This window comes from Neopsephotus bourkii, unplaced genomic scaffold (genome assembly GCF_033783945.1).
Source record: "Neopsephotus bourkii isolate Nb327-2 ecotype Australia unplaced genomic scaffold, CSIRO-AGI_Nbou_v1 NB_745, whole genome shotgun sequence".
In the NCBI taxonomy this organism is placed as follows: Eukaryota; Metazoa; Chordata; class Aves; order Psittaciformes; family Psittacidae; genus Neopsephotus; species Neopsephotus bourkii.
Genome location: NW_026901243.1, coordinates 260477 through 328253, shown reverse-complemented (window position 1 = coordinate 328253; position 67777 = coordinate 260477). Strand labels below are relative to the sequence as shown.

The following is a 67777-nucleotide window of genomic DNA, read 5'->3' as shown; positions in this document are numbered from 1 at the left end:
AGGTCCTACACCTGGGTTGGAGCAATCCCAGGCACAACTACAGGCTGGGCAGAGAAACGATTCAGAGCAGCCCTGCGGAGAAGGACTTGGGGGTGCTGGTCGATGAGAAAATGAACATGAGCCAGCAGTGTGCACTCACAGCCCAGAAAGCCAACCATATCCTGGGCTGCATCAAAAGGAGGGTGACCAGCAGGTCGAAGGAGGTGATCCTGCCCCTCTACTCTGCTCTCGTGAGACCTCACTTGGAGTATTGTGTCCAGTTCTGGTGTCCTCAACATAAAAAGGACATGGAACTGTTGGAACAAGTCTAGAGGAGGGCCACAAGAAAGATCAGGGGACTGGAGCACCTCCCGTATGAAGACAGCCTGGAGAAGAAAAGGCTGCGTGGAGACTTAATAGTAGCCTTCCAGTATCTGAAGAGGGACTACAATGATGTCAGAGAGAGGCTTTTCATGAGGGACTGTAGTGATAGGATAAAGGGTAATGGATTTAAACTAAAACAGAGGAAGTTCGGGTTAGATATAAGAAAGAAGTTCTTTACTGTGAGAGTAGTGAGGCACTGGAACAGGTTTCTCAAAGAAGTGGTAAATACTTCATCCCTGGCAGTGGTCAAGGCCAGGTTGGACAGAGGCTTGGGTGACATGGTCTAGTGTGAGGCGTTCCTGCCCAAACTAGATGATCTTTAAGGTCATTTCCAGCCCTAACCATTCTATGATTCTATGAAAGTCCTACTCAGGGTGATGGAATGTGTCAAGGGTAGCTATAAAGGACATTTCCCTAGCATATTGATGATTGGTGTTTCCTTCTACCAACTCATAGACACCTGTCTTGGGAAGGTACAGATCTGGACTCTGGAAGTGACCATCTCAAGAGAGTGGGGTTGGGTGATCAGTTTAGATTGCATGTAGAATTAAACTCCTGACAAATTAGGGGAGCTTGGAGTGAAATCACCATTACCCTCAACCAACTAAAGTACATTGTCACTGTCAGATAAAGACAGGGATTTTTAGGTCAATACGTAATTATGTAGTTCGGTAGTCTGAATACAGTAAACCAGAAAATTTGACCCAGTGATTCCTGCTTTGATCCTGACAAGCTCTGACTTCTTATTTGGATGAGTCCAGGTGCTTTCAGGACTAAAAGTAATGGTGCATTCCCTGTATTAAACATATCCAAGCAAGAGACACCTCCAACATGTCCTCAGTCAGTAAACTTTGTCCACCTGACTCCGAGATCCACAACATCTCTGCTGGATCTACTCAGATAGCACAGAGTACAGGGTGACATGCGAGTCTGGGATCCAGAAGTCTATAGTTGTATGGTGTTCAAGCAATCAGTATAAGAGATATTACTGAGACTCTGAAATCCTGGATGGTGATGGCCTTCAGTTTGATTTGCTGCTTAAAATACTTTAGAGTGAGTTTTGCTTGCTAGCTTGCAGCCATTTATGTGATACCTGTTAGCTAATTTAACTGTTGAAAAACAGTCTGGGGTTTGAAATATTCATTTTATGTAGATCTCTGTGTGTGTCTGTTCATACAGACATTTTTGCATACACATATAGTTGTGTGTATGCACACATCTATGCACTTATAGAGGTTGTTGCTCCTGTTGTTTCCATCAATCTGAAGTCAGAGCCTCACAGCCTGGAGTTTCTTCTCTCTTATTCTCCCCATGTCAAAAACTTTCTCTGCTTACAGCTGGAAAGTCAGCCTGTCACATGAACTGCAGGCAAGGAACATTATCTGCATGGGTTTACTTGTTGAACAATGTAAGTAGATGATTAACCATTAAAGCAACAGAGTTTGCTGACCCATTAACCAAATAGGAAGGCTCTCTGGTTGGCTAAACAATGGGTCCCATACAGAAAGCACCCCGATTTGTCCATCTCGTCATTGCTGTTGCTGACAGACCTGTGCAGATATTGCGATGTAATGACTCAGTTTGGGTTCTCACGCAACCAATTACGTGCCAGAGGCCAGTGCTCCCTACATTCTCATCTGCACTGGTTGACCTTGGAATCTAATCTTGCCCAAATCCATGCTTTGTATCAAACTGCGTGAGACTTAATAGCTGCCACTCATTTTTCAACTTCATTTTTGCATGCTATGTGTCTATGCATTGGAGACATGCTATGTCTGAATTCAGGAGCTGCTAAAGCATGCATATTTACCATCTGGAGGCACTGGCCAAACACTCATCAATTCTTGCATGAGGAAGAACTAATCATTCCTTTGTCACTCATCATTGCTAATTAATCCCTGCACTCCCTGCCATCCTTACCTTGACTGTCAGACACATTCTCAGTCAAATCATCATTCTTGTGGTTTTGCTCTACAAATGCTCAGCTGTCCAGCACTTATTACCTGTCCTTATCCTTGGTGAGTACTACTGAAAATTCAGGAAAGTGATTCTCCCATTTTTCTAATTTCAGAATAAAAGGAAACCTGATCATGTGATGACATGAAGGGGGAATATCTTCTATCTGAATGCCATTGAAATCATGATATGACACAAAATCAGATTCTGGAATGGGAATATACTCTATTATCTTTTTTTTTTTTACAGGCTAGTGCATGTATGTAGACTGGGTAGGTATTCTGCATGCTGTACATTTGTTATATAACATAGTCCTTGTGTACCTCAGAATTCTCAGAACCTGGGATGAGGGCTCAGGTCCTAAGCAGGCACGGGAAACCTTTGCTGGAGATCTCTGAGTGGAGAGGGCTGGATACCTCCAAGAGTTTCTGTGTATTGTTGTATACCCAACCAGATGCATCGCGGCTGAGCAGCCGAGTGACTGCAATCTTGACTTCTCAGCTTGAGTTTTCTTTCAAAAAGGTCTTTTTGCTCACAGGAATGGGGACTTATTCATGACAAGCTCCTTTCAGCTCGGGGCTCATAAGCCAAAATATGTCAGTCTACTCATGCGGTAGTACAGCTAGGTATAAAGACCTAGCTCCTACACACTCTGGCTGAAGACCAATCAGAAAGATGACAGCATTCAGAACAATGACATTTCAGTTACAGCAGTAAACCATAAGTTCAACTTTAAAAGAAGGCTGAAAACTGTGAAATAAAACACTTTAATTAGCATGAAACCTCCAAAAGTGGAATAGCACAATCAAAATCACTCTTCATCTAAAAATAAAAGCAAAGAGAGAGTGCTGGAAAATACCTGACACACATTCAATGGGTGGGCTTGATGTTTTGACTACAAAAATATTTTTGCTCAGTTTGTTCCTGGCTGTTTTGAAGCTGACAGGTTGCCAGATCTCTTGGCTAGATCCCTTCTGCTTCAGGATTCAATAAGATGGGTTTGCTACCTTACTTGTACAGCTTGAAGAGACGGTGGTGCTGCTGGACTTGGGAAATGACCCCTCTGGTAAATCTCTTAGAAATACCACCCTGTTTTGAGCTACTGCAACTGTCAACACTTTCAGAGAAACTGCCCAGAGCTGCTTAGAGAACAACCAATGGCTTCTCCTTGCTTTGACATTTCAAACAGGGAGTAGCGGGAGTGAGGAGCAGTTTTCCCCTTTTGTTTAAATACACATGGCTGCTTGTAGGACAGAGGAGTACAAGAGGACAGTTCCCTGGGGAGATGCCTGCCATCCAAGAGCTGGCAGTGAGTGGTTTTGGACAATGCTCTTGGCTCCTCTCTGCCAGCCCACATGGACTCAGAATAGCAGGAAGAGAGGTGAATTTCCTGAGGGGCAGCCAACGGGAGACTGAACCCAAAAAACAGGGTCTAGAAAGTGGCAACAGAAGTTCAGGTAGTTTGGAAATACCAAAGCTGTTTGTTTTGTTTTTTGTTTAAGTTTTTTTTCCAGGCTTTCCAGCGAAAAAATGAAATCAGAGAACAGCAAACGTCCTTTTGGCTCACCTCGTAACAGTACATTTGAGCTCAGTTGCTTGTTTTGTTTCCTTCTGAAGGCATTTCACTCCTCCTTTAATTGCCTTTCCTTTGCACACAGAGATTCTTTCTTTTTTTTTTTTTTTTTTTTTATTAAGAGAACATGTAATTTTCAAACAAAAAGGTCATATTTTGAAATATCCAAGGAAATCACTTGGCATTTTGGACCTGCCTTGAGAATGTTGCAGTGAAATGTTTAATTTTTCCCCCAGAAATTTTCTCATACCTTTCCTCCAGCCCACAAAATTTCAACATGAATTTATGAATATCCTCTGTCCCCAGTCTCCATTTCCAGAAAATTCACTATTAAAAAAGAAGAAGAAAAGAGAAAGGACACTATCCAGAGCTGCTGTTCATCCACTATTGTGATTTCTTGTTTTTGGCTTGTTAGAATCTGATCCAACATGCTGGATCCTTTCCAGTGGAGACAGTGGAGGTAACTGGATCAACCGAAGCATCCCCAGCCCTGTCTACCAACCCACACCCAAACACTGACAAGCAAGAAACACCAGCCCATCTCAGCCCTGTGTTACTGTACCCATATGAATAAGTGATGTCCAGGAAAAGCAGATGCTGTGACTTGTTACTTGCCATCAAAGAGAGACACAAAATGAATTGGTGACAAGAAACTAGGAATAAATAAGAGGATACAGTATTATTATGTTATCAGAACAGTAATTAATTAGGGGAACTTCAAATAACCCACAGTGGATGACAATATCCATAGACAACTGGAATGGCAAGAACCTTATAAAACATCAACCAAAAAATATTTTGCAGGGATCTAAAGGGGTTTCTGTGTACTTCTTTCCAAGGGGGCAGCAGTGACTGGAGCTAGGGACACAGAAACAAGGGCCAGTGGAACTCCAGAAACACAACATCAACCCCCATCTCTATTTCATTGTTCTTTTTCTTCTTCTTTCCTTTTTCTCTTTTGTCTTTTTTTTTTTTTTCACAGATTATCATCTCTCACCTTTTCCCTCTCAGGGACTGTGCATGTCCTTCAGTTAGCTGGCTTAATATATGCTGAAGGTCAAAGACCCTTCACTTGGGCATATCCCTGGTCATTGCCATCAGTCCCCAAGATACAGAGGCAAGGTGGGTGACCTTAAAGATAGAGGACTATGTTACCCCAGGTCACCTGTCACCTTAAGGATGAGGTAAACAAGAGGCCCCACAGGAACAGAGCTAATGAGGTCTCCTATAGGTCTGGAGACAGCATCCTGACATCCACCCTCACAGTAATCCTTGCATCACCTTCAGCCCCCCCAGTGCCTATCCTCACATATGCATAACCTCCATTTCCCAATTTCCCTCCTCCAGTTGCTCCCTTGCCAGCTCTGGTATCGCCACAGTAAGCCCACAAGCAGTATAGCCAGGGGCTGCCTCAGGCTTGGCACCACATTAGCAGTATTAATCAGCTCAGAGGCTGCTGAGCTTGCACAGAAGCCTCCCCCTCCAGTGTGCATGAATTCATGCCTCTCCCCTCTACCTGATTTTCCTAAGGAAGCAAATTGTAACCAAATCCCCCAAATAATGACTGGTAAATCATTGTGTTTTACAGTATGGGTTTATGCAGAATGTGAAAAGAGTCCCTGCTTCCTTGGCACTATTTGTTCAGACTTAAAACATACCTCCTGCAGCTTTGTTTAACAAAAACACATTCATTCCTAGCATGCCTTATTGTCATAAAGACAATAAGGACCTTATTTTGCACTGGGACTAATTGCATTAAAAATCATTCTGGTCCAGATTATGAAGTCCCCGATTCTCCATGAAATTACCAGGAGAAAAATGATTTCCATGTAAAGAGCAACCTGCTTGGGTTTACAGAAAAGGGCTATTTTGATAGTTCTCACGCATTGCTTTGGAAGTAAAAACTGCAAAAGCTGAGCACAACTCAGGAAAAACCTCATTTTTAGGTGATTTTTAAGTAATTCTGCCAGCTCTTGGGAACATTAGTGAAAGGAGATGTCCTTTGCTGCCAGAGAGAAAGCTGGAGAGAAGCATGTACCAGGTTTTCCATGAGTAGGAGGTATTTCACAATTTAAATTTTTTAAGGATGAAGTGAAACTAAAAAGTGAAAAACCCCAAAACATTTTGTTTCAGATACACACATATAATATCAGCAATCCCCAAGACTTGAAGGACCCCCGTTGGTGCTTTCCTGTGGTTCAGGCACATCAAAGCTATTTGGAGGAGTGCCACTGGGTCATTCTCCCATCTCCACCTTATGTGTGCTGGTGCAGTCTGTTGCGCTTCTTTTGGTGGGACTGCCCTGATCTGGATCTGCTGCAAGTCTATGCAGGTGCTGGGTTATCACTGCTATAATACATTGCTCCAAAGACCAAGAGCAAATGTAACAGGGCACCTGCAGCTCCTGTGGGTAAATGTTTGTATGATGTGCCTTGGGATGTAGGAGTCCTTGTAAAGGATGCACAAGGCAAGACCAGCTATGAGCATCTCCACCTGTGTGAAATGCTTATACATGCCTTGAAGAGAGCTCGAGCTCACTTGATACTAATAGGTGATGAACTTGATCCTTCAGCTTAACTTGCAAGAAATAGCCTCTTCAATTAGGGGGAAAGAGGTGAGTGCTCTTAAAGTTTGTCCCTTGCTCTTCTTGCAAAAGATACTTTCAAAGTATTTTAATATGGGTCCTGTAATCAGTTAAGAGGGGATCTCTGATGGAAGTGAAGTTGAGGGAAACCTATGGCTTGTTGAGATTTGGTGTGAGAGGCCCCACTAGGGGTGAGTCCCATTGCTGCTTGGTGGTCTGGGCTGATGCTTTTGTTATCAGATTGCCTCACTGGGGACCTACAGCTGTACAAGCAAAAATTCAACATAGGTAGCCCAGTGACCTATGGCTCTGACTACAGAATGGTCCCCACAGCAGGTGGACCTCAGAGAACAAAGCTGGTCACCCCCTGCCTTCTGCAGGTGGGGACACACACAGCTTTACAGTAGCCCCATGTCCCTGCATCCCTCTCTGCCTGATTTGGAAAGAGGGGCTCTATGATGGAGAACTGCTTGAAGACCATAATGGCAAGACAGGCTCCCCTTTGTTTTTCACTTTCAATGATGCTGAAGTAATGAACTGCAACTGGCTTCAGTGCTTTTGTGTTATTTGGAAAGGTGTGAGACACAGGGCAGGGGTGGGGACTAGAGCCATGCGGCTCCTGACTTGTAGAGATGTGCACTATCCAGAGCCCTAAGGAAGCAGGGCTGCTCTCAACCCAGCTCTCAGCAGCCCAGCTGAAAGCAACTGCTATATTTTGACCACATCTCTACCCCTCAAAATCATTGACCCTGACCCTGCCAGGGTGCTGTCAGGGTGGAGGTATAATACACCACCACGTTGCCTGGAAGCTTAGAGCTATCCCCGGGTGACTCTAACTGCATTCAAGCCTGATGGAAAAGAAGTGAAAATCTGGCTTCCAGCCGGCGTGTGATCACTCAAAGGGAGGAAACACCCTGGAAGTCCATGTGACGGTGAAAAAAGAGTAACTGGAAATTAAGGCGGTGGCACAGGGGGGACTTGTACAGCGTGATCCCTGAGATGGTGGAATAAACGACGTCCTGTGGGCAAGTGGTGTTCCCGGGTCTTGTCTGTTATTTCAGACTGTATCCGGAGGGCAGATAAATGCCAGGCCCACTTCTAATTAAGGAAACTGAGGAAGGGAAATGTGAGTGGCTCATCTCGGAGGCAATCTGTTGGGAGGAAATGCAGCCGAAGGCTTCTCAGCTATCCCAGGCACAGCCTTGGATACCCAGCCCAGATCCAGCCTGGTGAGGTCCCCTGCTCTTGCTGCCTTGCTTGAGTTACTCTGATCTGGGAGCCAGTGCCAAGTATCTGGTGGGGAACCCATGCACGAGTGGGATGAACAAGATGACCTCACGGGTATTTTCCTTCCCTCTCACACTTCTATGACTCAAACACCCCACAGAGCTGGAGCTGCTGCCCTGGAGAGGTTTGGTTCATGCAGCAAGACCTCGGTGAGCTGGTCAAAGTCCTCTCCTCTCTAATGGCAGATGCTTGGAGGGCAGAGAGAGCTTAGCTCTGCGCTGCAGAGAGCACCATAGGTGTTCTCTCACATGCAAAGCCATAGAGAGGGAATGGGAGCCCCAAGCAAAAGAGATGCTGGTTTTCCTTCAAAACAAACCCTTAAATGAGGATTGTGGTGAGGGCTCCCCTCAGGAGGGGGGAGCCTCTGGAGGGATGCAGGCAGTCTGAGCCCTGCTAAAGAACTGAGTCATGGAGAAGGAAAACTTGAAGTCACCCTCCAGACTCCTCTGTGGTCTGAAGAGCTAGGGAAGAGTCTGACAGGGCGGCTGCAGCAGGCTGTGTGTCTAAGGATGACCTGCATGGCTGTCACGGGTTGGTGTCTCTACTGGCACTGGGAGGCAGGGCTCACCCTAACAGGAGGCACAGGATGCCAGGATCTTTGCTTGGATCCTCACAGATCACCCTCCCAACTGCTTTGCACTCAGGAGCACATTACAGAAGCACTATGGTGGGGTTGGGGTAAGGGAGAGGAAACAGAATTTCTGCTGTTGCCACAGCAGAGACAGACCTGGTGACAACCACTGCTTGACCAGCATTAGCATCGCACCTTGCTATCTTCTTTTGATCCTAAAGAAGATGGTATGATGCTGGCAGCAGCACCATTCCCTGGTGAGGTTATGGCCCTTTGAAACTGTCACTTGAAACGCCAGACTCCTCAGCTGCTTGGCAGCTTCACTCTGCGTATGGTGTGCCCCCTCCATCCTGGATATAAAACACCCTTCTGAAAAACTCTCACTTAGAAAAGCCTAGCACATGCCGGTATGTCCACCAGCACTGCGCCTGTGTAGCACTGCCCTCTGCTGTCGGTGGCTATGAGTAGAAACACCTAGCTTTTGTGTCACCCCAGGGACTGCTGGAAAGGCACAAAACTGCCCCAGAAGGATGCTGCACCCAGGACTGCTGCATGATCCCTCGGCATGAGAAGTAGCACCTGCCGGCAGCAAAGCCCTGGAACAGTCAATGCCTGCTTGGGCTTCCCCTTTCCCTTGGCTGAAAGCAGAAGTGGTGACTATTTTTGGTGCTGTCTCACTTCGGAAAGAGTCGTGCATGCCCCAGAGCATCACCCTGGCCAAGGCACCTTGCTCTGGGCAGAGGAAATGAGTAACGGCGAGGGTCACACTGCCGTTCCATGACCCAGCTCCAGCTGTGTGCCCCAGACCTCTGCCTTGAGGCTGCCTGGTGTAATAGGAGTTTCCTTCCACATGCTGGGCACACCGTGGGAACACGCATGAGGAATGAGTCTTAAACTGTCTTTTCCAGCAGAGAAACACTTAAGCAAAAAGCCTCCCAGTGATATATATATATATATATATATATATATATATATATATGTAACTTTGTCCTCTCCTCCATCCACAGTCCTATATTGCCTTTCCTTAAGCTGGACGAGCTCTGGGTGGGAGGATAAGAACACCAAACTGGACCCCAGAGCTGGCCCTCATGTTCAAAACTCTCCACAATGAAAGGCCTCTAGATGGGGCTTTAATGCAATATTGCTGCTGGCCTCTGCCAGCTTGCCATCGCTCCAGAACCTGGGAGCTGCTCACTTTTCAGCACCCATGGGGGCAAACGGTGTTGGTAATATGGTACCATTTCACCTCAGCCATTGGGGTAAGGGCATTGAGATATTCGCAGACTCTGGTGAATCGCGTGGATTTGAGGAAGCTCTTTGTTGGGTTGTATTTGACACTTCCCCCCTCCTGGGTTTGTGCATATGGATGCACACACAGTGCTTTTACACAAGGCTGTTTTGCAAAGGTTCTGTCAGGGATTGGGCAGAGATATTTTACCTATTAAAAACTGAAGCAGCCCCCCTGCCTCCCCCCCCCCCTTCCCCCCTGTTTTTATTCTGCAATAATAATAAATAAGTGGAACCCAAAGAGTTTACATGGTTCTGGGAATGCTGGAAATACCCCAGCTCATGGTCAGTGGTGAGAATAAATGTACCAAGCTCCCAGTGTCACTCCAGGGGCTATTCCAAGACAAAAGGTTCATCCCCATTACCCCACCCACTGCATGGTTCCTTCCATAGAGTATGGGGATCAGAAACATAAACAGCCTTGCCATAATTGTCCAAGGGTATCCCTGTCTCATCATGCACCCCGTTGTCACCTTTGCAGAGCTGAATACCTTAAACCCCTGGGGACAGAGGCTTTTGATTTCAGTGACACATACCTACGTGTCCTCCTGTTTCTGTCCCTGTGGGGAACATGGGCAGCTCAGCAGCGTGACACACACACACACATGCTCAGGAGGGAAAACTTTTTGTTCTTGGGTGGCAGCAGGTGCAGAAATTACCTCGAGGATGACGATGAGTGACGTCAGCTGACCTGGAACAGCGCTGACACCGGCACCAGCCCCAAAGGGCTGACATTTAGGGCATTAACTACTTCCCAGCTGGAGTGTCATTGTCCTGTCTGTGCTTTGGGGTCTCTGTGCTCCCCTCCACTGCGCTGGTGGTCGTTGGGATGTGTCACTCTCGCACAGGGCTCAGAGTGTGTGTGTGCTTGGAGTGCATGATGCCCGTGCCTTACCACATCCAGCCTTTGCATTACTTGCATGCTGCGATCAGCCCTTGCCCACCTTGCCTTTGCACAGCTGTCTAGCCCTTGAAATATTGAGCAGCATGTTTAACACTTGGACAGCCATCCAGCCCTTGCACAACTGCCCCATTCTTGTATGATGGATCAGCATTTGCACCTGCAGCCTTTATGTGACCACCCAGCCACTGCACATTTAATGTTGGCCTGACTGATTGGTGCCTGCATGTCTGGTCCATGCACAGCTGATGAGCCTTTGCTTATCCAACTCTTGCACAACTTTGCAGCTGCCCAGATGTGGCACATCTACCCTTTGTACAACCGCCTGACCCCAGCAAAGATGTCCATCCCTGGCACATCAGCCCTTGCACAATTATCTTGCCCTGGCATGTCCAGCCCTTGCATTCCCAGCACTGGCATGGCCACTTCTTTCACATTCGATCCTTGAACAACTGCCAATCTCAGGCATATCTAGCCCTTTGTATGATTGCCCTACTCTGGCAGATCTGCTCTTGCACACCCAACTCTTGCACGACAGCCCAACTCTCCAGATGCGACACATCTACACCTTACACAAATGTTTAACCTTTGCATGGCTACCCTCTCCTGGCAGATTCAACCCAACTCTTGTCAGCACAGAGCTGACACAGCCAGAGATTCCGTATGTGGCTGTTGCACACCTGGCTTCCCTAGCATATCCAGCCCTTGCACACACAGTGCTTGCACAACTGCAAGACCCTTGCACAGCTTCCTATCCCTGGCACATCCAGCTTTTGCACAAGCATCCCTTTCACCACTGCCCATTTCTTCCCAGCTGCCCATTTGTGGCACAAGCAGCCTTTTCACATCTGGCCCTTACACGACCGCTCAGCTGTGGCACATGCATTCCTTGCACATCTGGCCCATGCAGGACTACCCAGCTGCCCAGCTGTGGTACACCTAGCCCTTGCACAGCTGCCTGTCCTTTCCACAGCTGCCCATCCCTGTCACTCCCAGCCTGTGCACGTCCGGTCCTTGCCCTCCCGGCAGTGTCACACGCCCACACCCGGGGACGCCAGTGCCGGTCCCAGTCCTGACCCCGATCCCGATGCCGGTGCCGGTGCCGGTGCCGGTGCCGGTGCCGGTCTGCTCCCGCCCGGCTCTCCCCGCCCCTCCGCACCGCCCTGCACCGCCTCCCGGGGGCGGGTCCCCGCCTCCCGCCCCGCCTCCCCGCCGCTGCTCCGCCCCGGCCCGCCCGCCGCCGGCCGGGCGCTCGCTGCCGGCTGCGCTATAAGAAGCGGCGCGGGCGGCGGGGCCGTAGCGGGCGCGGTGGGGGAACGAGATGAGCAGCGCCGGCGCCGCTGCAAGATGCTGGATGGACACGTCCTGCTGGGATGGCTCTCCTCCTGCGCGCTCCTAGGGCTGCTCGCCTGCGCCCCGCGGCCCTCCGCCGCCTACTTCGGGTAGGTGCCCCGCGCCCGCAGCCCTGCTCTTGCTTCGCAACTTTGCCTTTAGTGGATTTTGTCCGTTTCTTTGCACCTTGTCCGTCCCGTCCGAGCTGGGGATGCTGCTGTTCGCCTGCTGACAGCCTCCGTCCCTCGGTGGGTGCGGGCATCCCCTCCCGCCGGCGCTGACAACAGCTCCGGGTGAGGCACCGGGCAGCGCCGTCCCGCGCTGTCCTGCCGCGGATGGTCTCCAGGGTTGCAGCTTGCTCGAGACTGCCGAGCTCTGTCCCGGGGCCACGGGTACAAGCCTCTAAGGGCAGGGAACGGACTGTCTCGTTCGGCCCTTTCCCGGCGGCGGCGGCCGGGAGGAGACCCGTGGTGAGGTGGCTCCACCGTAATGTGACAGACCCGAAAAAACTTTTTTCCTCTAATTTAAGCTCATACTTCAGCATCAGGTGCTAGGAAGCGAATCCAGGCATTATCCCGACGTCTTTATTAGTTGTTTGTTTGGTTTTTTTTGGAGGGGTGTGCATGGTGCTGTCACCAGCCCGGGACGGGACAAAACCTATTCTCGAAGGAGATGAGGGTCCCGTCCGGGTTTGGCGCGGAGCCGCTGCATCCCGCCGTGCTCACCTGTGCGCAAGGAAGGGGCGCGGCCGGCAGGGGGCGCTACCAGCCCGGCCCGCACCTCGCAGGTGGATGCCGCTCCCTCACCATCACCCGTGCCGGGACCCCCTTATCCCCATTCCTTGAGTTGTAGGAAGCCAGATAAACGCCGTCACCCACCCTCTTTTAAGCTCCCTGCAACCAGAGCGTCATTGTGAAGCCGTAGCCTTGTAATGGGTCTGCTGGCTTCCTTCTGTGCAGCCCTGCTCTTCTGGTTGGGCATCAGTGTAGCTGCCTCTTCGCTTGTCCCCCCTTTTGTTAAAAAGAAAAAAAACAACAACAAAAACCCCAACCTCAAACCCCCAGAATCTTGTTCCAAAATAGGGTCGGTTTGCTAGGGGAGTGGGATGCGAGCACCTGATGATGAGCTTTCAGTATAAGTTCACTCAAGAGTGAGGATTCTCGCTGCTTTTTGGGCTGCAGTGTTGTGACCGCTGGAAGGAGCCACTGGATCGGCACTGGAGAACGCTTTACCAGACCTGAGGTTTCCCCCCCTCTTTCCAGTAAAACAAATCCTGGTGTTGAGGCTTGTCCACCGCTTGTGGTCTGGCAAAGTTTTCCAAACAGTGCTACTTAAAATCTTCTGTTTCCAACTCAAGAACCATTTAACTTCCTGCTGCTGGGGCTGGTTTTCTGAGGAAACAGTCTCTCCTATGCATAGGTTTTTAGGAAAAACCCTCTTTTCCCCCAGCAGCACACAGGGCTGTGCTGAACACGTTAGCTCGTGTGTCTGCCGGAGACCACCAGCACTGCAGTTGTACTGTGCCTCAGGGACTGACAGGGCTTGTAAGGAGCTTGGCTGTAGCTTTCCTGTTAATCCATGCAGTGCTCGTATCTGCTGTAGGGCAGCAGGTAACTCATTCCAGTTGCTCCTGAGATTTCTCTTCTGGCCTTGTGTGGCTGGTGTAGGTATCAACTTGAGAGCAAACAGGTCAAGCCAAGGGAGTTGTACTGCTAGGTTTGTTCTGACTGCTTTGGGTTATTCTCTTGGTCTCAATACAACTGCTGTTTCTGATTTGAGACTCCCTCTCTGGCAATAAGGAGGGGAGAAGAGATGCTGCCAGAAGTGCACCCAGCCAGATGTGCAGTCCAACTGCTCCAGGGCTGCTGTGGTGCACAGTGAAGTTTGCTTATGCAAAGCATCCTGTTGTCTGGTAAGAGCCACAGTTGAAGGAGCAGCATCTGCTGCTAATCTCCTCTTTGTTCTTCCAAGAGGCCTAAAGCAGAGATTGCACTTGCTGAGCTGCTGAGGTCCTGGGGGAATGGGTGCTGCTGAGGTCCAGGGGGAGTGGGCAGTGCTGAGGTCCAGGGTCCCTGCTAATCCCTGGTGTGTGTGGAAGAGCAGAGCCCTTCTTGCTGTGGGCTTCTGTATATAAGGAAAGAAAAAATACCTGCTAAAAGCTGTATGATCCTGCAAGTGCCCTTTGAAGGTGGGTATTAACCCTTCTATGCTTGGAAAGGTAGTAAAGGTAGGAAAAACTGCTCCATATGAGGAATCATATCTGTTCATTCGAATACAAATCATTCCTAAAAACCAGGAGGCTTCACCCTTTGTTCAGGGGCTGAGCTGAAATACTGAAGTGGGCTCAGTTAATGTGGCACACTTTCTAGGCAGGGGAAGGGATGCTCCTTCAGGTCCAAGGCATCATCAAAGCCATCCCGATGCCTTTTTGTGGCCTGCTAGACCCTCTGCTCTCAGTGTTAATATCACTGTTGCAGGAGTTGGGGGGGTACAGAGTGTGATGGGTGGCTGTGTTAAACAGATGTCACACTGTAGCTGTAGCTTATCTGCTCTGTTCCACAGTCTCGTAGGGGATAGGGACAGCTGTGGATGATCCCTTCCCCCTTCATCCCTAATGTCTTATTTCAGGGAAAGAATTTGGTGTCTCTAAATGTGTGGCCTGGTGGGGAATTAATACATGGGGACAGAAGTTGGGCATGGTTACATGATAACAAGATTGTGTCAGCATGTAGTTATGTCTGTGTCTGTCCCACTGGGGCAGCTAGTGAGTGGGAGGGATGCTGGGGTAGGAAGACCATGGCTGGAGGCTGCTGCTTCTCTGTACGTCTGCATCTGGGGTTTGGGGTGTGTGTAGGGGAATGCACAAGCAACCAAAACCAAAAAATGCCCTCTGGAAGTGGAGCTTTGTGCATGTGATGGGAAGTGTTGGTGCAGATAAGGCCCTTGCTGCTTTCTTGCTCCATCTCTAAGCTGCCTGGTTAGGATGTATGGTGAGGGTAACAGTTCACTGCCTGGGGTAAAGAGAGGGATGGGCTTGTCCCATGCCAAGGGTTATGCTGCCAGCCTCTGTGCTGCTCCCTGTGTGTTGCTTTCTTCCTGCCTGGTGCAGAAGGGAAGCAGGTGCCAGCTTGACCTGAAGCTGGTACACAGTGAAGGACCTGAAGTGATGCTGATGATTAGCAGTGAGCAGAGCTGAGCTCCTATAGACAGCTGCCCAGGGGGGTTGCTAGCCCTAATAACTGGAAGGCAGCTGAAAGAGCCTTGCTTCAGGGATGTAATGATGATACAGCTCCTAAACCTTGTCTAATATAGGACTTCTTGATGCTGAAGAGGAGAAAGCATGCTTGAAAATCTGAGCAGGACCATGTGGCCTGTGGTAGGTTTGGAGTTGCCCATCAAGATGCCTGATGATGACTTTTTTTAGGGTAGGAGTATGTAAGGGAGACTGTTACTGGCTCAGTCTACACCAGAGGGGGAAGCATTGCCTTAAGATAAGCGTTAGCTGAGCCTGGCTTGCAGGAGATGCACTGGCTGTTCCGAAAGCAATCCTGCTTTTATGTTCAGCCATCTCCTCTGCAGCTGGGCTGTCTGAAAATTAATTAGCACCATATTACAACTGGCTGATGGGGTAGCTTGGAGCAGCCCCAGACTGACGGGATCCCTGAGAAAGCATTGCATTTCACTTCTCCTCCCTGCTCTGCTTTTCTTGTGCCTTAAGCTTTTGGTGCGAATACCTCCCCTCCCTCCCTTTCCTCTCGCAAATGTGGATAGGAAAATGGGTGGTGGAAATGCTGTAGCAGCATCTGGGGACCGTGTTGGATCTTGAGCTGCTGGACCTTAGAAGTGGCAGATGACAGGATTAGCTGTGCTGGGGTGGCAAGCGCTTCAGTCCTGCTGTGCCCTGGTGCTAGTGGTAAGGCAAACTGGCCTGGAGGAGCTTGCTGCTTTCCTGAGCTTCCTGGTCTGTGGATCTGAGCTTGCAACCTGTCCAGGTGATAAATCAACCCCCCTCTCTTTCTATGTGTTCTGATTTATAGCCTGATTTAGTTTTAATGTACCCCTCTTTTTCCTTGCTGGAAGAAGTGTTGCTTTCTGCAGATTGGGATTTGCTCTGCTTCCCACCAGCAGCAGGAGCCCCCTCTACAAACACTTGTCAAGACAGTAGTAAGGTTACAAGTGGCTCATGCTTACATAGTGTTTATATTGACAGATTGCAATGTTCTTCATAAATGTAACTGATCTGTACACTGCACGCAGGCAACAGGAACCCTTAAATGCTCGCGTGGGGGAGAGGGAGGGGAAGCATAGTTTGCCCTAATTTACCAACACATTACTATTGAGAGCAGGTTGCTTGCTGCACAGTGGGTTTTTTTTTGTTGTGGGAAGTGCAGTGTATTTTGGTTCACACTGGCAGGTGCAGAATAGGTACCCTGCTATGCTTTAGGTGCTGTTGGTGTAGGAACCCTGCAATTCAGGGTGTGATTTATTGCTAAAATTACTTGGAAAACACCTGAATACTGGACTTGAAGGGGTATTCAGGGGTTGAGGACTCTTGGGGAGGGTCAGTTAACGTGAGTTTCTGTGAGTGTGTGGCATCAGCTTGAATGTCATCTCCAATAAGAGCAAGCCCCCTGGCAGGCTGTGCTGCCTGTTTTCTCCAGCCTGTGGGCTACGCTAGGTGCTAACATGGCTGTTGCATATCATGCATTTCTGTACCTGTCACTTGATGGTAGTGTGGGGCCACGCACCCGCGGCTCCAACCAAAGCCGTGTGAACTTCCCAGGAAGCTGTTGCGTATCCAGGCCGCAGCGTGCTGGCTTTCCAGACGCGCCGGTCGTCTCTGGCGTGTGTGAGATGGAGCAGCTGGTTCTCAGCGCAACCCAAAAAAACAAAACCTGGGCTCGGGTGGCGAGGGAGGAATGCGGCACACAGGCAAACACAGCTGGAGTGTGAGAAGGCAGCTCCTGGGGCTGGGAGGGTGGCTTTGCCATCCTACTCGGTGGCATTCTGCCTTCTCTAGGCAGCGATGCTGGCTTTTAAGATGCTGGATTTCTGCTGTTCTTTGGAATAAGAAGGGTGTTCCTGGTGTAGTTTTTTTTCTTCCCATGATTCTTTTGAGCTGGGTGAATTGTCACGTATAGACTGATCTGTCCGAGTCCTAACTGGCACTTCTCCCATAGTTGGCCTCTCTGGGTCAGTTCAAACCAGTATTTAACCTCCATTCACTTGTGAAGGAGGCCCTGATGCCCAGAAGAAGGATTTCCTCTGTAGGTGCTTAAAGATGGCATTGGATTTGAAGTGCCTAAGGGTGGTGACAAGCCCAGGAGCATGTGAAAATAACTGTACATGCAGATCTTCCAGACCTGAGTCTTCAGCCTTGGGGACCAGGATTTGTCCAAAATTGGGCAGGAAGTACCCAGAAGTACCTGCAGTATACTTAGAGGATGGAGCAAAACTTTATCCAGACAGGGCTTAGTATGTCTTAGACTTATGTCTGTTGATTATGTTGCTTGAGACTGGGGGACAGCTACCTCCTGTCTCTGTTTCCGTTATTTGCAATGATGCTGGGACTTCTTTCTGAACCCACCTGAATGGTGAGCATCGCATGCAGCCTCTGTGTCCAAATATTGCATGGTTTCTGTTGTTTTCTTTTATTGCACAGGTTACGAGTGCTACAGATGACTTCCTGGGGGGAGAAGATGGCTTGTTAGGAGAATGCTAAGTGTATGCTTGGCAGAGCAGGAGGCTAGTGGCTGGCTTTAATGTGACTGGTGATGCAGAGCTAGAGACCAGGAATCTATAGGACTCTGGTCTCTTGGTGAAAGGCTTGGTCAATGATTAACTTGCTTTCTGGAAGCTGCTAACAACAATAAGAGGGAGTCCAGCCCCACAACCCCAACACAAGAAGCCCAGGAGTGTTTAATAATTAAAGGTCTTGTGCTTTATTGTGGATTGAGAATCACCTTAAGGCATATTCAGTGGTGAGTAATTGAATTAGGTTGTGGGATTGAGCAGGGTGAGAGTTACATGCGAGATCTGGAAGACTGCACTGATAAGCCAATGTGATGCTTCTTAGTTTGAATCTTTCTGTCTGTACTGGGTTTTGTCAGCCTCTCACTGCTTTCTTCATTTTTCTGTTTGCTTAATCCATTGTGGCAGCAGATTGGTGCAATTGTCTCCTGAAGATGTTCTTGCCCTAGGGATGCTCCATTCCCTCCACTGAGGGAAATGCTGACAGTGGTTTTTATTCCTAATGTTTTCCTTAGTGATATGTTGCTATTTAAATGCCCCTTAAGACTTTTTTCTGGTGGAAAAGCCAAGCCAGAAGACACTACTGAACTAAGCAATCATGGAAGTGTCCGAGTAGCCAGGGGAGAGGCTGAGCCATAGAGCATCACTATGGTGTCCACTGCATGAGGCAGTTCCTGGCGCAGAGCTGATCAGAGCTGCAGAGGGGTGACTTGTGGAGCTGAAGGCTAGACTTGCTTGCCCTATCTCACTATTACATCCCTGTGCATAGGTTCCCTGTTGGAAAGGGATCTTGAAGCTTTTTTTGAGATGCTACATTAGAATATTTCCACTGGGGAGACAGTCTTGAATACGGTCTCAGGTCACCAGAGGTGTAGCACCTTCTGCTGTTAGAAGCTCCATATCATGGAATGGTTTGGATGGGAAGGAACCTTGAAACTCATCCAGTTCCAACCCTCTGCCATGGGCAGGGACACCTTCTACTAGACCAGGTTGCTCCAAGCCCCATCCAACCTGGCCTTGAACACTGCCAGGGATGGGGCAGCCACAGCTTCTTTGGGCAACCTGTACCCATGCCTCATGACTCTCTCCAGTTACCTTGGATGATTTGACACCCTTAGGTCTTGGATTCTCTGGTGACTTGGGTTTTGTAGAATACAAATGGGTCAACTATTATCCTAATGTGTGTCTGAGGCATTTGAGGAGAGGGCTTAATGCACTGAAACTGTCCTAATGTGCTGTATGTGAAGGCATGCTCTCTATGCCCAGTCATTTGGCTACAGCTGCCTCCTGAAAAGGAACACTCTTGGGTGGGATGGCACTTGCTTAGTTCATACTAAGCAAGTCAACTAAGCCTATGTTAACTGTCTGTTGACTAAGTCAATCTAGTTGTCAACTAAGCCTATGTTAAACGTGAACTTCTTTACACCAAGTTCCCTGACTGAACATGTCATGTTTCCAGAGGATGTGTGCTGAAGCAATCCAAGAAGCCCCATGTACCTGTCTTTCCAGACTTGCAAACAGGCTGAACCTTTGGCTTCCCTCTATAATGAAGAAGCCTTTCTCTCTGCAGCCAGAATAGCTCTCTAGTGGCTTGTAGCATGTTAATGTAATTGGTTTCTCAATCTGAGCAGTCCTCAAGCAGAGGGCCTTTTGCTTGCAGGGAGACTGGTGCTGCAGGTCCTGGACCAGCACATGATCAGGCTGCAGGCTGAACAGGTAGGATGTATTTTCCTGACTTACTGGACCCATGCTGGAGAGTCAGCTCTGGTCAAGTTAAATAGGAGCTAGAAATTATTATGAAGCTGAGTGGAAAGGGTTAACCCTTTTGAAGCTTTTTTTGACATCCAGTAGCAATTTTTCTTCTGTTTTTAGCTGTGCTTTTTTAAGGTTCCCTCAGATTGTGGCTGTAAGTGCTAATGAGTCTTATCTCTTGAGATACTGTCATAAAATACACTTATGAAGTTTATCAGCTCAGTAAGCTTAACATTTTATTGTAATGCATGTTTGCACTGTGCTGAGTGGAACAGGGAGTATTTTGACTACATGGATAAACATAGCAGTTATGGGATTTGCTTTAGCTGATAGAAAAATCTATTCTGACTTTTCCCTTAGCTGTTGCAAAGAACTCTATTTCAAATGGATCAAGCAGCTCCTGCATGTGCTATGTGGTCCTTCAGTCTGCTTGTGACCTTAAATCATTCTTCTGTAAGGTGCGAGGAGTATTTTTTTAATTCAGTTGCTGAAGGATTTCTTTTAGGCAAAGAGGAAATGACAGGTTAACAAAACTTGAACTCTTCCTTTGGAAGGAACACAGAGCAAAACAGCTCTCCTATACATCAATCTAGAACATGCAACCTCAACACTATCTGACATTAATGCTGAGTCTGTGCTGGCTTCGAAGGCAGCATGAAGTGTGATTCATGTTGATGGCCTGTCAGGCTGTATGGGACTTGGCGTGAGCTTTATAAGCAGATTCATTTGGCCTATCTCATTAAAATAGCATTAATTGGATAACTGGATGCTCATGGAGTTTGGGGTGAAAAACTAGCTTGCTCTGGCTTCTGCATTTGCTGTGCACTGGGTGGACAAGTTTTACAATTGTAGCAAAAGTTTCCTTGTAAAAACTGCTGAGTCTTCCAGAGACTGAAGTAATGTAATTGGCCATTTACTCTGCATGGTAGGAGGTAGCTGCTTGTGTTGTGGAGCAACAGGCGTTTCCCCTAGATGTGGATGAAGTACTAGATGCCCATAGGAATATCTGAGCTTAGCTTAAAAATCTGTCAAATGGCCCTGTTTGGCTAGGGCAGTCCTGGGAGGAATGGGCTTAAGTCTAGTCAGAAACTTGGTCTGCTGTTGAATTTCTCGGAAACCAAATTGTAGAGCAGCCTCCTAAAGCAACTCTTGCTTTCAAGACCAAGTCTTCTTTGAAGAAGTCAGATGAGCAAAAGGACTAATCTCCATCTGCTTTTATTCTACCTATTTCTTTTTTTCCTCTAATGGAGTCCAGAAAAATTAAGTTTACTTTGATTTACACAAGAGCATCTTGAGTCTGATCCCTGGGTGATGCTTTTGTGTGTAACATACAGACAGGTGAGACAGGTTGCCAAGATGAATTGCTTTGAAGCCCAGTGTTAAACTGCTGCTTTATCTTAAGCACCTTTTAACTTCTTCCCAATAAGAACTGGTCATGACTCTGCTCCAAAAGCATCAGTGCTGCCAGATGAGCATCTACTGGGGTGGGCTCGCATATGTCTTCAATAATACCTGTTCCAGCTTCCAGTCAGAGCAAGTTGCTACTCGTTAAATTCCACCTCCACGAAGTGCCTTATTTATGTTCCCTCTTGTTATCAATCAGCTGTATGTGACAGCTTCCCCAGCTCTGCATGTGGGAACATGTTGCATGTTGCCATAGCATGAGCAGGAGTGTTTGGGTGCTAGCTGACCCCTCATAGGCTTGGCCAGTGGTGGAGGACTTCAGGATCACCAAGTGCTGGTGTTAGAGTAGTGCCCATCTGCTGAGCTGTAGCACACACAGCCTGGCAGGCTGCTCTGGCTTGCTGTGATCTTTGTAGACTTTCCCACTGGACTGCTTAAACTGCACAGAGGCATTGCTATGCTCTAGTCCTCATGGTTTGTGCACAGCTAATTCTCAGTGCTGTGTGAACCCCTGCTGAGTTGGGTGCGTTGACTGTCTTTTGCTGTTATGGTGAGCTCAGATCTCTAAATATCCTCATTGTAATGCCTTCTCTGCTGGTTGATGATTAAAGATTGGTGATCTCATGCTTGGTATTGCAACAAAACAAAGCCAGGCAGCCCTGGGGGGGCATAACTGCACTCCTGTTAGATTGCAAATGAAGATTGCAGGTGAAGCTGGTTCTGCATGTTGCAGGGGACTTGTAGGGCTTCCCAGCTTCATGTGTTATGATTACTGTCACTAAACACCTTGCTTTCTGAAGTTGCTAAGGGGAAGTGTTTAGTCTTTGTGGTAGTGTTCCTTGGCTATCCTTGGAGCTGAGCTTGCAGGAGCTTCATTTTACCATGGTGACCAGTACAATGCCCCACTTAGAATTGGGGCAAAGTCCTCTGGTCACTGTCTGCTTGTAGGGTGTAGGCTTTTTTGTGGGTTTTTATTTATTTATTTAGTTAGTTTTGTTTTTTGTTTTATTTTTTTTTGGGGGGTGGCAGTCTACCCTGTTTGGCCTTAACACTGATTTTCCCAGTTTCTGTGGAAAATCAGTCAGTCATGAGTGCTGTGGGAGCACAGCCTCTTCTAAGGCAGTGCCTTTCAGTGTTAGGGAGTGTGGGTGAGGGCTCATGAGTCAAAGAATTACAAAATACTCAGGCAAGCAAAGAAAATGTGTTTCTACTTGAGCTTAGCATAGGAAGGATGCTGTGTATTTTATTGGTTCTCAGCTTCTTTACATACTACTCCTCTTTAGCTTCAAGCACAGGTATCCCAAACCACCCAGGTCTGAGAAGGCCCAGGTATCACCTTCAATAATATCAAAGGAGAATTCTAGTGTCAGGTATTGCAGCATCTGTACCCCACTAATGGTGGGGCATGTTGCAGCACTGCATGCTCCTGCCTTTTGCAGCAGCACTGCTTGTACAGCTGAGCTTTTCCAGTGTGTGGAACCAGCTTTAGTCTTGCTCAGGTATATATTGTGAATGAATAAGCAATGACGTGCTAGGACAACAAAGTGTCCAGGAGCCAAGTCCAGCTCCTAATGGGGTGTTCACCTGGGAGCTGGGGTAGTTGATGGGACTGTGTACCTGGGAGACAGCTGAACACTTAGGATGAGGACCCAATTTGGTCCAGTCATTTGGAGCTGGCTCCATTGGCATTGGCTACTGGTACCTCTCCCAGTGCAATCAATGACTTCAGTGGAGCTTGTGCTTCTTGGGGATGCAAGTTTACCTTACTACTCTGCTGTAAGCCCTGCTGTGCTGCATCTCTCCATCTCCTCTGACAAGAAACCCTATCCTGGAGGCCAAACCCCTCTGGGCACAGTTCACCAGAACTGATACTTTATTTAAAAGAACTGGCTTGTTTTGCTTAATCTTGACAAAATTCTTTTCTAGCCCTAATCCTTTTCCAGTGTAAGGTGAGATCTTGAAATACCTGGTAAACTTATAGCACAGCTCTCTTTCTGCATCCCTGGGCCCCTCTGTAATCAAAGGTGGTGGTGGTGGGGTAGGGATGCCAAAGATAAATCTCCTGCTGGGAGCTCTCAGGGAGCTATTTCCCAGTCTGTGGTTAGCAAGTTGACCTGACAGGCCAGAGGTGAAACAGCCACTTGAGCTGAATTACAGGGTCTATCCAAAGGTCCAGCACTTCCTTTGGCTCATTAGCACAGCTGTGTTGCATCCCTGGTGACTATTTCTATCTTCTGGCTTGTCCCATGTTGACTCCGGAAACCCAGAGGCTTAACATGAATTTGAAGACTGAAGAGCTGCTCTTGGGAGAGTGAACTGGACTGCACAAGGCTTTGAGCAGTCCCTGTGGTCAGTGTTACAAGCCATCATATCCATGCTGGTTTCTGTAGCTGATGAAAATGTTTATAAGCAGAGACCTGTCTCTGCATGACGCAGGACAGAAGATGGGCTAATGAGGAGGAGAGTGGGACCAGGCATGATTCTGCATTTTCCTCTTAAGCTTGCAAAGGAATGAACATCCATACAGAAATGAATCTCACTTGATGTAGTGGAGACACCTCAAAGCTAAATGCAGTTTGCTTCTGTGAAGCCTGTGGTACCAGTATTCCCCAGTGCAAGGACAAGGCTCTGTGTGGGATGCCCCAAATACTCTGGTACCTCCCACAAGGCAATAAGAGCATCGTCCCTCAGTGCTGCATCCCTTGAGGCACTTGCTTGGCCTGCTGCAAGACTGATGGGAAACCTAAGAGCTGGAGCAGGCACTGGGAACAGGGAGGTGAGCTTGGCCTTTTCTGATTCATTGTTATTTGGGACCACATCAGGCTTCATGATCCTGTTATGTGGTGACAGCATATTTTTGTGCCCCCTCACAGCCGGCTGGGGTTGGGTGCCCTCCCTTGCTGTGGTGATGGTGGTTGGGGGGACCCTTGTGGTGTGGAGGTGGGTGGTGACCCCATCTGCTCCCAGAAGCGAACTCCTCCGGCACTGAGCATAGTGCGAGGCTGAGCTGCTCTTCGGGATGCTGTGCTTCAGCTGCTGTTGGACAGATCATCAACAGCACAGGGTCAGAGGCATCGCTAGTTGAGTAGCCTAGTCCAAACAAGATGCTCTTGCCTGCTTCCATGGGGTATTTTACTCTGTTACCAGAGCCCTTTAGAGCTCTCTAGAGCTCTCCTTTTAAGTGCTTTCAAATGAAGTGACTCCAGAGCTGGTCTCTCCTCTTGTCTCAATGTGTTCAGAGGCCTGGGTAAGTTTTACCTTATTGCTCCATGGGGGGGGAGGGGGGGGGGTAAAGGGAGCAGAGATTGCCAAGCATTCTCCATGGCTTTGGGCATATTTGTTAACCTCAGGATACTTCAGCTTGTAAAACAGAGCTGTTTTCACAGGAAGTAGGCTATAAGCTGAGTCAGGGACTTGATGCATATCCTTTTGCTCTTCTTAGGACCCCAGAGGGCTGTTGGACTATGGACCATATCAGAATGGTTTTCTATGATGAAGCAGAATTCTCTGAGTTGGAGTTACTGCTCCTGTTGCTGCAAAAAGGGGGGTCAGAGACAAATGTACAGGGGATCTACTGATGGCTTAGTGAATGCTGAAATCCTAATAAGTGGGAAACGTGTATCTTCAGCCTGCAAGATCTGATGGCAAAGCAAACTGTGCAGTTGAAGCTTCATTGTAGGGGTGCACTGCTGCACCTGCTATCCTTTTCCAGAGCCTTGCTGGGAGATGCACGGCTGGATTTTCAGTGCAGCTGCTGCCCCTGCTTAAAGCACCATCCACACATTGCTCTTGCTACTGTCAGCTGCCTGAGTGCCTCTGTTTATGTTTCTAAGACTTGAAGGCTAGAGAAGGAAGAAACCTGACCAGTGCAATGGAAACCTTCAATTCCCTGCAGTCCCAGGAGGAGAAGAGTAGATTCAGGCTGGGGCTAGGAATGAACTTCATTTGTACACTGCCTCGCCTCTCCAGGAGGATCAGCCAGGAAAAATATCAACAGTTCCATTAAAAAGTCTGCTGGTTTGCTAAAGTAGTGGAATAAACATACCTGTAGGCATAATGTCTTGAACCACACAGGAAACATTAACTAGAATGAACACACACAGACTTGCTCCCTCTCCCCTGTATATCTAACAGATAAAAAACACTGTGTCCATGGTAATGTGTAAATCAAACAGCAGCTGGGGGGATTATTCTTAGCTGGGGAAGAAGTGGCTTGGATCAGAGGGGCTTGGTGCTTTCCTGGAAAGGCAAAACCTGTGCTGAGCCCGGTCTGAGGAGGGACCTGCAATAGAAACTGGGGAAGGATAGGGGTTAGTGGGGATGTTAGTCCTTTCTTTGATTTCTGTTGTCCTTTCTTAGCTTCTTTTCCCCTATTTCTCTGGGGCTGAACTGCTTTCATTCTAACCACTTGCATTCAGTTGAAAAGCTGGGGTGGAAACTGTGGGAAGTGGATAAGCACCCTTGGAACTTGAAGAGTGGACCAGGTCTGCTGACACTGAATGGGGAAACCAGCCACCCCAGCCATTAGTGTATGGTGGAGATGGTCCCTTCAGTCTGCCACTGAGCCCACAAATGTCTCCTGACATCTCTGGGATGGTTGAGTGGAAACCTGCAAACTTGTATTTCCCATTTCAGTGAGGGGGTGTGAGCTTCAAGCATGGCTTGAATGAGAAATCTTTGCCAGCACTTTTTGGACCAGTAGCTTGGTCCCTGAGCTGCCCATAAAAACAGCTTTCCCATAGCTATATCCAGCATATGCTAGGTACAGAAAAATACGTGAGGGAAATGCTTTCAGTTGCAACCAGATGGCACCTGTCAAGCACAAGTAGACGTTTCTATTAGTGTTTGTATTTGAGTGTTTTGGACCACTCCCAGCCTCTGGATTGAAAACTAGTCCTGCTGTAGCTCTCCTCCCAGAGGTAGACTGATGTGTTATTGCATACTAGTGACAGTCCCTGTGCTCCCAGGCTGCATCTGCACAGCCATTTAACGCAACTAATCTGAACTGACTTTTAAAGTGGATTAGTTCAATTACTCTTAACTAGCCCCAGTGGAAGCACTCTCCTTGGGGATTAAGCATCCTTAATTCACTTTAGCATACTTGATTTCAATGCAAATCAGGCTAAACTGAATTAAGGGCTCTTTAGAGCCTTGTGCAGAGGTGCTCCTTCAAAACTGATGTAGTCTAACCACCCCATTTTGCATTCCTGTGCTCAGTTCATTCCAGTTAGCATTGCTGAAGTGTCCCCTTACAGATGACTAATATAGGCAGTCTTTCAGATGTAAAGCTGCAAGCATATTGCCTAGGCTAATGTGTGAACCAGCTTCTGTGAAGAGCTCTGGTATCTGCTGGTTCAGTGCTTAAAAGTGCCCAAACAGGGTGTTTTAGCAGTTTTTTTTTCCCTCTAATTTGTTTTTTAACTCTTTTTTTTCCCCCTTTTTTTTTTCTCGTGTTTTTCTGTTCTTCAAACCAAGCTCTTTGCTTTTGTACTAAAAATGCATGAAAGTGAGTCACACCAGTTTTTCTCTACTGCCCTTAACTCACTGGATGAGATGGCAGTACTTCACCAACAGTGCATTTATCCTCTTAGCACAGTAATTTAACTTTCCAGTTGAAGATGAGCTGTGGTTGTAAAAGATTGGCCTCTGTTTTCCTGAAGCTTAAGTGAAAACAGTCATTACATGTGATGCCCTGGGCAAGCAGGCAGGGTAACTCTTGTTTTGGAGAGAGTGGGATGGGACAAAGTTTCCTTCTAAGTGTCAGATGATGTGTGTGCTGGGAAAAAGAGGGGAATCCTGACATCACCATATGCAGGAAAGACCACTGGGGGGCCTGTGCATGCAATATCACAACATAGGGTGTTTTTTCCTTCATACTGACCCTTGGGTGGTCACAGGAGCAGCTGGCAACTATACGAGGGTTTATTTTTGGGGGGTTATGGTGGGTAACAAACCTTTAGTTTCTTTAGCTTGGGTTTTTCATGGCTCTCACAGGGTCCCCTGGTGCTCTGCAGGCTACAGGGAAGGGAACAGATGTGGCACACTAGCAGGCCACGGATGCTGCTGCCCTTCTGTTCCAGGGCTGTGACACTGCTCTGTGCTGCAACACTGCATCTCTGAAATCCCTCAAAAGAATCCTCTGTGCTGCTGTGCAAAGTCTGCATCTCGCTTACAGCTCTGGCTGAACCATAAGCCAATTTAATCTTATTTTCTTAATGCCAAGGAACCCCTTCCCTCTCTGGAGCAGCCTCTGCATGGCTGAAAAATGTCACCACACTGCTCTTCATTCACTGGCCGCCAGACTTGGTCATGAGATGGGCACAAACCATGACAGCATGGATGTTTGATGTGTAGTTATGCATTAAATCTGGTTTCTCTGGCAAAGTTTCCTGGAGCAGTAATGTAAATTAGAGGCCAGGTTTTGGGAGGTCTTTTTCCTCTTTTGCTTGCTCAAAGAATACCCTCAAAAAGGAATACTTGGCATATTCTGTACCAGCATGGGCAAGAGGCCCAGTCTTATAAATGTATTATAATCTTAGGTTTTTGATTACCTGAGCCAAGACCCCTGTCTCGCTATGTTTTGGTGGTAAGCTCTGTTGAGTTTAGCACCACAAGGGGTTGGTGTTTCCTCCTCTAAGACATGAGGCCATTAACTTAATCTTTAGTATCTGTTAAATGTTTCTGGGGGCTCTTGCTCTGGGTAGTACTGAGACAATGCCTGCTGAGAACACGTGTTTTATGTGAGTAGCTGGTTTGTGATTTCACTCTTGAACACCAAGGTCTTCCTAAATGGAGAGGTTTCACCTAGGTGCAATTTTTTACTTGGGGATGATGCTTTTTATCAGTCTCATAGTCTATGCAGAGGTGTGTTAATATATCCTGCCAAACTGTGCTATCTGCGGAGCCTCCTCCTCTCCTAGGAATGCCTGGACAAGCCTGGGGAATCTTTTCAGGGTAATTCTTTGGAGGTATCTCAGAGGCTATGCTTGGAGGCTTCTAAACAGAAGGCAACAAATAAGTTTTCAAGTGCTGGGGGAAGTGGTACCCTAATAGAAAAGAGAGGCCAGGTCCCTGGAGGAATTGCCATCCCTCCATACAGCAAGTTGGAGGTGAGGATCTGCTCTGTTTTAGCTAATTAGTTCTCTGCCTCTAACGTGGGGGTGTCACCTTCCTCAAAGCTTATGGCCAAAAGGCCTCAGACTTCAGTGATGGCAGGCAGCTGGCATTTGAGTTTGTAACCATTGTCTAAAAGAGGGGGGCTAACAAGCTGCCTTTAAAGTGAGGATGGCTCACATCTAAGAGCAACCCAGAATGTGGCTTTGCATCTCTTGCAACTTCCTGGAGTGGTGGCAGGGAGCTCATCATTCAGTCAGGAGTGCTGGGAACTGAAATGCAGGGCTTGTGTAGACCTGCAAGCTGTGAGGTGTGACTTCTTCCACTATGTGTTGCTATGACCATTAGGCAAAATGGTAAACGATCTGCTGGAGTGGCCCTTATAATGGGTTTTCGCTAGGTGGAAGAGATCTGGCTATATCTAAATGGAGTTATCCCTTCTGTGAGCCTTCACTCTGAGATATGCTGTCTGGTGGCATCCATGGGGTCTGTGGGGTTTCCTTGCTTTGTTTTCAGGCTGTGTAAATTGACCTTTTGTTTCTATTCCTGCACCTTGTCCATAGGGCCGGAAAGTATCTGCTGCCAAAGATGCCTAACTTCCATCTGCAAAAATGAGCTAAGCACTGTCAAAATTGGAAGTAATGGATCAAGTTAGATACTGGTGTAAGGGTTTTATGGCTTTCTGTGATTTCAGGTTGGTAAGTACAAACCTCAGAAGCTAAATTCTTGTTGTAATCAAGCGATGAATAGAAGGGCTGGGTGGAGGAGCTGGCAAGAATAGATCTGGGATAGTATTTAGGCTGCTACCATGGTCTGTTTCTGTGGCTATGAGGACTGGTTTACAGGATACCCAAAGGACGGGTTTCTTCACAGACAAAGCTCTTGCACAGTTAGGTGATGCCAGCATCATTTTTGGTACTTAAAAATGTGCCTTTAACAGAAATGGTGTTCTCAAAATAATTCAAACCTTTTAAAATCGATACAAATTTTGTGGAATGTTTACATCTTGCTTAATAGGTTCAGGCTGGAATATTTCTTGATCTCTTGCTGCTCTGTGTTTAGCAGCCTCTGGACACCCTGTGGGCCACTGCACTTAGATGCCAGTATAATTTGGTAGGGATTTGTCCTTTTTAATGGTTTCTTTCCCGCCTCACTTCTTAAAGCTGCTCTAATTCCATATTGCCCTAATTGTGATATGCAAACTTTAAAAGGAAAATTGCAGCCAGTGTATTTTAAGATTCTTATCGGCAAGCAGCCCCTGCTTAACCTGGCAAATTTGGACAGCTTTTCTCACTAAGGCAAATAAAAACCCTTCCAAATCAAGAAAATTATGTAAGCAAATCCAATGAGTGTGCTCTAAATTTAAACCTGCCTTACAAATTCTGGGACTTTCATTGTGAAACCAGTGAAGATTATTTTGGGAAGGTTGTAAAGCCTTGCCTTGGTGAATGTTCAGTGATGTCCTGAAACTCTCTCCCTCTGACCCACTTGTCCCTCTTTTGTGACCAAGTGAGTAGAAACGTAAAACTGTCAGTGACCGTCCTTGCTCAGGACCAGCTCCCCGTTGTCCTAACTGAGCCATAATAGTTATTGTGCCCAGAAACTTCACAAAAGAACTGGGTAAGTTCTCCTCTGTCATCATGCAGCTCTTGCCATGCAGCACCCAACTCCAAGGCAAGATTCTGTAGCACAGTTGTAGCTTGGTGTGGCTTTGTCGTGGTGGTGTGAAGCAATGTCTCATCTGTGACCAGATATGTCTGCTGTGAGCTTCTAAACCCTGGTGTTTGCAAGCTGTGCTATGTGCACTCTGCAAAGGAGAATTATTCTAGAGTGAAGGTGACAAGCTGAGTTAGGCTTTTACTTGTTGTCTTGCCATAGAATGCTGTCCTCACTCCATGTTCATTGTGAGGAATGCTCTATTCTTCCTGCTGTCTTTTCAGCGTCCCTCTTGATGTATTACCTAAACTTTCCTTCACTTTGCCATCATATGAAGCATGTTTTTCTGTGGTAGGTGGCCAAACCTGTTTTAGAGACCCTCATGCGCATGCTGCAAGCTGTGCTTGGAAAAGATCAGCGTTATCCCCCAGGGATTTGAGTGTTTCGAGTTTTCCTGTGGAAGCATTGGTGCCTAATTCCCTTCCAGTTTGGGGTGGGAGAAGGGAAGACCCTTGTCTCTGCTAGTTGCTAGTAGAGTATCTCCAGCCACAGTGGGAATTAATTGACCTCTTAGCATTTGTGCTGAGACAGCTTTGGGCTGTTGATAGGCTGGGGTGATCTTGAGGGGCTCATGGCACTTCTAGCTGAAGCCAGATATAAACATGTGGAAAATTTTAGCAGGGAGCACCTGTCCAGTTATGCCCGATAGAGCTGTCAACTCAGCTGTACAAGGGATTTCCATTTGGGAAAACATCCTTCCTGATTTTGTTTTACTGTTATTTGCAGACTGATGAAAGTTTTGGTTTTTTTTTTTTAAACACATACAAAGCATTTGTTAGTGTTGCTATGATTTTCCTTTCTCTGAGTTGTTCTTTCTTTCTTGGCCCTTGATCCTCTGGAGCTCTTGCAGCCAGAAGACACTGAAATCGCAAATGTGCAAAATACAAGATGGATAAACATCTTAATCTCATAGATAGCTCAACCTAAATGTTTTCTGAAGCCCTCCTTCAAGGAGGATTAGCCAGTAAAGCATTTGTAAGGTCATAGCCTTGCTTTGACTTGTGATGCTGCTCAAGATGCTAAATGCGTGTGAAAGCTTCAGCAAAAGGCCTGAGATGCCATCACTGTTTTCTAAGGCTCCGGGGAACATCTCTGTCCTGTTGGGCTTTGGACATTCATCTTGGAGCTCTGCCTGCCTGTATTAGCCATTGTGATAGTGTTGCCTGGAGCACTTAAATGTGACATGTATCAACTGGCATTTTGGCTGCACTAAGTGTAAGATTTTTCCAGTGTAGGTTTATATCTGTTTTTTTTTGTTTGTTTGATTGGTGTTTTTTTTTTTTTGCTTGTTTGTTTTTTTTTTTTTTTCCTGAAGTGTGTGCATATTACTGTTATGATTTATTTTCAGGCTGTAACTTTGGTTTTGTCACTTGAAATACTTGGGAAACTTGGAAGGCTTTTTGAGTTAGTTGTAAACCCTCTAACTTGGAGGAAAATTCCAGTGTGAAGCATGCTTTTGATTCCCAAAGAAATTGATACGGAGCTCCGGTAGAAAGGTTTCCTCCCATTTTTGTGTTATTTGGGCCTTACTTTCCTCTCTGAAGCTGCCTTTGCTTCTTGGCAGCTCCAAAACAGATCAGAGGTTATTATGAAATGTCAAGACTTGCAGTGCTGATATCCTTCAACAGAAAGCTGGGCGAGAAATAATGAGTCCAGGAAACTAGTTTTGACTACTTAAGCTCTTTGACACAGGGTAGAAGACATTAATACAAATAATGGTTTTAATAAATCATAGTAATATTTGTGTGCTAGGATGTTATTCTTGCTCCCTTCTGTGATGAGACCTGCTAGTTAGCCTTGTAACGAAAAAAGCATGAATGTCTCGTGGGTGTTTCTTTGCTATAAAATGTGATTCCCTGATTTTTAGTTTCAGTATTGCTTATTGTTCCAACTGTGTATGTAAGTTATATGCTGTTGGGGCGCTTTCAACAGCTGCTATTTTGGGGCTGGAGAGGGGTAAACTAGAGGGATTCCTTTCTCTACCACCAAGAAAATGAATGTCACTCTGGGGATTGTGGTGGAGAGAAAGCTGGCAAGGCAAGTGAGATCCTGCCACTCTTGTTCCTGTGGGTTCAGCCTGCAGAATTGCAAAGTGTAACCCATGCTCACAGAGTTTCAAGGAAGTGAGGTGTGAGACTTGTGGGTTAGCATCCCTAGGGGATGCAGGTCAGGAGATGCTGAATGCCTCTGTAACCTCAGGAGCCGGGGAGGTCGGTGCAAGGCTTGGCAGACGGCATGTGCTTTTGCAGGGATGGGAGACCAAGGCTGGGGGTGGGACAGCTTCTTTGACATGGGGCCAACTGAAAAGCCTCAAGTGCAGATGAAGAAGGATGGGAATGTGATACCGTCTACTAGGGAAGATGTAAAACCTAAGAGAAGGACGTAGCCAAGTTTTGTTGCAGTGCTATAAGGTTTCAGCTGCTGCTTCAGCAATGCTGTTGTGCAGTGATTTGCTTAGTGCTGTGAATTCTAGTTCAGTTTGTACAAGAAGCCAAGGAGATCTCATCTTGGTGTGTGTATCTGTTTAAGCTTAAATGTCTTGAACCACCTTGTTATTTCCCTTCAACTTGCATTCATACCCTTCATTTCAGATATACTTTACCGCAGGATTCAAGGGAAATGTTACCTCATGCTAAATTGGAGTGCAAGCAGGATACAGTTGGTGGTTCAGCCAGTTTTTAACTTCCTTTGCCCTAATTTTTATCTTCTGTGTGTTATCTAGTATTGAATGGACAGCTCTGGTGCTGCTTATCCCCTGCGGTAAGAGAACCTGAGGGAAGGCTTCTTCATCAACAAGTTGTTTCTTTTCTTGGAAACATAAGCCTACCCTTGCTCTAGTATCATTATCCATAGGTTTTGGGGATTTAGCTGAGCACCTTTGTGGCACTTGTAAATAAGTTAGATCCTTCTGCTTTAATTTTTTTTTTTCCTGTTGGCTCAAATTCTGACAGACTCCATGTAGTTGTGCCCTGTATTAACCTGGGAATGATGACTCAGTCTCCAGACCTGCTGAAAGAGGTGGGATGTGGGAATTGTAAAGCAATCCCACATGCGTTTTGAAGACAGATTGGAAACTCCATTTCAGGCTGGAGCTGCTCTGGGTGTGATTATCTCTAATGAGCATCTGTTGATGGAGTAATCCAGGGAGAAGGTTCTTGGTGTTCTTTATCACTGATCACATTAGGTTATGAAGGGCTAAGCTGAAAAGGAAGATACAAGTTTTTTGTCCAAGCTTACAGGAAAGGTCTTTTGCTTACAGAGTGTTCAATGTGTTAATTTTTCTTTTCCTTTTTGTAGTATTTCAATGTTGGACAAATTCCACCAGCACTGAAGCATTGTCAGAAATAAACTTACCTGATTGTTTATGCATGCCGCAGGACTTCCCTAATGTGTATATAGCCCCACAGGTATAGGCTGGAGTCCCTGGAATTTGCTTGTCCCTTGTAGTACTGAACACAGTTTCTGATCATCCAGCCCTTAACTCCACACAATTAATGTTGTAAGACAGAATATCAACCTGGGTCATTCGTGTAGAGTCAGTTGCAGAAAGTACACTGGGTTTTTTTGTTCTTCCTTGTTTTTTTCCAAATGTGTAGATTAATGGTACACCTCTGGAGCTTCTGATCTTGCTATAGTTTCCCACAATCATCTGAAACCTTACACCATTCATTCAACTGTAACTTGATAATATTTTTAAAGAAAAAGAATCAAATACTGCACTGTAGGTGTGTTGGAGAACGGACCCTGTGACACTTCTGGGGTCTAAGGAGTGGAACTGTTAAGACAAAGGGAAATAGGAAGTATTTCCCTTTTTCCTCAAGTTCTTTGGATCTTTATGCTGCATTAGATACATGGCCACCATTTTCCTCCTCAGTCCTCGGGAGTGGATATTATATGGCATCTTGATGGGGCATGCTCAGTGTTATGCCATGGCAGTTTTACATCTCTTAATGCTAGTCAGTAGGTGTGGATAGGGAATTATGAAATGTGCACCCATAGAGCTCACAGCTTAGTTCCATTTTTTGGGGGGTAAGCAATAATATAAGGACTATCTTTCAGTTCTGCTTGTTTTGCTAACTGTTGATGGGTGACTTGGGAAATGGCAACTTGCACAAATTGGTTGACGGAGTCTTGGATAGAGTTTGCATGCTGGGATAACTTCAAGCATGTGGATTCTCTTCCCATGATACAGTTTCTCCTCAAAATGCTTTCTAGCATGTTTTCTTGAACTTCTTACTTTGAATGGAAAATGCTTCTCCCTTTAGAAGTCTGCAGGCACTGGAAAAGATTGGTGTAGGGCTTGGTTTATGAATAATATTGTAGCTCTGCATTTGTTGGGGCTTCCATGTCAAGCATGAGCAACTTGCAAATCAGATGGTTTCCTTACCTGATTTGCTGCTTCTGAGGTCTTATTTTATAGGCTGAGGTTGTAACTCAAGGCTTGCTCCGAGCTACTTCTTGGAAATGGGGTGAAACTCCCAGCTTCATGAAGCATGTGTATCATGGAGCTGGAGACCAGTTCTCTGCTAAATGAATATGAATACAGATGTGGCATCCCACAGTGCTGCATCTTTATGTCCAGTCTTAGTGAGGCTCTATCACCCCCAGAGTGACTTCAAATATGTCAAAATGCTGTGAACAGCTTTCACATTCAGTGAGGATTGGACTGGTTTGAGGTACGGTGTGTCATAATGTCTTTCCCCTCTGTAATCTTTTACCCCTTCTAACATCCAGGCACACAAGAGCCGATTCAATTCTTAATCTTGGTGTAACGAAACCACCTCGTGGTTTTTGTATTTGAGTTGATCTAAATTGGGATGGCAGGAGTTCTTGAATCCAACAGCTTTAGGCTATTTTAGGTAGTGAAAATCTGCCATTGGCACTATGGAGGGCATTTATAAGTAGCAAGCTAATTACGTAAAATGCACAGTGTCCTCTTGTTAAGATCTTCTTAAAGTTTCATAATATAATCAGAATTCGCTATGTATAACACTTGGCTTGTTGTCCTTCCCTCTGCCTTTTTAATGCAGCTTGATTAGATGGATAGATGGATGATCAATACAGGAAGGAAATTACTTCCTTAATACTAGTTGATTGAGTGTGCCCCACATGCCCTGTAATGCAAAGCAGAAATTATTTTTCTTTCAGTTGCTGAGCACAAATGCATTGTTTTGAAGATAGGTAATATGCAGTCCTGTCTGTTCAACAGCACTCATAGAACAAAGCTTTGGCTCTTCTTTGGATATAGTATTTTGGTTAATATGGCTCTTTATTCATGTAGACTTTATATAGTATGATAGACAAGATATACATGCTGAAGTCACCAAGGCTTCTGAGGGTATTTACCTGAAATGTTGGCAGAGGTGTGTCTGGCTGAGGTTATGCCAAAATTCTGTAGTTCAGTCACTTTCAAAAGGTGAAGGTCCTGCCAGCAGCACCGGTCCGTTAAAGGCATCTTGACTATCAATATCAATTTATCCATCACCTGTGTTTAACCACTGTTACAGCATCTGCTTCCCTTCCAGAAAACTGCATGGATTCAATCCTTTCAGGAAGTGTTGCACCATTCCTATAATGGTGTGGGACCTGGGCCTTTCTTGATGATGGTGAATGGACACTGGGAGATTGATGGCAGATGTTTGCATTGCTTCTTCAATCTTCCCTTTTCTGGGACAAACTGAGGTGTGGAGGAGCAGTGTTTTGGAGTGCTGGGGGAGATGAAAGGAAAGAGGATGCCATCAGTGGATGGCAGTGAGGGAAAGACAATGCAGTGCCCTTGCATCTGCAGCAGAAGAGCAGTAAGATTTCTGATGTTGGCTGGCTCCAGCATCTGACCATTGAGGTGTCATTGGAGGCTTGCAAAACCTCAGGACTGCAAAACTCCTTCAGACAGACATTTGTGAAACACCTTTTGTCATGGGATGACCTTTATGCAAGAGCTTTTGACTATCCTCCTGTTGAGTTTTGTAAGGAACCAGCCTATGTTCACAGTTCCTTCCCACAATCTCTGTTGGGGCTCAGAATGAGGATAAACTTCTACATTCCCATCACCAGAATGTCTCTTGTATCCTGCTCTCTCCAGTGCCCAGAAAGTTTGTTTTTTCACCTGTTTAGTTTTTAAACCTGCCATGAGGATAATATGACATTAGAGTGGAAAAGCTATCGCTGCTGTGCAGGGGAGGAATTGCAGAGCTGTAAACTGCTCCCAAAATAGATCAGATGATGTGTCAAACCGCCCAACCATCTAAATACTCCACGAACTGACCTCCATGCGATATATAATAGGGGCTGGGTAAAATGTTTTGAGGGGAGGGGGAGGTGACCCCCCCTTCTGCCTGAATCTGCATGCTTGTTTCTGCGAGTTGTCATTTGTCCAGAAGTTGATTAGGAGCCAGTCTCTGCCTCCAGCTGGGACCTTCACGTCCCGAATATAAAATCTGGGGCTGGGAAAGGAAGAAGAAGCTCTGCTTCCCTCAGAGGTTCAATTTCAAATGCCTAGCCCCTGGATTTGTCTGGAAAGGAACCTTTATTTTCTCTTTAGCTGCTGTACTACATGAGTGTGTGTGCATAGGGATATCTCCAGACAGTGAGGGAAGCTGTCTTCCTTGGCTACAAGAAGTTTCTTCCCTGGCTGCCAGTCTCTGTGGTCTGGGCAAGGGCAGCTATATAACTGCAGCATCTGCTGAGAACAGACCAGGCAGTGTTCAGGAGGGACAGCACAATTTATCTGACAGACAGGACGGGGAGGAGGAAAGCAACAGGCGAAGTCCTGCTGTATGATGAGTGCTGTGGAGGTGTTGAGCCTTTATCTCCCAGATTTAACAAACGTGCTGGCTGAGGTGTTAGGAAGACAAATGGGCGATTCATTATGAAGTCAGATGTGTTCCCTGGCAGGGGTGGGTGGGAGAGACTGACACTAACACATGGCTGGCCGTGCTGTTGCTGAAGCTGTGCGAGGCATGCCCACATCCTGATGCGCTGAGGGCTGCTGTGGGTGGGAGGCTTGCTGGGGATGTGGAAGGATTGCTGTTGGGACCACGGAGGTGGGGCTGCTGACAGCAAGCACAGCAGTGATAGCCTTTCCAAGGAAAGAGCAGGGTGCACTGCATGTATAAGTCCAGCAAAGCGTTAGTGTGGTGTGTGCTTGACACCGCTGGGGCAGTTCTTGCTGTCATCCAAAGGGTTGGAGAGTGCATGAGGGTTAAATGTTTGCAGCTGAAGCAAGGTCCTGTAGTGCATCGTACAGGTGTCTGTCTTGGTGCTGAGAACATACTTGCTATTAAGGGTTGAACCAAAGGTTTCTTCAGTCACTCCTGGACATCTGGGGAAGCCAAGGAGAAGTGGGACAAGTGAGGTGTCTCCTGGCATGTCCTGCTTGCTCCTGGCAGTCAGTGGTTTAGAACCCTCCTGAGCCAGAGGCTGTGTTCAAGCCCTCATGTTTCATCACCCACCTGAATGAACCTCCCTTTCCTAAATTTATCTAATCCCTTCTGGAATCTATTCATAGTTTTGGGCTTCATAACATCCGGTGGCAATAAGCCTTCAGTTTAATGATGTGCTGTTTGGAAAAAATGCTTCAATCTCGGTGTGTAGTATCTATTATTTGCTTCATGCAGTGTCTTGCCTGAGTCAAAAGGTCTGATCCATGCACTGCCCTGAGCGAGGTGTTCCTGTGGAGCCCCCAGCCCCTGGCAGATCTGCAGGACTTGGTCAGCCTTCATGTCAGTAGCTTGAGCTGGAGAGAGCCAGAAGGATGGGCGGGAGGTGTTTTGGGAACTAGGAGTGCCCTTACCCATGAGTGATGCTTTCCAATCCTGCCTTCATAAACCTGCTGGAATAAAGCAACAGCAGTACAAAAATCAGTTAATAAAATGTGGGGGGTTTGGTTCTCTTTGGTTAGATTTCAAATGCTAAATATCCTTTGCTATGTGCATCTCCCCTCTCCCCAGACAAGGGAAGTTACTGAGAAAGATCATGGACTTCATGGATTTTCTATGCTTGGAACACATCATGCTGTTGAGCACCTGGCCTGTTTCCTTTGGTATGCTGGCTTTAAAATCTGGTATAAATTCTTTTGCTGTAGTCCTCTGTGTGATCCATTACATCTTCTCTTGATCCTCAGTGCCACCAAAGCTATTCAAAAGCAAGGCATAGGAGGGATGGTTATGTATATTTTTTTACAAGTATGATCTAGGAATGTCATTTTTCTGTCATGGAGATGTTGGGCAGGATTTTCAGCAGGGTAAAAATAAAAAGAAAAAGAAAAACAAAATCAAACAAACAAAATAAACCAAACAAACCCCAAAACCTCCCCACAAAATATCCAGGCTGCAAAAGAACAAAAAAATACCTTGCCACAATCAACCCCCCTACCTTATGGTTGTTTTGTCTTCCTCTTGTCAGAAGGTGTTATTATAGGGTGTGGATATGTTTTGCATGTGTGTGTCTTGCCTATTCATCTTATCATGGAAAATATTCTGGAAATACTGATTTTCTTCCCTCCGTACCAAGTGGAGCGGGGGGGGGGGATATCAGAACAAAACCATGTTAGTTTTCTTTTTTTTTCTTTTTGTGATTTTTTTTGGTACGTTTGTTTTGGTTTTGGATTTTTTTTTGGACTTCTCATCTTCCTCCTCATTGCTCCCCTTTCAACTGCTTCCCTGAACCAAAGCGCACAGCTACACATTGCCAGTGGTCTAGAGGGACTCATGGCAATATAAATGATGTTAAGCTAAAAAAGATAAAAGTGAGCAGGGATCAGGATAAAGAGCACCAATGGGTCATAAGGTGGGGGTCCAGGAGCTGTCCAGCCAAGGAGAGGGGCACTGGTGGGAGGTTAATTCCTGGCACAGGCTGCCAAGGGCAAAGCTAATGCTGTCTTAAATCAGGAGTGAAAGCTCCTGTTGCTGCCTAGTCCGTGCATTCCCCTGGCACCGCAGTTCACCGGCTGGTTTTAAGTTGAGTTGAAAATCCTTAGTAAATCTTGCTGATTGCTGTTTCATTCTTGAGAGGATGAAGGGGAGAGGAAACAACTTTCCCCTCCCCTCTTCCTTTCTCCACCTCTGCTTGCTTAGGGCAAAATTGCACCAGGAGGATTAGTACACAAGCAGCTCTTGGGCCAAGCTACCTGGGACCTTCCAGTCAAGGGCAGCTAATAGTACATGAGCTGTAAAAAGTGAACACCTCAAAAACCCATCAGAGTTTTTTAAAGGTGGCTTGGTGCTGGAGCTGTTCAGCACAAGCCATGGAACTGCAAGTGCCTGTACAGCTGGTCCTGATATTTGCCTTCTCTTTGTACAATTTCTATGCTGGTGAATATTAATGTTGTAACTGAGATAGTTACCTAAAATAAAAAAGTTTTTCTCTGATGAACTGGAAACTTCTTGAATAAGGTTTGTTGTAAAGGGAGGGTGCGGGGGGAGGAGGAGAGGTAATTCAGCCTTGTGGTTCAGGAACACCACCAAGAGTTGAAAGACCCAAGTCTGATTCCTTCTTCTGCTGTGGGGTTCTTCTGTGCTTGTGCCCTCCTCATTGGGCAGAAGGGAAGACAATGCTTCCTTCAGTAGAGTGCTGCTAGCTGCAATTCATAACCTGTGTAGTTCTTATGCCTTGCATGAGTGGGAAATGCTGCAGCAGCTTGAAGTATTTTCTTGTGGTGCTTCTGATTGCCACAGTGCAAAAATAGTTGTTCCTCATGACATCTTGGCTCCATGGACCCTATGCAGGATTTCACCGTACCGAGAACATCTCCAGCCCTCCACATCTGAACTGAGTCACGTATTCCCTGCTCATGCACTGAAGTATTTTTCCTTCAGTTGCTAAATTTTGCCCTTATAGACTCTGTGCCAAACTTCTTTTTGGTAATTTGTACAGGAGAAGTTGAGGGCATGTTTTGGCAGGAAAATTGCATGGAAGCCTATTTATACATGCAGGAACCATCCTGCATCTGGGAGGCAACCATCTGTGTCTTGCCTCATTCACAGAAAAATCCCTTCTGAAGTGATGTGACAACTCTGTTAAAGGTGTTGGGGATCCAGCCCTCTTAAGACAGGACATCTGGTCTGGGGAGATTTCAGTTGAGCTGCTCTGTTCAGCAGCCTGTGATAAGTCCTCTGACTTCTGGGTGATCTTCAACTATAAGTCTGAAATGGGAAATTTGGGCATAAATTGTCTCTGTGGTAACACCTGGGCCTGCAAATAGCTTAATTATTTGAGATCAGAGTAGCTGCTGTGAATGCTAGTAGCATTCAGGGAGGTGGTGTTGGGAGGGGAAGAGCTGGAGATTTGCACCAGCAAATTCTTTATTCCAGAAGCAGCTGTTAGTCCTCTCTGCTGAATGCTGGAAATAACTCTTGATAGGACTCAGAAGCCTGGCAGGTTTGTGTAGCAGATCCTTACAAGCCTGCTTGTCCATCCCCTTGCCCACAATCCTCAGAGAAGAGGCCCAGAGGGAACCACTGTCTAGATCTATATAGGCAGAGGAGTGATAGCAGACAAGTTTGAACGACTGAAACATACAAGAATCTGTACCTTTGTGTCTTACAAGAAGAAAATCTGTTTAAGCATACTTCATGAGGAGTCTGATGGAGCTGGGTGCTTTCTTGCCTCATAAGTGGGATCTATTGGGTTGGAAATTCCCCAGTTCTGTAGCTTTTCTCCTCTCCCTATCCTCAAAATTGCCACCCCTCAGAAACTGATCCAAGAAGCTGAAACTGATGTTCTCTGGGACATGTGTGAGCTACAGCTGCTTTCTGCCTTCATACAGGGAGGTTGCAAGGCCCTATTGCTCCTACCGTGTGTTGGTGGAAGCTCCCATGATGGGAGCTGTTAATAGTTTTTTTTGCAAGTGGAAGCTGTAGCTGAGATTTTGGCACTATTAAGAAGCCCATGTTTGAGGGGTTGCCATCTAAAGAAAAGCTTTGGGTATGTGTACTGTGCTACTGAAAGGAAAATAAGGATCAAAATAGTGATTGGGAAAAAATTGCGATGACAATAGCTGTATTCTATTGCTGGAGTTTCCAGATGTGTTAACTTTTTAATGGTCCTCAGAAGCAAGACACCATTGTTTATAGTGAATGATGTGAACAGCAAAAAGGAGAGGTAAGGCCAGAGCAGAGGAGGAAGATAACCAGCATGTGCAGAAAGTGTAGTGTCTGTGGATAAGGGGAGGAAACCTTTTAAACTGCCAGCATAGATAGAGTTTTAGCAAACGTTTTTGATTTCTAGGTGGAGTGTAGGCTGTTCAGCTCTGCCCTGTAAAGATGGTCTACATCTTGGGCTGGGAGAAACAATTATCCTCCTGTCATGACTCCCACAGTGTTATACTACCAATCCAGAGGAGATCAGTGGAAAAACTACACTGAGGAAGGGTTAGGATAGAAGTGAATAACTCTAACAGAGCAATTTTCATGAAGTGACTTAACACTTGCTGAGATGGCAGGATATTGTGGAAGCCAAGAAATCCTTGCTGAGGTTTGAAGAATGCCTTGCCTTATTTTTTGAAGGGACTTGATGGGATATGCATTCTTTTTTGCACATGTATGCATTAATCAAAGTAGGAAACCTTTGGCTTTCTAGCTCAGAATGGTAAAGAATTTAAAACCTAGCATCTGTGGCTCTGGAGTTTGCGGTTTAAGCAAGGCAGCAATAAACATGAATGCCTGAATGCTGGGGTGAGCAATGTATTTTGGAGCAAGTATACTTAGATCTGACTTTAAGGCGTAGAAAGAAAGTAGAGAACTAATTATTTAGTAGCAAAGAGAAGAAAGCTGCCTCTTCTCCCACATGACGTTGGGGATCCTTGGGTAACATGGTCTGGTGTGAGGTGTCCCTGCCCATGGCAGGGGGGTTAGAACTAGATGATATTAAGGTCCTTTCCAACCCTAATTATTCTATGATCCTGATAACTTGGGGAGGAGCAGAACTGAGGCTGGTTTCCTCCAAAGGGTGTTGAGTTAGTGTGAGCACAACAATGGTATCTCTGAACACTTAAAAAACCAAACATAGTGCAGAATGAGGTAGGTGGTTCTTCAATGGCCAGCTCTTGCTCCAAATACCAAATTTTCATCACTTGCCATGGAATTCAGAATTTTCTTGGACTTTTGGCTTCTTGCACTTCAAATAGCCTTTGTGGAATGGGTGAAAACTTCACAGTGTGGGAGAGCTATTGTGAGGGAGAGATGGCAACTCCAGGTTGTTGGATACAAAAGAAATGTAGGCCTGGTGTGCAGCATAGCACTGATTTGAATTATTAATTTATGTATTGCAGTGACGGTCAGTGTTTAAGTTGTAAACTTTTTGTAACTTTTTAATTATTAAAAGAAAGAAGAGTTGGAAAGAGAAGGAAAAGGGTTTGAAGAGCAGCAATATTGCAGAGAAAACTTTAATGTAAGAAGGGAAAATAGAAATCAATTTGGTCATTGTACAGATGTACCAAAGATTAACCTCCCAACAGAGAAGGAAGTGCCGGGATAGGAATGCAATATTTCAGCAGGCCTGTCATTCCAGGCGGGTAGAGCAGAGGTATTTCCTTGCAGGAAAGCAGCTCACCTTGGCTCGCATCTCTGGCGGCACTTGCAAACGAAACTCTTGAGCATGTCAAAAACGAGAATGCACTCACAGGTCTATGCAGGCGCCTTACTTCTGTCTCATCCCCCTCAAATTCTCATTGGGAAAATCCCCAGTTAAAAAAGGGAAAATACAGGGACACTGATGGAAGTGTGAACTGATGAGGCAATAAAATATCTTGACTTCTGAGATGAGCTGAAAGCAGGATTCAGTTTGAATTGCCTCTCTGGAAGAGCAATATTTCCATGGTGCTACAGATAAAATTTGGCTATTCAGCTATCGGTGTGAGTTGTGGGGTGGCAGAGACTCCAAAATAACACAATTGCAGAGTGCTGGCTGGCAGTTTAATCCCAACAGTTGTGGGTAGGGTGTGTATAAAATAAAATAATATAAAATATAAAATAAAAAACACCCCCCCTTCCTGAAAAATTTCCTTGGAAAGAACAGCTTGGTCTTTGTGAGGTGCTGAGAAAGCATCAGACTGACACCATTGCCTTACAGGACCTCACTCAGCCTAGGTTGCATAAAAGGGCTTTATAGGATTATAAAGGTTCCATGCAGCGGCAGCTCCAAGGCAATGTGTCAGGTGGGGCACAGGCGCTCCCTTGGCTCTGCCTGCACTTGTTTGTTGGTGCCATGCTCTGAAAAGTGCCACCTCACCCCTGGAACATGTCTGCAGAGCTAAGGCTGCTGCATTGGTCCCCTCGCTGCCGAAATAGGCATCCATCCAGTGCTAAGGAGGGAGATGTATGGGTGTGCATGCACATATACTGCTTTTGCTCATGGAGGTCTTAGCCTGGAAGAGCTTCATTGCTTGCTGGCTAGTAAAAGCCTCTTTCCTCTAAATTTACTTCTTGTCTCTATCTGGAGATGCTCTCCTAGTATAGTTGCCTCACTCTGATTCAGATCAGCTTGAAAGCCAGTGAAATTAGTCTGAGCAGTAGACCAGGCAGTGGTGATGTGTCTGTTCAGCACGTGCACTGCATATGCAGCATTTTTTACTAATTTGGACTTTTAAGTCCCTTTCTCTGATGCATGAGGACAGGGCAGAGTTGAGCTGGGAAATGGGGGGTGGGAAAAGGTGTATTCTGCTTTTACAGGGCATTGTCTTGGTGTCTTTTGGGTGTGTTTTTCAGGAAGGGATGAAAGGTGTGCTGGCACTGCTTCTCAGCTCACTCTGGCTGTTGTCAATGTGTCACAGATATTAGGTGAGCTCCTACCAAAGCCTTTTGTAGAAAGCGGTGAAAATGTACATCGCTGACAATTAGTTTAATGCTTCAATTTTCTGTTGTTTCTCAAGGCTTCCCAACCATTCAGAGTGGCTGTTGCAGGCCAATCCTCTGGTATTGTGCAGCACTGCAAATTCTGTTTTTCTTTCTTCTCCCTATTCCTCGCTCTTCGTTTTTTATTTAGATGTCTTCTGTTGGAGATACATGCAATTGGGCTGCGCCATCGTCAACTTTTGCAGGGCTGATCTTGTGGGAAGCCATACTTTGAAGTATTTCAATGCCAAACACCTAACAGGGAAGATGGGGAAGGGGTTCAAAATCAGCAGTTGCTCTGCAGAGATCTTTCTACAGAATCCATTCCTGTATCTCTCCTCACTGCAGTAGGCATCTGCTACATGATACTTGGAGCTTATGTTTTCCAGAATCCTTAGCTGAACAGTACCTGCTTAGTTGGACAGGTTAACTGGGAAGGGGGAGCTGTAGAAATTGCTCTTATGCCTCCCTCTGTCTTTGCCATCTGAGGGTATCTCTTGTGCCAACTGTGAAAGCTTGCAGAAATGAATCTCCAGAGCAGAAGAATTGATGAAAGCCAGGAATGAATGTCCTGGAGATTTCATTACAGCTGTTTACCACTGCGAAGCTCAGACCAAGCCACCTTTTTCACAAACAAGCCTGCTTGGAGCTTTGGTTAACAAGGTGCCAGGGCTGGATGATGTCCTATCTCCTTGGGAAGCAGTTGTGACCAAATCCACACACTGTCCGAGTTGAAACAGAGCAAAAAATATAATGGCTAAAACTTGACAGTGCTTCAGATGGAGCTTGCTCTTTGGCCTTTTGGATATTTTTATAATTTTTCTGGTGAGCAGAATTTGGGGAAGAACTATTTTTTGGAAGTTCTTCACTGGGTAACACTAGCTTTCCATGTTCCCCACAAATCACCAACTTTTCATTTTTACCATTGCAGTTTTTCTGGAAATCCTAATTTCCAGAAATTACCTGAAGGTAACTGAAAGAGAATATTTCCCTGCTTGTTTTTTTAGTCTCTCCCGTGGAGGCAGGCTGAGAGACCCGGGCTTCTTCAGCCTGAAGAAGAGAAGGCTCTGAGAAGACCTTAGAGCAGCTGCCAGTGCCTAAAAGGGCTGACAAGAAAGATGGAGAGGGGCTTTTGACAAGGGGCAGGTAGGGACAGGCAAAGAGAGAGAAATTGTCATTAAAAAAGAAAGCACGAACTGCCACTGAGTGGGGGTTTAAATGCTTTCAGGATTCTTCTACATTCAGTGAAGGGGGGTGAGTGTGTGCTCCCCTCTTGTGCCTATCACCCCATTTTCCCCAGTGGTTCTGCAGCAATGGAGATTTTTGAACCTGCGGCCCATCCACATGCTCGCCTGTGCAGGATTGCAGCATGTTTTCAATTCAGGCTTTAAGCAATTCTTCCTTTTTGGCTTGGGAAACGTCTTCAGGTCCTTCGAAACCCTGCATAGTGATTCCCATTGACTGTGTGGACTGGCACCTGGCCGGAAAAGGACAGAGCCAGGAGAGTGGGGTGTGGGCAGCCTCGCCAACAAACGGCTCATGAGCCCAGCAGATGTTTCTGAAGCCTCTCTGCTCCCTGGGGCTGATGCCAGCCTGGTCCTCTTCCAGCAGCTCATCACTTGATACTGGGAACAGTATGCTGGCTTCTTTTGTTGCACATTGTATGAGTCAAGGACCTTGTGTTTGGAGAAGGCAGAGGAGGGGAGAAGGCAATGGGACATGCATTTCTTCAGGCCATGTTTTAGGTTTCTGGGCTAATCCTGCCTTGCAAAAGCTTTTGGCAGATTCTCCTGGCAAGTGTATCCTGCTCTCAAGCCTCAGGCTGTGGCTTACTAAGTTTTATGTCAGAATCAATTCTGCTGAAGGCAAGGTGGCTATACATGCTTTCCTGATGTGTCTCTTGGTTTGGTGGGACAAATCATCCTCTATACCTTTACAAGCCAGTTCTAGCTCTGCTTGATGTGCTAAAATGATTTTTTGTTTATGCACAGGAGAGTGACTGTAGTGCTCTTATTTTTGCTAGTTTCCCAAGTTCATGCAGTTAGGTACCTTCAATCATTTCTTTCGCATTTCAGTTTTCAACACAGTCCTGGGGTGAAGATTGCCAAGAACTTATGTCCAAGCAAGCTGTGAGAACTGGTAGAGACCATAAATTCAAATATTGTTTCTTACCCTTCTCTTGCTCCCACCTTGCACATTCACATCAAAGAGCCTTGCCTAGACATCAGCAAGCCCCACATGGTTGCTCAACCAGGGAGAGCCCGCCATGGCTCCCACCTGTACCGCAGGCTGTATTTTCTCTATCCTCACTGCTGTGCTGCTCTTTTCCTCTGCAGGCTGACAGGGAACGAACCCCTGACCATCCTCCCTCTGACCTCAGAAATGGAGGAAGCTGCCATCAAAGCCCACTACAAAGTCTGTGACCGCCTGAAGCTGGAGAAGAAGCAGCGCAGGATGTGCCGGCGGGACCCCGGCGTGGCTGAGACCTTGATGGAGGCAATCAGCATGAGTGCACTGGAGTGCCAGTACCAGTTTCGCTTTGAGCGCTGGAACTGCACCCTTGAGGGTCGCTATCGGGCCAGCTTGCTAAAGAGAGGTGAGTAGGGTGAGGGGGTCTTGGATGAAGGTGCTGGCACCCACTGCACACATTGGCTTCCCTGGCATTTTGCAGGGTGGTCATCCTGGTGCTTCCTTTGCCAGTGATGGGTCACCACCTCACCAGAAGCTTGTAGAAGGAAACCACTCAGCCAGGCTCAGCTCATCCTTGAAAATTCACACCAAGCAAAAGATGTGCTATATGGTAGTATTGTATATGCTCGTATCACTTAAGCAACCCCTGTCTGATTCCCGTGGCTTCTTTCCTTAGAGGCTGGAGGTGTTCATGCATGTGTCTGTTGCCAGTAACTACAGTTGCTTCTTGCTTCTGATGGAAGTTGAGCTGTTGCTGAAGGGGAAGGTGTTGAAGTTCCCAGAGCTGTTCCAGTCCTTCCCCACCCCCATTTCTTGCATTAACTTCTCAGGAAAGAAGTTGAGAAAATGCCTTAAGGGGAATAAAACAAAATGGATTGTTCTGTGCTGCCCTGTTAGTGGTGGCAAGGGGACCCTTATCATAGTGCAGGGCAAAATGGGCAAAGGCTTGTATTCTGTTGTTGCTCTACCCAGGGAAAAGCTCCCTGGATGCAAGTGGTGGGTAATTCCCACAACCCTTCCAGCAGCTCAGGTGGAGATGACCAGAAGCTGAGAGAGCACTGGAGGACCAGTTGATATTTTTATCTCCTTCCTTTGTGCTACCTCATAATCCGGTTTCCTGCACCCTCCCAGTAAAATCCAGTTTTTATTTCTGGACTGCAGCTAATGGTGCAGCAGGACCGTTTTACAAATAGCTTGCATGGGTCTTGAGGACTTTAGTGACTTGTAGAAAGTCCCATGCTCAACAAAGGACCTGGACATAGAAATCCAGGATCTGATGTACTCAAAGATAAGAGCAGATTTTTGCAAAGTGCCCTCCCTCCCTTGCTAATTAGTGAGGAGGAGTAATTCAGAAGTGCTAGGGCTTAACTAATGCACTGTCACTGATTGCAGTGGAAACAAGGAAAGTCCTTATGAAACCCAAGAGGTCCAGCCAGAGCTGCAAGACATTTAAAAATAGCCCCGCATGCCAGAGGAGTCCCTGGATTAGTGTTGTCTTGGGAAAGCCAAGCACTTTCTCATGCTGACACCTGGAGGCCACAGCTTGTTCCTTCAGACGTGCCTGCCCCTGTGGTGAGCCCTTGGCAAGGGGTATTTTAAAGCAGCCTGAATGTGAACTGCCTTAAAACACCCTTGAGAACCCCCCTCCCTTGTCAGGACCTCGTGTAATAAATACAACCCTGAGGGTTGCAAGGTTCTGCCTGCTGTCTCATTCTTCCATGTTTTATGCCCCTGCAACATCTCTGCTCTCCACTGATGCTGTAAATCCTTCAGAAGTTGTTCCTGCAGCATAACACACTGCCTTGTAAATCTTTCTCCTTCTCTCCGGGAGCTGCTGGTTCCTGGTTCAGCGTTGCAGCAAGTGATACCCCAGGGCAAAGGCGCACATGTATCACCCACTGAGACACAGTTATCCAAATATGCTGGTGCAGGCTTTCTTCCTCTCCTTCAGGACCATTGCAGCTTTTAAAGGAGAGAAAGGGGGTGGGGGGTGGGAAGGCAGCCCCGTTCCCCCCGCCCCCCCCCCCCCAATTTCACTTAAGTTTCTCCCTCCATTTTTACACTTGGTCACCGGAACAGCCCGGCTGCTGGTTTGCAACTTGGGCTGATGCAGCCTGTTTCTTAAAATAACAGGGGATTGTTTAAGGGACTTGTTATCCTCTTTGGATACTCACAAACAATTTTGGAAATGTCTGAAACTGGATAGCTGCGGATGGCAGGCTGTCAATGCACCGGGGGTTAGAATGCCTGCATTGATTTAAAGCTCATTATCTTGTTACAAAATATCTTGGTGCAATCAAATAGTGCATGGCGGAGATGGCTTTAAATCTGGCCGGAGCCAAATGTCACATGGACTTGCTTGGAAGCTGCCCGAGCTGGCTGTGGGCAAGATGATGCCCGTGCTGATGGGCACTGGGAATCTGTGAAGCTTTAGGTGATGGAGAATGGGAGGAATAGAGCAAAGCTGATGAGGAGATTCATGGAGGAGGAAAATCTGGCAACTGAACCATTCCTCCTGCCTTTCTATCAAAGACAGTATGCAATGTGGTTGCTTGGCACTGACTTGGTGCTGAGATTTCACAATCACTCTGAATTCAGTCCTTCTACAACCTACTTGAAGGCCTCCTGGTTTGATCTGGGCTGTCTACTAAACTGGACCATAGCCAGGCTGTTTGCTGCTAATTGCAGTGTCTCAGGGGAAGGTTTACACACTCTATTCTATCAAGGACTTTCTATTAGCAAACTGGTGCCCTTCCATTTCATAGCACAAACTGTAGGACTGGCCTCTTGCTACCACTATCAGGAGAATGGAGGCTCGGGAGCATCTGTCCCTAGCATCAGCATCCCTTAGCAGGCATGTGGGCAGTCTGACCTAGGGTGCAACCTAGAAAAAGCTGAACTAGCCTTCAAAAGACGAAAACTGCTTAGAAGGCATTTTCTATCTAGAGGAGTTTGGTGGTCTGTGCACCCATGAGTTTTATTGTGTGATTTTAAGTAAGGACTTCTCCCACCACTCCCAGTGAGATATGCAATGGTGAAGGCTTTTCTGGGGTGCCAGAGGACATGATCTAACCTGGGGAGAAAACAAGGAGGAGAAACCCCCCAAAATTTGCTTTCTTGACCTTGACCACTCTTTAGAGTGTCCTGGTAAGTGTGTTCCTTCCAGTGAGGGAAAGGTTCCTGCTCTCTTTTCCAGGTAAGCAATAGGAATGATTGGACAACTTCAACCACAATCTGTTTTTTGTCAGCCCGATTGGGAGGACCAGACCTCAGTCTCCTGGACTGGATTTTTGTCAGTCTCCTGCTGAAGTTCAACATCATGCACCTGGGAGTGCTTTGGGAAGGCAGGCTCTGGGTATGGGCCAGGGCAGTGCCCTGTAAGCTTGCTTGGATGACCATGCACCTCCCAAGGAACAGTTCCAAAAATGACCTGGCAGTGTCTCTGCATGTCCTTGGTTGACACACTAGCTTACAGATATATCCACTACTGTCACCATCCACTTGTGTTATTTTTGAGTGGGGGATTTCTTGAGTCAGATCCAAAGCTGTTCTGGAATTGCATCTCAAATATGCAGTCGTTTATGGCTTCCATAGCTGGAGAATAAGGAGCTATAAATACTGGCATGTTTGCTTTTTATTTCTGGATTTTATAATTTGGATTGAAATCATGGGGGTCTGTGGACCTCAGTTACTGGGGGCATCAGATGCTGCTGCGTTCCTGCAGGTGAGTATGGAGGTGTAGAAAAGGGTTGCACATTAAAAGCTTGAGTGGTAAACTGCTTTTTGAGTCATTTGAGGTGCTGTGACAGGTTGCCTATTGTGTGCTTCCAAGCCCTCAGGTGTCTTGTTAACAACTGTGTTGAACTGCAGTAGGACCTAGTGATTATTTTTTCTTCAGGGGGTGTGGAAAGAACAAGCAGTGCTCATGGCTTCTTTCCCAGCCATCAGACTAGAAGGCTATGCTGGATTCCTACTATTTGGTGTCACTTTGGCCACAGTATTTCTGTACCATGGTGATGGTACCTTCATGGCTTGTCAAGCTCTTGCTCGCCTCTATCTGTTTTCAGGCAGAGATTGTAGAGTGACAGTTATGGAGATGGCTGGATTTCATTTGCATTCTTGAATCCTGGCTCATGCCACCTCTATCTATCATTCCTTGGCCTCCACCACAATGATGTTTTATCACTCAGGTTTTTCTCACACTGGATTTTGCCTTGATTTCCTCACTCTTTCTTTAACCCTTGCTCCAGCTGTAACTAAAGCTGCCACCTCCTCTCTCCTTCAGGTTTTAAAGAGACAGCCTTCTTGTACGCCATCTCCTCCGCAGGGCTGACACATGCCATGGCCAAGGCATGCAGCGCGGGGCGGATGGAGCGTTGCACCTGCGATGAGGCTCCTGATCTGGAGAACCGTGAGGCTTGGCAGTGGGGTGGCTGCGGTGACAACCTGAAATACAGCAACAAGTTTGTCAAGGAGTTCCTGGGGAGGAAGCCCAACAAGGATCTGCGAGCCAGGGTGGACTTCCACAATAACCTTGTGGGCATGAAGGTGCGTTGCAGACTGCTTGGGGATTGTGGGGGGCAATAAGATGTGTGGGAACAAGGAGTGTTTGATAGGAAATGCATGGAGTTGTCCTTCTGCTGGACAAGTGAAATCTTAGTTACCGGACTATGTCCTGGTTTTGTTACTGTGCTTCAAGAGTTGTGGAAAATGGGGTGAGATCAGAGGGAAAGAAACGGGACTGTCCAGGTCTAGGAAACATGAGATGGCAATAAAGATTGCTGGCTCTCCATAGAGAGGAGAGGGTCTTATGCTGCAAAGGTTCTTTGCAGGTTCCAAAGAAGGACAGGTTCTTCAGGCTTACATGAGGAAGGGAGTTATGCTGCCACACACAGGTTGAGGGATGCTTTTCTTGCACCAGTTCAGTACAACATGGAAAGTCTATCATGTCCTTAGCATAAAGGTTTCTTAAACTGGCTGGACAAACAGCTGGCAGGAAACCAGGCTGGAGATTACTCTCTGACCTCAGTCCAAAAAGTCCCTTCTGCCTTGTTTTCTGGTAGGGCCTTCCACATTTCCTAGAGCTCCTGGACTTGCAGCAGATAGTGCTTGGGTGTATAGTCCCTTTGTTTCCTTTTGCTAACCTTATATAGTCCCTTTGTTTCCTTTTGCTATCCTTATCCTCCCTGCTGGAGGACTTTCTGCTCTTTATGCCATGTTCTTCCTATGAGGCTATGAGGCAAGAGAGGGGAAAGGAAGGGACTTTCCACCTTCTCCCATAATCTGCTTAGCTGTACCTAGCCTAGATTTGCTTGAACACTAAAATTCTGCAGATTGGCCAGCACAGGTGCCTAGGATCAGTGTTTCATTGCACCAACCTCAGAGGGGGACATACTGTAAGGCTATAAATAACTTTCCAGCCTTGTTATTGTCTGTGTGATTGGATGGATGGTTGGGACTGGGATGGGGGGGACCTGTGTCTCTAGTTTCCCAGGCAAATGCAGCCCAGCCAGTTGTGCATTCTAGGAATCGCCACCCCAGCTCAGTTGTTCCTGTGCGTATGCATAAAATGCCATTCCTCATGGTGGAGTTGGAGCATTGGAGAATGCCACCAGTGAGTGCCGGCCAGCAGAATGTCTCCCCCTCTCTTCACCACCAGATACTCCTAGACAGCGCAGAGATCAGGATTAGACATGTCCTGGATTTAGCTGGTGTCTGGCTTTGGCTGACAGCTTTTCTGCCTCTGAATTAAAAGGCTCAGTGCCTCTGAACTCCTGTTGCAGCTCTTTGACATGTGAAACAGGCTTTGCAGGGTGAGGAAATTTGTTTTAATCCTTGTGGTTCGTTGTTCCCTAGGGCCTGTCCCAATTCTTTGGAGCTGTCTGTGTAGCAGATGGGACTGAAAATGGAGAAAGTGGTCCATAGAGGCTGTGATTTCATGCTGGATAGTGCTGTGAGATGTCCCAGCTTTTCTCCCTTTCCAGAGTCATCATAGTATAGTCTTGCCAACACCTACAAAGCTGTGGCCTGAGGGGCCATTAGCATGTTCTCGTAACCCCATGGATGTCTCCCTTCCACAGTGGTGGGGCTAAATAACTTGCCCAACACATCTGACTTAACTCCCATGCTCCCCACCCCAGTAGCTGCAGTCAGGATGCACGTATGGCTGAGATCCGGTCTTAGATTTAGGTTAGATGCCTTTATCTGTCATTGCTGCTCTACACATTGCCTATATAACTTTGAGCTAAAACTCCAAGAGTGAGCTGGAGGGAGTGAATATCCTCTTTCTTTCTGCCCTCCTTTGTGCTCATCCCACTGAGTTAGTGGGAGTCTCTTGCATCTTCTGCCCCCCCCCCCCTTTACTTGGCATTGTCAGGCTCTGGTCATTTGCAGTGGTTTCTAAGCACTAAACAGCAGCATAAACTATGGTGGTTTTCTGGAGACAGGGAGCCCTCATGACCATCCAAGTCAAAGACCTTTGCTCTGCAGGTCAGTAATCCAGTGTTCCTATTTTTGTTCACCCATGCTGTGTCAGTTGAGTTGATATTAGTGTCTGACAGCTTTCCTTGCCTACTTGCAGCAGCCATTAAAAGGATTTATCTGTTTATGGTCTTAACAATAATTGTACCATGGTCTGGTTGAAAGGCAAGCCAAGCAGCCCACCAGATTCACAATACTATCATTGAAGCCAGGCAAACTGCTTGTTGAAAAGGAAGGTTTTTGGAGGGTGGTGGTCCAAGATTAAGATAACATATGTCTAAATAGTCAGGATACGAGGACCTAAACTGATGGCACAGCATAGTGTCATTAAGGTCATAATCAGATGTTAAGAGTCAGATGAGGCGGGCTTTGTAATTGCAAGGTCAGAACTGAAGCACTTGCTTCAGGCTTCAAAATACTAAATCTGATTTGAAGCCTGAGCATTAACTTTAGTGGGGTTGATGGATTGTCTCTGACATTGCTTACACTTGGGTGTAGATTACTATGAGGTTCAATTTGCTTCCTTCTTCCTGGTCCCACTGCAAGTGCAGCATTGGTGAAAGATGAGGGTTGCATACTAGGCAGTACTAGGTTCGCTCGCTGAATTTATTGTTGTTTTCCTTGATGAAGGTAGTGGGTTAAATGTGATGCTCATCATGTTTCCTCTACTTATCTTTCTCCAAAAAGTTACTCATCAACTAACTGCTACCATATAGACTTTCCAAACACTGACTTGCAGGAGATGCTATGACAGTCTAAACACATTAGTTTGGTTATTGAATAAGTCATATATATTTGATGTGAACCAAAGGCAATGTAGGAGGAGCACAGATAGCCTTTGTTTGTGCCAGTTTGGAACTGAACAGTTTTGAATATTATATAACTAGGTTGCTCTTATGGCCTCTAATGTGTTAAATTCCTTGTGAGTTCCAAAAAAATGATTATGGCCATTTCAGGCAGGATCTGAGATGCAAACTGAATGGCTTTCCCAAGGTTGTGCAGCAAGCTGATGGTGGAGCAGGAGATTGAAGCCAGCTGTCCTGAACTCCTACTCGGCACCTGCTGTGTTTTTTCTCTAACCAAACCACAGATTTTATGTTTTAGTGAAGCCACACATACATGAACCAAAATCTTTGCTACGCTACAGGCTGGTTTGGACTGAGCTGAGAATGGACAAAGACTTTCTTGTCCAGTACTTGGTTTTGCTATGGGAGCTTGCTCCAGAGCCAGCCTATGCTGGTGTATTTACAGCATATGTATGGATGTGCATGTGTGTGTTTGCTGAGTGAGTGGAGTAATACCTATTAAAGATACAGCCTAAGCTTGGCGTTCTCTCACTGATTCCTAACAACATATAATCCTTCCCATCTAATTACTCCCAACCACGGCAAAACACATAAACATTCCCTTGAGACCCAGAAAAAAGACCTGTGCTTAATTGCCTGATTTGGCAACCAACCCTACACCCTTCTGGTCAACATGGCATTTTCTCCATGGTGTCACACTGACAAACAATCTGTTTATTTCTGTGAGGGTGACATTATCCTATCCCGCCTAGTTTTAATGTCTCTTGGTAGATGTTCTCACTTAATTATTATTTTACTTCTGTTTTTTTATAACCTTGATGGGCCGACTCCAATTTTGCTGCCTCCAATGAAATAATCACTGAGCACGTTGTGCCCATGATGGCTCACAAAGTTATATGATATGACCTCAATTGCTAAAGAAAGGGCAAGCTTGTCTAGTGTGAGGATGAGGTAATTAGACCAGGACTTCTCCAGCCTCCTCTTTATTGAAAAGTAGGAGCTCTGAATAGGCCACTTATTAAAAAAGCAATTTCCCTTCCTTTGCCAAATCTACTTGGGCTTATTCATCTATTCTTTCAGAGGGGTGTTGGGTGGAGAGGGTGTATGTTGGGGGGGAGATGTGGGTATGTGTCAAGGGGATGGGGGTGGCAGTGGTGGTGAGAGAAGTCAACTGTATTAAAGCTCTGTTACCAGAAATGAAGTTTCTTGGTTATATTAAATGAAACACAGGCAGCCTTGCTAAAACTCTTCTCTATATCCTTCTCCCCCTCCCCTTTTTCCCCCCTTGTACACACAAGTGCAGCCCTCTTTTGTAGCCCATTAATGAAAAGTCAGAATATTAGAGCACTCAATTAGTTCCACTGGGCTTGAGTAAGTGATGTTTTAATTAAATTTGCCCAGTTTCTCAGCAAAGTATCATTAAACATGACTTTCCAACTCCCTCTCTGGAGCGTTGCTAAGTTTCTTAATCCCAGGAGTGCTGACCTCTTCCAGAGGTATGTCTGGTCAAGCATGTCTTACAGATTCAAGGGGCACTATTAAAGGGGGCTGCTGTTACCCAAGGGAAAAAAAATTGTCATGTTCCCATTCCCTTTTCCCTTTATTCTTCCAGAATGAGGGACACAAATGAGCCTTTGCATTCAGGACCCTGAAGTCAGGGCTATAACCACAGTCTTCTTCTGAGCCAAGAGTGTTTAGTGCGCAACTATGAGAGGGCAGAAATGAAGAACAAAATTCCTCCTTCCTCAAAGGTATCTCTTTAGGCAATATCCCCCTTTGAAACTGATTCCCTTCATCGGGCTTCATTAATTGTATTCACACAGTATCAACCCATATGTTTTGGCTTGCACAGACAATGTGTGTGTTCCTGGAGCATCGGTCACTCTTGTTGCTGTAGGGTTCAAGTCCAGACTCATCCTGAGGCAGGTTATACCTGCATCTCTGAAAACATGTGGGATGCTCTGGAGAAGACAGTGGGAGGTGCATGGACTTTTCCGTGCTGTTGACTTGTTTTGGAAGTCCATGCAAGGAATGGCTTTTCCCCTTAGGCGGTGCTGGCAGGGATCTGTCTCAAAGGCTGAACGTGCCTTCTGCACTGGAGACGGACTTTCCATATCAGGTAGATGTTTGCCCAGCTATCATCTGTCTGAGGAACTTCATGAGCTATCACATAACATGTTATCAGAGCATACCACCCTCTTCATTTCTGTATCTCCATTTTACAGAGGGGAAATTGAGACCCAGAAAGATTAAGTGACTTACTAAAGGTCACACACAAGCATAGCAAAGCAGAGACTAGAACTCTGGTCTCCTGTTGCAGAGACAGTGTTTACAAGCACTGCCCATCCTGTCTCTTACGGTTCCTAGTAGCAAACATAATTCCAGTCAAGCTCCAGAACTGTTGAACTGGCACGCTTAAGTGCTAATACCTCTGTTTTTCTACACCCTCAGAAAGTGTAATAATTGCTCTTTTTTGAGATAAATCTGTATGAACTTACTAATACAGTTTGTGCATGGAAAAAAGGAGGTAAATTGCACCCTCTAAGCAGTTTCTTTAGGGGTATGTTTGCAGTTAGAAATCTAACATCACACTTTGCTGGGTTTTATTTGTACCTCAGTATAATAGCAGCCTCTCTGAGACTAGCTCTTGACTTTGTGTGTACAGATCAGTTTGCAGGGCCACCACCAGTATTAATTGCACCAGGTTATGACAGGTAGGAATGTATGCTCTTTAGATTTTCCCCTCCTTTCATGCTGAGATTGGCTCAGGCAAAGTCTTTCTAAGGCCTGGAAATCAACACTATGGAAAAAATTGCTTGCAGTGTCCCATAAGTAATTGCAGTTGTTTATGTGGAGCTTTTTTAGTATGTGAAGCACGCTAGGAATACTGAAGGGGGAAAAATACTTTTAAAGTTATCAATTTAAAGCAGGGTTATGTTATTCTATGCTTAAATTTATTTTAATGCATATTTCACTGAAATCTGAGTGTTCATATTTTTAAAGGGTAGTGGAAAGGGAAAACTTCTGAAAAAAAACAGTTTGAGAACAGGCTCAGAAAGGCTTTCATTTTTTTTTTTTTTAATTTTTTAAACAAGAGAGAAGGGAAAAAGGGAAGGAAAAAGAAAACTTCTAACAATGTGTGAAACTTTTATAATTCAACCAATGGCAATAGCCAGTGTTAAGGAGCAAGTCTGGTTTTGGGCCCTGTGAAGAAATGGGGACCATGGCTGCTGTCCAAACATTTATACTTGAACTGAGAGAATAACTAAGCCTATTTAAATTGAAAGAGGATATCTACCTAGAGGATGGAAGAGATTTGATTTGTACAGAAGCATCCCAAAGACCTTTCTGAAGTAAGACAAGATGAGGGCAGGCTTTTTCCTGGATGACCTGACTCTAAGGAGGTTCATTTGCTCCCTCCTCTGCCCCAAACCATAGCGAATGGTTTGAAGCCTTGAAGCCGCAGACCAGCCATGACGACAGCGGGGCTATAACTGAGGAATTCCCACGGCTATGTGTCCGCTTTGGACTGCTGCTGCCCAGACAAGAGTTGTCTGAAAACCACTGCCAGAGCCCCATGACCCAGCTGGGAATGAATGGGAATCTGTCCTCAGTGTTTCAGCTAAAACACTGAGAAATTGTGTGTTGCAGCATGTCTGAGACTGATCATTATGGGGGCACTTAGTCTGAGATTCGTAGCAAGCCATTGTTGTGAGGAAGGATTACATGTTGCATAGCAATGCTCTGCTGTGATCCCTTTTCCCTATGGCTCTTGTAAAGCCATTTGGGCAGGCGCTCCTGTAGTGCTATCTAATTTCCTCTTAGCAGCAAGTACCAATAAAGACTGTTCAGTCTTGTTCTATCATAATTGTTTTCCTCATTGTGCCTTTGTCAGTATTTGGTATTCTCACGACAAGATCAGTGGCAGTTTGTGTTCCTAAGTCGAACAAACTAATTTGCTCAAAGAGCTTTATTTTCCTCCCAAACTGTTCTCCTATTTGTGAGATTGCCAGACCAGGTGGTTGTTCAGAGGAGAGTGGGAGGACATAATTTCAGTATGATGCTATCCTTGACCCACTAGTTTCCTTAATTGCATTTTGCTTAGAAGCTCTCTACAGCATATACTATAATAAGGATTCAAATGTGTTGTTACTTCTGAGTTACTACAGCTCTGCTGATGTGTGGTGGTTATGATGTATTTAAGCCATAGGGAGCATGAAATAGTTTGTGCTTTGGATTTAAGGTGCTGCCTTTTGCTTCACATCTGTGATGACACAGAATCGTAGAATCAGCTAGGTTGGAAAAAACCTGTAAGATCATCAAATCCAACCATTACCCTAGGACTGTAACGACCACCACTAGATTATGTCACTGAGGGCCTCATTTACACTGTTTTTGAACACTGCCAGGGACAGTGACTCCACCACTTCCCTGGGCAGCCTGTTCCAATGCCTGAGAACCCTCTCTGTGGAGAGATTTTCCTTAATACCCAATCTAAACCTTTCCAGGTGCAGCTTGAGGCTGTTACCCCTTGTCCTATCGCTTGTTGCATGGAAAAGACTGACCCCACCTTGCTTACAACTTCCTTTCAGGTGGTTGTAGAGATCAATAATGTCTCCCGTGAGTGTTCTCCAGACTAAACAACCCCAGTTCCCTCAGCCATTCCTCATCAGACTTATTCTTCAGACCCTTCACCAGCCTTTTTGCCCTTTTCTGGACCTGTTCCAGTACCTCACAGTTTGTCTTGCTGTGAAGGGCCCAGAGCTTAATACCATATTCAAAATGCAGCTTCACCAGCATTCATGTCGCCATTTACCTTGCTGTAGATGCAATGCAGCTATTTAGTAAGTGGTGGTGCCATGGGTGTTCAGGAGAAGCTCAGGTCGATGTAGGATGGAAGCAGATTAGGCTCTGAGCAGTGATGTGCCTTGAAAAGAAAACAGGAGCTACCTCCAGTTCTTGAAATAAGCCTTTTTTTAAAAAAAAAAAAAAAAGAAGTCTTACTCTGCCTTATGTACTCTAAAATCATTTAGATAATAAAATCTAAGTTATTCTACCCTGGGAGCCCCTCCACATTTGAAAGCATGACCTAGACATTTACCCGTTTGTCCCATGGCCCAGTCAGAAAAGGTTTCTCCAACACTGCTCCAAGCAACCTGCTGACTTGAATAAGTCTTGCTCTGCTTCCTGGAGGAATGAGGTGGATTTAAGTGTCTCTGACAGGAGCATGCAATAAGAAGAGAAACATCTTTGTGAAAGCTGGAGAATGAGACTGGAAACAGAAGGGCTTCGCCAAGATTCATTTTGGCTTGTGGGTGGTTAGGGGCCTGTAGGCAGCAGTTCTCCATCATGCATCACCCTGAGTGGCTGCATCGTGACTGACAGCAGCAGGGGAGGCTGGCTGGGGAAGAAATTTTTCTAGTATTTTCACTATAGCTGTCTCGTAACATTCTTGAGCCCTTCCTTATGCTTCAAGGAGAAGGTTTATGGGGCAGTTGGGATGCACCAAAATTGCACAGTGGCCATATGAAAATCCATATGCTGGATTTCATGAACTGATACATTTATGAGAATGAGGACAATGGAAACCTTTTATGTTTTGGTCTACCAGCACATGACATCTAAGCTGTCCTAGCCACTGCTTAACAAGGAGGTAGAAGTGAGTCAGGAAAAGAATGAGCTGGGAGTCATTAAGGGCTTTGTTCATCACTGTTTAAGCACAGAAGGAGAATAGGATTCATCTACTTAAGTATATGCATTGGTACCCTTTGAGAGACCTTTACGGTCCTTCAAGGGCAGTTGGTGAAAAACAGTGTTTTACAGTACCCCGAATAATTCTAGATGCTTGTATTTAGATACCTGCATTAGTCCCAGAATGTGGGATTCTCCTTGCAGTTTAAGACACCTAAACTGAAGTGCCTCTGTGTGAGCTGGGTCCATAGACTTGTGTAAGCAAGTAGAGATGTGGTCAGTCGGTGGAGCCTGAAGAGCTGCTCAGTGGAGCATGTGCAGGTGTCTGATTTGGCTCCACTGAGTCAGGCTGCAATTTAGATGTGTTTCTCAAATGTAGGCATTTAAACTCAAACACATGCCTTAGTTAAGTCAACCCTAGTTTGATGGTGTGATTCAGGTGCTTAAACCTACACACCTGTGACTGAAGGTTTGCTGCCATCTGTTAGTTGCCAGTCCATCAGCATCTGTATCTCCCATTTGTGTTGTGCCATATCTACCAGCCCTATGTGGATGCCTTAAGCATGCTGTGTATATATGTATTGTATATGCACACAATACTTGCAGTGTCAGCTTTCCCACTAAGCTCTGGAGAGGTGGCTACTGGCAAGAACAGCCCTGTCTCCAGGTTCTCTTCCTGTGTTTCATGACTATGCCATGTCCAACCAGCTCCAAATCCAGTCAAGCCTCTGCACAGGAGTGGGTCTACCGTCTGAGCCAGTTCCTGCTGGTGTCTTGCTTTCCCATCTCCTGTTCAACAGTGGTTGTCTTCTGTTCCAGATGGAGCAGATGCAAATGGGTTGGTGGAGGTGGGAGGGTTGAGAAAAGGCTGAGCTGATGAATGACTGCAGTGTGCAGCCCTTCTGCAAGTACCCCAGCAATTTTGCCCAATTTGCTGATGATCTGGGTGTGAAATCAGGTATAGGAGCTTTGTTTCACATGAACTCAGCTCTTACTTCTGGACAACCAGTGAAATGTGACTTTACATAAGGGATAGTATGGGTGAGGGGTTTAGTTTTCTTTCTTTTGGTGTTGAAACGTGTTCTGTACGCTCTTGTCTAACATTGTGGGATTTCTTGCAGAGTTGGCTAGACACTTTGGCATGCAGAGCGTGACAGCCCCTGACCAAGCCGGCCCAGCTGAGTACTATAAGCAGTAACACATCTCTCTCTGTAACCCGTCACTTGTTTGAATGCTACTGTGTATTATTGGATTGCACTTGAAAAGGTCTTGGCTGTCGCAGGAATGAAGTGTGACCATTGGCCAGGCTTTGCTGAAGGCCGTATTATGCATATTGTCTTTCTAAAAACATCTCTGTAATATCAGGATTGGACCAGACGCCAATTCTGAGTCCATGACCTATTGCACATTTGCAGATGGTGCTCAGCAGGACTCATGCAGCCAAATAATTAGGAACTGGATGGTCAGGAAATGGACTGGAGCCAGTCCTCTGCTGTCATGAGGCCATAATGTAGGCAGATGCCCTAATGGGCAAGGGGGAAGATTTATTTTTTTGTTTTTTAAATACCATAGATCCCCAAAAGAAGGGCACTTTCAGTAGTACTTTGACAGGAGGCAGCTCTGTAAAACAAACTCTGGTCTAACCTGCTATTTTAAGGGGTGGTTATACCTTATGCATTTAAGGTCCAAATGTAACCTATTTTGGGGGAAGGGACAGGGAGGAAGGACTAGAACTATAAATATCTGTTTATAATCAGTGGACAAAATGCAGGTTATTTGTGACTGTCCAAATAATATTTCTGCTCTCATGTTGCCTATAGAGGAGTCTCGGGTATAAATCTCTTTCTGAAGAAGATGGGGGTGGGGTGGGGTGTCTGTTTTCTGTTTCTTCACATCTTAACTTTTCAGAGGAAGGGAGGACACAGAGAAGAATGAGGAAGCCTTAGGCTTCATCCTACATGAAAATGCCCTTTATTAAACGCGTGTGGCCAGCAAGCAATGAATCTTTTTGTTTTAAAAAATAGAATCATAGAATCATAGAATAGTTAGGGTTGGAAAGGACCTCAAGATCATCAAGCTCCAACCCCCCTGCCATGGGCAGGGACACCTTGCTCTAAACCATATTACCCAAGGCCTCATCCAACCTTGCCTTGAACACTGCCAGGGATGAAGCATTCACAACCTCCCTGGACAACCCATTCCAGTGCCTCACCACCCTCACAGGAAAGAATTTCCTCCTTATATCTAATCTAAACTTCCCCTGTTTAAGTTTTAACCCATTACCCCTTGTCCTATCACTACAGTCCCTAATGAAGAGTCCATCCCCAGCATCCCTATAGGCCCCCTTACATGTAGGCTTCTTCATTGCTAGCAGAAGAAAATGGACATGTCCTTTTGAACGTACTACTGTACTTTGGAATAGAATCCTGAACACAGGATGGAGAGGCAGAAGCTGCCTGGATGTTTTTAGAGCTGCTGCTTTTGGTGAAGGTGAATTTGAGCTGTGTTCCTGAGAACTATATATATATATATGTATATATTTCAGCTACATGAAGCTCAGTCACGAAATGGGTGGGATGCTATACCTCATCACTACTGGTAGAAACAACACAGCTATACCATGTTTCCACTGAGCCTGTGCTGCTAATTGGGAGCTGTGTGAGTTTACAGTGGTATCTGATTTGATGTGGTATGGAGAAAGTTCCTACTTTCCACGCTCATGTTCTGGAGCATGTGCCACCCCATGTGTGTTTCTGTGTGTGTTACAGCAGCAATCCCCCTCTTTTCTCCACTAAACCAACTCCTTCCATGGTTGTTACATCTTATCTCCTTGTTCTTGCTAAAATAAGTAAGTGCTAAAACATGTATTGATCTCTTAGTTGCATCACAGCTTCCGACATCAATCTACATAAATGAGTGCCAGGACCAGACAGCCTTTGTATGCCTTACTAGTATAATTAACTAGCCAGTAAAGCATTATCCTAGCAGGTAAATATCATATTCTGTATTGTCATAACTGGGACCCTTCTGAAGCAAATAATTCTTCTGGTATGTGTTCTCTGTCCTCTTTCAACATATAGTTTTTGTACTGCCATCAACTTTGTGTTCCAGGAGTGTCTTCTAGCATATTATTTTTTTTTTTCCCTGTATCTTGATGGTTTTCCCCCATAACTGATTTTATTTTTGGGCTGTGTGTGTCTGCAGGTCATCAAAGCTGGAGTGGAGACAACCTGTAAATGCCATGGTGTATCTGGATCCTGTACTGTTCGAACGTGCTGGAGGCAGCTCTCTCCATTCCATGAAATAGGGAAGCAGCTGAAGCAGAAGTATGAGACATCGCTCAAAGTGGGCAGCACTACCAATGAGGCCACAGGAGAAGGAGACATCTCCCCACCCAAGAAGTCCATCCCTGGTCACAGTGATCAAATCCCAAGGACTACGGATCTTGTCTACATTGACGATTCCCCAAGCTTCTGTATGATGAGTAGATACTCACCTGGGACTTCAGGAAGGAAATGTTACAAAGACAAGAACTGTGACAGCATCTGCTGTGGGCGAGGGCACAATACACAGAGTCGGGTGGTCACCCGTCCATGCCAGTGCCAGGTCCGTTGGTGCTGCTATGTGGAATGCAAGCAATGCACCCAGAGAGAAGAGGTTTATACCTGCAAAGACTGACGTGTCTTCTGCTTGATGGCAACCCTTGGTGATGGGTGATGGCGATCTATAAGAACTGCATATGGAGACAAACAGGGTTTGATTGACCTTCTGGGATCTGAAAGCTATGTTGAGACATAAGCACTTTGTAGGGTACAGGTGACCCAGCTGTGTTGCTGTTTTGTTTTTGTTTTGTTTTGTTTTCCCGTAGACTGAATTTTAATGAGGTCCAACTATGTGGAAAAAAGTGCCTGTCACACTGGGGTTAGACACCAGTTGACCTTCACCTTAGTCTACGCAGTTTGATGGATCATTTATCCTTGGAACGTATTGATCGTTCCACCGACCCTCCATGAACTCCTGGGCTAGTATATTCTCTTTGTCATAAATAACCTATACTACTTTATTCCTGAAGCTTACCCAGCGGGTTAGAGAGATAAGCAGATAGAAAAGAGATCTGCTTCAAACATGATGGTACAGGAAGTGTTCATATATGTCCCCTTCTAAAACTGGAGAGATGTGTGTAGGGTAAGCAGGATCAGGCCTGATGGCTCCTTTAAGGGAGTTTCTGCACATTAAGCAAATAAAGCTCTGACAAAAAGACTCATTGGGAGGGTTAGCTTCTAACGCCGGCTCTGTATCCACATGCATTGATCACCAAATACAGCTCAAAAAATGTTGGGTCCACCATGTCGCAAACAGAAATATATCCAAGAAAGAGGTTGGGAAGATTAGAAAACCAGATGTGCCTGTCCCCTTCAGTCCAATCACGTGTTCTTTTTTACAGCTGGTTTCTTCAAATGCAGTTTCTTTAGCACTATTGTCCTTTTATTTTATTTTATTTTTAACAAAACCACTAGATATTTTTTAAATTTTATTTTCACTTTGTGCATGATTTATTTTTCTGTCCTCTTTCCACCTCTTGTTGATCAAATTCACCCTGTGGTAACTGCTTCAGAAATCTGAACTGGAACTTTCGAGTCTTATGCCAGCTGAATTTGGACGTATATTTCTGAGTAGGACAAGAGAAATTCAAGTGTATCTTGGAACACAGTGCTGTCTTGCATTTTATAGCAGCCATTTTGGACTGGATCAGACCTCTGGAGGAGTTGACTTTTCTGTTATTAGGTCATCATTCCATTTACTCTAAACCATGGCAGTGGTACATGACACAAGCTGTATGTAAGCCTTATGACCTTAAGATTTTTCTTTTTTTCTTTCTTTTTTTTTTTTTTTTTTAACCACTAGATTGAGGACTGTATTTAAAGAATAAAACTGCTAAATGGTAACCAACTCTTGGATTCTGAACAACCAACTGACACAAACTGTCAAGTGGCCAGAGAAGCCACAAATTGACTGCAGTTGTAGATGGCTCTGATGCTGTGAAATAGATGGCAACCTTCAGCATTTCTTCTTTTGTTTGAAGAGGATACTTACAATCCAGGACTTGATGCAACAATATTCTTCAGTCATATAAAAGTGGATTGGAAGCAGCCAGTGGATGCCTCAAAGAAGTTTTCTAAGGAGACATTGGAGAGCAGAGGGCATTTTGTTTTATTTTTGGTAGCAATTTTTGACTGTCCAGTAGTAGCAATTTCCACCAGTTCTATGTAAACAATTGATCTGGTTCTCAAAAGAGGAAAGCTGGCTGGAGTTTTTCAACTGGTAGTAAATGTTAGCCAAGCAGAAAGAGAGCAGTTTTCCAAGATGGACCATTATATTTCAAGGTGGTTTTAACTTTCTTTTTTTTTTTTTTTCTCCCAAAATAGTAGCCACTAATATTTAAGCTGTTCATGTGCATCTACTGGGAGAAGATATTTTTAACAAATACCTGCAGTCCAGCCCGGCTTGTTGGCATGAAATCTTGAGGTGTAAGCATGGGGATGGACAGGGTGGTATTGTTAATAGCGCTAAGGTCCTGCAAAGTGAAGTTACTGTCTCTTTTTTTGCTGTTTGCTTACTTGATGTACAATTCTGGAGGCTGGGGTAGTGCTGGAGAAGGAGGAACCCACATACGGTGTCTGTCCCTTCCACAGCAGCAAATGTGCAGCAGTGCATACAATGCAGCGAGTTTGCAAGAAGGTCTCGCAGCTTCTGGGAGATGCACCACTTTGAGAGTCGCCCACAAGCAGTTTATCTAAATGGTTTAAAAAATAAACTAACTAGAAATCTATTATTCAGCATGTGTGTATATATACACACATGCCTTCACAAAAATATATATATAAATATTGAATGAACATTTATTTATTTTAAAGCCCTTCAGAAGGACCTAGTAAATGGTTTTAATGTGGTATTATGTTAAATTGTTTCCCCCCCGTCTCTCACACATACGTGCAAAGTCACTGTTACATTTTCGTGTGTGTGATAGAATAGCTCTTCCCCTCCAAAGTAAGGCCAGATCCAAACTTGCTCAAAATGTGAGGATTTTGGGGTCTGAATTACTATTTCTGGCTCCACTCTTTAAAAAAAAAAAAAAAAGAAAAAAAAAGAAAGAAGGTTCTTAATTAAAGAATCTACCACAACTTATGTGCATTATTATTACTAATTATTGTTATATTTAAACCATGGGCCTCATTTTCCTTCTTTTCACTGGTGTCTCTGTCTCCATTGACCTTGCTGGAGTAACTCCACATTGCACTGGTGTGAGAGGAGAATGAGTCCCTAGATGTAGAAGAGAAGGCAGTGTGGGCATAAATATTGTTGTGGAGAAAATGCCTGGGTCAGATGGGATAGGGTAGCTTGGTCTGTTTGGCAGTGGGGCGGGGGAGAGAGAGATGGGTGGGCAATAAGACAGACTGTCAAAGCTTGACTAGAGGAAGGCAGCAAAGAGTGAATGAACTACTGAGTGAAAGAGCTCTTCTGTGTATTATAACTCACGCACTGAAGCCTGGATGCTTTCTGTAAGTATTTAAAATAAAAAAAAAACAAACAACAAAAACCCACAGAAAAAGCAAATTGTATTTATGTTAATGTGGATATATTACTTGCCTGTTATATATTGTAAATAGCAAGGTTTATTCTCCTGTGGTTAAAAAAAATATAAATAACTAAATAGTAGCGAGGCACATGTGTTAAATGTATAGGCAGTGTATAAAATATACTAACACTCTGAAATCAGGAGAACTTGTCTTCTTGGCCTTTTGACCTAGGGTGGTAAAACATATGTGGGTTATTTTTCTTCTTCCCCCCACCATGTTATATGTGTGTTGGGGGGTGTTTAGTTCCAGCATTTTCCAATGTTTGCCTTATCTTTGAAGAAAGAATGGGGGGAAAAGCCTCATTCTGGAAAAAATCCAGTGGAGCTTGAGTAGGATGAAACAAGTAGCAACTGGTAGAAAAGATGTCAGACCCTCTCAAAATTCTCTCAGGTGATTAACTTGGGTTTTCTGCTGGTGATAATGTGTGTTGGGATTGAACTAACCCATGGAGCAGGAGTTTCTGCTTGTGTTACTCCATATGTGAGTTCAGGAAACCCTAGACAGCAGACCCTGAAGCCTTCTATAAAACATTGGGCAGTGTCCTGCAAACTGCTTTTTATTCCAGCTGCATGAAATTGGATTTTTCCAGAGAGGCTGATTCTACATCACTACATCTCTAGTGCAATTCAATTTAATTGCTCAGTTTTGTAAAACCGCTACAAGAATGGATTTGAGTCCCTGATCATTCACAGTGTCATTTGATATATATATATATATATATATAAAAAGTGCAAAGCAACTTTTTTCCTTTTTCTTACCCCCATAGAAACAGGTTTTTGCAGCAGATGTAACTGGAGAAGGACAGATGGGTGACCGGGGGATTCTCTGGTTTCCTATCCCCTTTCACCCGCTGTCTCCCAAAAGTGTCAAAGTGTTGGTTCTCCTAAGCTGATCCAGCAAAACTTGTGAGATCAGTTTTGGGGTGGGGGGTGGGGGGGGGTGCAACCATTATTTATATAACTTTTTAATTAATTTTTTTAAAAGAGAAGTTAGCTGATGGAAGAATATTTTTATTGAATAGTGCATTTAGTTATGTCAGAAATATAAAAAAATATATATAATATTTTTGTAAACAAGGCAAACTGAAAATGTTTGCTGTTTTATATTAGAATTTTCTATTAAAAGAAATAAAAGCCCACACAAATAATTGTTGCACCCGTCATCTGTTTTTTAACAAGCTTCTGTTCTGTGTAACTGACTCATATATGCCTGATGTGGAGACATGCAAAACAAGTCCTAAACATTACATTCTCATTGTTTTCCACCTCTCAAAATACTCCAGTTGATAAATCAACTAAGGTTTAACAAAGGGGCATTTTTTTTTTTTATTCTTGACACTAAAAATGAGTTATGAAGAATGAGTAGCTTGTAAATAAATACAAAAACCTACCCTCAAACTTCAAGCTTGCTCTTTTATAGTTATGCATCCTGGTTGTGAGATGGCTTGAAAACTAAAGCCTATTTATAATAACTAGATATTTGCTGTTGCTCTCAGTTGTCCTGGGAAGAATGACTCTTAAAAAGGTTATTGTGAGGGGGGGGGGGAATAAAAATCTGATACCTGGGAAGGTTAAATGAAGAGGACCAAATCCCAGGCTTGACTTAATATAAACAATTTTTATCTGTTTGAGTGAGGTGGTGTAAAACTTGGGAGCTGGGAACTTGGTCTACTGTGGTTTAGGGAAGCCTGTTGTTCACCTTGGGAAGCACCTTTGAGTTATGGACTGTCTGTTTTCAAAAGAGCTTTCGGAATTGAAGACCTGAGCAGGGGAAAGATAATTTCTGAGGACTTTTTGTGGTCAGCCAGCTCGTACACATCTGCCTTCCTTCAGCCCAGGTCTTGAATTTCTTTGTTAATTGTTTTTCAGCTGCCCAATTTTAGTGAACGTATATTAGGTTGTTTTGGCTGTGGTAGGGTTTGATGAGAACCCAGATGAAGGGGCATATTTCTCAAGGGTACTTTCATGGAGTAGATGCTGCTTAAGGTAATTTCCTGGTGGATTATAGTGCCTGTGAAAAATTCCTCAGTTGATGTTGCAGTAAAATTAAGTCTGTTCTGTGCTAAATAAAACAGGTGCAGCAAAGCTCTCAGTTACCAGTTTATTTGGCTCTGCATGCGCATCTGTTGGGTAGACTCTGGCTTCTATGGTCAGCTCGTCCTGGTTTTCAGTTTTCCGAATGCTAACTAGGTGATGACTTTTGGAGAGCAACATTCTCCTGAAAGAGAAATAGTGCTTTTTATGACCATTACTGCTCATGTAACTTGAAGGATGTTCAATTTGTCAGGCACATAGAAATCTGGCCATTGCTGAAGCAGTCAAGCTGAGGGCCATAGATATTAGTGTTGAATAGTTTTCAGATCTGTTTTTCACTGATGCGCACTGGATTTGACCAAGCTCTTTACTGGTTCCAGGAAAGAGAGTGTTTCTGCACAACAAAAAAAGGGAAATTTCTAGTACTTGTGAGTGGAGAGGTAAAGCAAATGTCTATTGCAAGCAAAGTTTAGCTCTGGCATCATGGTAGGCTTCCTGTAACTGCGTTTATTCACGTGCA

The 67777-nt window shown here is 45.6% G+C and overlaps 1 protein-coding gene across 2 annotated transcripts; it reads left to right on the top strand.

The window, feature by feature from the left end:
* The first annotated feature begins 11809 nt into the window (after nt 1-11809).
* WNT9A (Wnt family member 9A) lies at nt 11810-62399 on the top strand. 2 transcript variants are annotated; one of them, XM_061354732.1, is made up of 4 exons: nt 11810-11964; nt 45756-46015; nt 49895-50157; nt 61791-62399. In XM_061354732.1, exons 1-4 carry the CDS (start codon nt 11870-11872, stop codon nt 62262-62264), a joined length of 1092 nt encoding a protein of 363 aa, XP_061210716.1. In that variant the 5' UTR covers nt 11810-11869; the 3' UTR covers nt 62265-62399. The 2 variants fall into 2 exon arrangements, with proteins under 2 accessions (XP_061210716.1, XP_061210717.1); XM_061354733.1 differs by lacking the exon at nt 11810-11964 and adding an exon at nt 43316-43365.
* Nucleotides 62400-67777: the final 5378 nt, after the last annotated feature.

Excerpts from the sequence above, each read along its gene's own strand:
- WNT9A (XM_061354732.1), top strand. The coding sequence starts at position 11,870 with ATGCTGGATGGACACGTCCTGCTGGGATGGCTCTCCTCCTGCGCGCTC. Across the intron at positions 46,016-49,894 it reads GGCCAGCTTGCTAAAGAGAG|GTTTTAAAGAGACAGCCTTC; the intron begins GTGAGTAGGGTG and ends TCTCTCCTTCAG. Across the intron at positions 50,158-61,790 it reads ATAACCTTGTGGGCATGAAG|GTCATCAAAGCTGGAGTGGA; the intron begins GTGCGTTGCAGA and ends GTGTGTCTGCAG.